Below are 53,994 nucleotides of genomic sequence, written 5' to 3'. Positions count from 1 at the left end.
CTTACAGTCACAGTACTTTTGTATTGGTTTTTATTTTTTTAGGAGGGTACTTATGAAAAAGAGAAATACATGACACAAAAGGGGAGACACCAAAGGGGTGCTCTCCCTTTAGATATTAGAATAGATATATCCTCTTCTTCTTTTTTAATGACCGTTCTTTCACCCTTAGTAAATTCCACTTCTCTCTCCTCTAACACAAATAAGTACTTATAACTTATTTTTTGAATTAAATGTGATGTATTGTGAAAGAATGAATTGTCTCGTAAAGCGAAAAATAAATACTTACAAAATAAGAATCTTAACGGAAAGAGACCTTACATTTTTTGTCACCAGCAATCCCCTTTTCCTTTACTATGTATTTTATAAAGCTACACAAATATCATAATTACATACAATTTTTCTCCCGTTGAACTTTCCTTATATGTAATTAATATTTTACGTAAGAGTAAACTTTGATATATATTTTTGTGGACCTGGATACTCTGCCAAGCAGGGGTGCTTGGCAAGGGTGCTGAGCACATCTCGGCTGTCCAAAAGTGTTTTGGACGGTCCAGATGTAAAGGTACCAAAAGGGTGTTGAGCACATCTCGGCACCCGCTTGGTAGGGGTGCCGCTCGGCAGGTTCCCCGGGTCCATATTTTGTACGCACAAAGAAAATCAAATTAATTACTCTCTAATGTTATGATTCATAAAGTCTCTTCAATAATAAAATAATGAACCATTATACAATCCACGTTATCCATTTTTAAATCTAGAAAAAATCTTCTTGCAACTTATGGAAAAAACAAAAAAAACTTTCAATCCCGATTCAAATCTTGAAAATATTCCGAAACCACCCTCAAGTCCTTTATGAAAAGATGAAAAAAAACGATCAGAGAGGGAAATAAGGAGAGAATTAGATGATTTTTTTAATGCGATTTGCAAATGAAATTACGTCTTGCAATGTAATCCATGTTATTTATTTTCATTTTTCCAATCATATCTGTCCCTTTTTTCTTCAAGCCGACTTGAAGTCATGGGAAAAGCTTCAATACACACCCTTGCTTTAAAAAAAAGTTGCGCCTGTATTTGAAAAATGTTATGCCTTCCAGTAGTAAATGTTACACTTCTTAACGATAAATGTTATGCCTCACAGTGATTAGAGGTTCATATGGTACACAGTGGAAAATGTTATGCTTCTTGTTGCGGCCGGGCAGCACTGTGGCTAGAGGTGAAAAGAAATAGAGATAAGAGTTTGGCTACGTTCAGTTTCCCTTTTCTCCATTCTGTATAATAATTCCTTCTACTTCATTTTCACAACTTCGAACCACAATTTTAGAACCGACCACATCATCAAAAAAAAAGAAGAGAACTACCGCTCAAGACGATTTTCCATCAAGAAAGTGACTTTAGTTGCTCAACAAATGAAGAGACAAAGTCAGTGACAACTGTATCAGAGCAGAACGAAGTCACCAATGAATCCCAGACACAGCGTTCCGGTATCTTCCCTTCACTGACCATCTCCTCCAACCACATACCTGCTTCATATAGCCTACCCACAGTACAAAGCCCCTTGATAAGTGTACTAAAAATAGCAAGACTTGGCCAATATGACTTAATTAGCATCCGCTCCAAAATCCGGCTGCCTTCCTCATATCTACCCTCATTACAAAGCCCCTCTACTAGAATCGTGCAAGTTTCCTTATCAGAGACACGGCCAACTCGTCTAGATATCTTCTCAAAATACTCAACAGCTAGAATAGATTTCCTTTCACAACACAGTCCTTTTAATACAGCATTGTATATGCCAACAGAGGGAACACAATTCCCCTCCACCATATCCACTTCAATCACTTGTATTGCTTCATCAATCTTACGTTCACTGCACAAAGCAGATACCTTAGCTTCGTATATTGGAAGTGATGGTCGAAACCCTTTATCACTCATTTCATAGAGCACTTTGTTAGCCTCGGTAATTTTACCTTCAATGTAAAGATCAACACCCATTGCATTGTAACAATCGGAGTTTGGAACCAAACCTTTGATCAAAGCTTCATGGATCAAAACCTTAGCCCCTTGTACCTCAACATCGCTAAAGCAGTCAAGATTAAACTGTTTCCGAGGTCGCTTAGGGGACTTGAGGCCTTTCCTTAGAACCTTGTCAAGAATATCCACAGCTTGTTGGACCTGTCCGTGATCACATAAAGCATCTAAGAGAGTTCTATAAACTACAATATCCTCACCACTGCCCTTCTGAGATATTCGCCAAAACATGGAGTACAGCAAATGAGTGGCTTCATCTAGCCTCCCGTCATCACACAAACCTCTCATCAAAATCCGATAGGTTTCTCTATCTGGAATGCAGCACATGTAGTTCATTTCCTGGAAAACTTGCAATGCGAGATCAGAATGGTTCCTTTGACAGAGAGCGTATATAAGCAAATTCAAGCAGCGAATCCGAGACTTCACTTCCCAACGATGAGAGTTATCTAAGAAAAGGCGAATAGCAGTGTCTAGCTCATATTCTTGCACCATTATTTGCAGAAGTGTATTGAAAGATTCTGTCCAATTTACACAGTTGAATTGGGGAAGGCTTCTAAACAGAGAGATGGCTTCCTCCACTAACCCAGCTTTTGCATACCTCTTGATTGCACTTGCAAAGACCGTATCTCTGCACTCACATGAATCATCTTTCATCTGGCCAATCACTTCTTTCATCTCAGCTATTCGGCCTGAGCTTCCAAGGATATTGATCATAGTAGCATAGACCGGACCATTATGACGGTAGTTGGGGAATTTTGATTTCGCTTCATTGAAGATTTGAAGACCTGTCAAAGGGTTTTTCTGGTTCCTAATGAGCTGAATGAGGTGTGAAGGGGTTAGAAGCCTTGGCCATATTATGTTCATGGCCCCAATACTATTTAGCCTGCAACCGAAACAAAAAGGATGTCATGTGTAAAAAATAACCAAAATGATTGAACTGCTTTCCTATGCTTCTTGTAAGTGGACATGAACTACACATCCCTCTAGCAATTCCGAAACGGTAGCTGTAAAATTAAGCTTGGTGATTTCAAAACTAGTAGAAAATAGATGTTTGAAATGATGAACATGAAGGAAGCAGGATGACACATAGCTCTAGTTTCATCACGCAATCCTGACAAGCAAAGGCTTCAACTTGAACTTAACCAATCAAATAAAAGACGTGGGGGTAAGGGTGCCTACCTAGTACCTACTACATCTTCCAGCCCTTCCTATCAGTGGGAGCCTTCTGCCCATAGTGCAACAATTCCTTTAATGACTTTTTAGAAGCGATGTCATAAAAGTTAGCGGCTTCAAGTTTCGTCCTCAACTCCTCCAATTAGAGGTGTCAAGCACACACAGGGATCTCTTGCACTCCATCTTATACTAAGGTTGTGCTTGGATCATGGATTCATGGACAGATTAATCAAAAGAAAACAAATCATAGAGTATTAAGCATGTACATTTAAATTCTTCACTTAACACCTTCTTCTTCTTCTTCTTTTTTCTTTGCCTTATCATTTTCCTCTATAAACCCCTCGACAAACCCACTATGTAGGTACAGCCTGAAAGAAGATACGATTCTTTTTTTCTTTTTTCCTAAGTAAAAGAAGAATAGAAGATATGATTCAATATACCCGGGGTAGTGATGACAAGTGTAAAGAATCTAGATTGGCATTTCATTCATTGAGTTCAGACAAACCCATAACGAGATTTTCCATAATGTTTCAAGGGATTTTTACCACTACGTACAGAAAATAAAAAGTATTTCCCACCAGATCACCTCCAATTAATGAAACACCAAAACCCTATGAAAGTACCTAAAACCCTAAACCCTGAAAGTGCCTAAACCCTAGGGTACCCTATGAAAGTGCCCAAACCCTAGGGTACCCTATAAAAGTGCCTAAACCATAGGGTATCCTATGAAAATGCCTAAACCCTAGGGTACATTATGAAAGTGCTTAAATCGCTAAAATCCTATGATAGGAAAGTGCACCCTAAAACCCCTATGAAAGTGCCTAAACCAAAACCCTAGGGCTCTATGAAGCGCCTAAACTTAAACCCTAGGGTACCCTAAACTCTAGGGTATCCTAAACCCTAAAATCCTAGGACACCCTAAAACCCTAGGGTACCCTAAAATTCTATGGTATCCTAAAACCCTAAGGTACATGGTATCCTAAAACCCTAAGGTACCTTAAGGTTTTAGGGTACCCTACAACCCTAGAATGTCCTAGGGTGGTACTTCCATTAATGGTAAATGTATTTTGTAAAAAGTGTATTTTGTAAAAAGTGGACCTAGTGGTAATTAAGTATTCTATCTTACCTTAATGGGAAATACTTTTTATTTTCTGTACCTAGTGGTAATAATCCCATGATTTTCAATTGCGATTATAATTTCTTCTTTCCTGTTTTCCAGTACGAGAAAAAACAAGATACAAAACATATTCCCTAATACTGTTGCATTGCTGAGAAACTCATTTTAGTCATGATATAAAGTTCATCTCTGATATGATGGGAAAGGAAAGGAAAATGGAAACATAATTACAGGTGCCCCTTCATTTCTCTATGGTACTAAACCAAAAAATCGTAGTAAAAACTTTCTACACATCTATTTCTCTGATATCTCAGTCCAATCAAACAAAAGAAAGAAATTCCGGTTATTCTATGATGTATACCTACCAATTTCATGGACTGATGGGTCGATTGTGGAACGAGTGTTTCTCACGGTTTGGAAAGAGGGTTTCACATTGTTTGGAGAGGGGGGGAGGGGGGGGGGTTCGACAAAGATAGGGTTTGATCGGAGGGGTGAGATCGCCAGTCAGAGAGAGGGGGTGAGGTCGAACGTGGAATAGAGATGGAGGGGTTTGACGATGAGAGTGACGGAGAGAGGGAGAGTATTCTGACCGTTTGGGGAAAAAAAAATGGGCTATTTGCTGTTCAGTGGCCGTTGGGGCAAATAAGCCCCAACCGATGGACTAGTTTTCATAGAATTCTAGAAATATGAAACGGATAAAAATATTTCGTAATACATCGAAAGGACCACGTAAAAAGACTAATATACCCACAAATATTTGAAATCCTAAGCTTCTTCTTCTCTCTCATTTCAAAGCCAACGAAGCTGTTGCTTCTTTCTCTCTCTCTCCCACGACAAAGTCCTCTCAACCCAAACCCACCGTCCTCTACGGTTACATTCAGATCTATGCTCCGACGAATTCACCGGTAGGCGGAAAAACACAGGTTTGGCTCCTATCCAGTTTACTATTGTCCATTTTGGTCCATTCAACGGCTAGCATTAACTCTACCAAATCCAAGGATCCACATCATGCCCACCTTTAGTCTCATACTAGCGAATGAGCCCATGCCTGAAGGCACGGCGCAACTCAGAATATGAAATGCAGCGAGAAGTAGTACGGTACATTGAAGATCTTTAAAAAAAAAGAAGAAGATAAAAATTCTCACCTCTATGAATCAAATATAGGCAAGACACCAATAAAAGTAAAAGCCAAGATCAACCTGCAAATAGAACACAGTCAATTCCTACATCGATAACCATCACAATATACCATGCAATCCTGCATTATTTCAGAACTCGTAAACCTTTTATGCATCCCAAAAAACTGATCATATATCAAGCACCATGTGACTCACCGGCATTATAGTCTTGTCCCTTTATAAAATTGACTGGTTCCAAAAAAAAGATAAAGACCACACCTTTGCTTCACTATGGCAATGCCTACAATAAAAAATCTCATCACAATAGGATACCCTGATTTTGCATTTCCTCCTGTAATGAATGCACCTAAACATCCCAACCCCCACAAAAATCTCATGGTCACCCATAGGGCGAATCAAACCCTTCCTTATATCCACAGGACCTTTATGATGAATAGCCTGGCCCAGAATTTCCATAGCATCCAGGTTCCTTAATTATAGGATGGATGTAATATGTCGGTTGTAGATCAATATCCTATGTCCTAATTTTTTAACGAATATGATCACAAAAGAATTCTTAATCAATTCATTAAAAAATTAGGAACCTACTATCACAAACTATATCTTTTTACATAAAATCTATGGGCGCAATGCTAATCAATGAGAAGAACGGGAAAATAAATTCATTTTGAAGAAATTTCAACCATCTAAGTACTATTTTAAAAGAAAAACAAAATAAATGGATTTCCCTTTCAATCGCCTACCCAATCTGATCAAACCAAATTTAAGAAGAGTTCCATAACCATCGATTTTAAATGGCATGCGCAGTATTCCCTGTCCAAAAGTGCCCATGTTTGTTTTTAGACCAAATATTGTAATACCTCAAATGAGCAAAGGATAGCCTGATTAGCTTCCCCATAGCACCATGATCAGCTACAAATACACTGCCAATATAAATTAACCAAAATAGATGATTTATTAAATCGCAATAACTATAAGGAAATGAGAATGAATAGTTGAAAACTATCAAGCACCGACACTCTAAGAAATTGTCATATCTGTGTCAGACACTCCGGGGACACGCAACATGCGGGAGCACATATGGGACTTTACGTGTCCCCTACAACAGAGACACTGATAACAATGTCCGTGTCCGTGTTACATATGTTGAAGAAGATGAAAAAAGAAAGATTTGTTTGCCCTGACACCTCACACTCAGATAATTAATTAAAGAGAGTGAAAGAATATAAAGGAAAAAGAAAGAACCGCATGAAAAAGCCCCAAGAAGGAAAAAATAAAAGCAGAGAACTGGAAATTTCTTACCTTCCTTGTTTCTGCGCTAATTTTATGCATGCCGTGTGTACCTGCAAAAGGAAGGGAAAAATAACCTTAATCAACGTCTATGCATCAAAATAACCTTAATCAACATCTATCGTCAATTTCACGTAGTTTAGTAAAAAGTAGACAATAACAATTTTTGCAGACACAAAAAAAAAACAGAGAAGAAAAACCAATGACGGGGGGAAACACATGTCAATAGCCAAACTCCAATCTATGAGTGTAGGTAGGTAAACTTTAACAATATGGAAGACATCATCGGAAAGACATACTCGCGAATTGTTTAAAAAGGGAAAAGTACTCCACTACTGAAAAATCAACTCTTAGTAATTACAAAAAACTTACCTAACAGGATCTCCAATCATAACATAGCCTTGCTCAATTGAAGGAAAAAATCAAAATAAAACATGTACGGTGTTTGACGTTCTTGGAAGAAAGATCTGTAACGGTACAACCCAACCTATTACCCAAAAACACTTACCTTGCAATCACAATCCGCCCTTTTTTTTTTTTTTTGCTTTTTCTAGCTTTTCAAGCCCAAGCTTCTCAGGTTTTTCATCCTTTTCCAAATTATTGAACTGCTTTCTTTTCCAAATTATTGAACTGCTTTCAGAAAGGAAAAAAAATACACCAAATCAAATGTTCTCAAACACTTGGTGAAGTCGATAAACTAAATAAATTAACTCTATAAAAATCTACCTACTCGACGCCGCAGGAAAACACTTAGTGCGCCACCTCCGGCTGCTGTTTCTGCTGCTGAAACTGCTGAAACTGAAAAAACAAAAAACAAAGCCCAAAAAACCGAATCAGAAAATAAACTGTAGAGAGAGAGGATGGGGGGATTCTTACCCCAGAGAGAGAAGGAAGCCGAGGAGGGGGTCTGTGGCCGCGACGGTGGGTTCTTCACCGTAAACTTTAATCATCGCCGAAGGCCTTGTGGGCCTAGATGACGAAGCCGCCGTTGCGGGGAAAGCAGTGGAGAGATCGGCGGTGATGAGGGCTTGCGGGATGCTCCAGATGAAGGGGAAGAAGAGGAAGCCGAGGAAGCTCGGCGGTCACTGCTTTCCCCCAACCCCACAACCGAATTCCACATTTACCCCCGCCAACCAGTTTGGTTCTTTTTTTCTTTCCTTCCGGTTTGGTTTTTTTTTTTCTTTCTCTTTATTTCTTTTCTTTTTTTCCCAGTTTGAATTATTTTTTCCTTTTTTAATTTTCAATTATTTTCTTTATTTTTTTCTTTTCCCATTTACCTCCCTTCTTTTTTTTTTTGATTAACAGAAATTCTATTTTCAATTAAAATTGACTTTATATTTAATAAATTTATATTATTTTAATTAGTTAATTAATTTGTCTTAACAATGAATTCTGGTTTGTGGTAAATTCCGGTGTATAATCGCGACTATTTATGGGAGATGCGCTCCCCACTACGAACATCGTTATCAAATGACCAACTATCTGAAATTGAAAAGTTGTAGTCATTCATCGTTCCACCCCGAATTTTTCACTGCGGCGTTCCTAAAAAATTTTGTGTACACAGTATGTGAGGAAAGCTTAAGTAACCATGCTACTAATCAAACTATTATTTCTTACATTTAAAAAATTTGTTCTTTCTTTCTTACACAATAGGTTCAAGTCTAATTTTAGGTTTTGTAAAGTAATTGAGAGAGAAAAAAAGTGTTTCAATTGAATATGTTTATCCGACTGTCTTTTTTCCCTTTTTTTGGCCTTTATAGATTAAAAAATATAGTTACAAAAATAAGTGTTCTAATTTTCAATCCGTTTGAACCGGTGCAAAGTTGTTATTTTTCTGATCATTTCATCCTAAATGGTCATAATAAATTTTTGGCTCCAAGGCCTTTCAATGGACACCCTAAGAGAGTCTTGAAACTAAATAATGAGTCTTAAGGTGTTTGTTGAAAGGCATTAAACCAAAAAATTTATTATGACCATTTAAAATAAAATAATAAAAAAAATGATCTTTGCTCTGATTTAACTGAATTGAAAATAAAATACTTAATTCTTGAATTATATTTTTAAATATACAAAGGGTGTATTTATAAAATTAAATAAATAAGATATAAGTAATTAAATAAAAAAATAAATTAAAAAGTAGGGGGATCCGGGGCTCTGCTGCGCCCATGGGCACAATAGCCCCTACGAAGCCCCTAAAACGTTGCCGTTTTAGTTAAAAAAAAAAATCGAAACCAGCCATTTGCAATCCTATGGAGTAGAAACGTGATTACGAGAGCTCTAGAGACAAAATTTGATTATGTCTCTTTAAATAATAAGATCATCACATCCGTTCAAATGGATTAAAAATTGAAGCACTTAATTTTTTAACCATATTTTTGAATATAAAAACGGTATCAAAAAATTAAGTGCTCAAATTTTCACTCCATTTGAATCGGTGCAAAGATCTTGTCAATATAATCAGAATAACAAGATCTTTGCATCGATTTAAACGAGTGAAAATTTGAGCACTTGATTTTTTTAGACTATTTATATATTAAAAAATATGGTTAAAAAATTAAGTGCTTCAATTTTTAATCTGTTTGAACAAGTATGCAGATATTTTTATTCTGATCATATTATTCTAAAGAGACATAATCAAATTTTGTCTCTATGGCTCTCATAATTACGTTTCTGCTCCATAGAATTGCAAATTGTTGGTTTTGAATATTTTTTTTAAAACTAAAACGGCAACGTTTGCCGCCGTTTTAGGGGCTGTGGGGGTTTGTAATCTGGGGGGGTTTGTAATCTGGGGGGGGGGGGGGGGGGTTAAAAGGGGGAAAGAGTGCCCCGTGTCATGGGGGGGGAGGGGGGGCAATTAGTGATCGGCACATTGGAGTCCTATTTTTGTTTCAAATTTGAACCGAAGATTACTCTGGCTCTATTCACCAAAATGTCATTTAAGTTATTAGTTCCAGGATTGCACACTATTTACAAAACATACCATCCAAAAGTTAGTTTGTTAGAGGTATAGAATTAGGCCGTTGGATTTATAGGAATGGAGGGTTGAGATTTGTTTGGAGAAGAATATTATATTGAAAAAAACCCCTCCCTTGTTATATGGATGGACTAGCGAATGCCCGTGCCTGAAGGCACGGTTCGAAATCGGTATTCAATTCATATCAAATTTTGAAGGCTAAGGCCCCATTCACAAATTTCTAACTACACAAAAAACAAAAAATAATAGCTCAAGTGTATCCACCAGTTAGCTTGAATCAACACATAAACAAACTACTAAACTAATAGTTGTAGCGCCCGCACCCGAAGGAACTCATTGCCAACCATTTAAATTTACAGCCAATTCAACCACAATACAAACTACAATTCATAACTGGCAAAACCCAACTGTAAATCATATTGAATGGCTTGAGCAGTCAGCAAATGCAAATCATTACGTGCTCGCATATGCAATATCTCAACTTCAGTCCAACAATTTCAACTCTACGAAAAATAATGACCCTGGCATATTCTTCAGTATTTAAGCTCAATAATAAGACAGGAAATAATAATCAGCAAATCTCAATTGTTAATTGATGAAAACTAACTTAACAGAGTAGGAAACCTTTGTTTTGGAGATGAAATACCAACAAAATCGACAACTCCAAATTAAAGTTTCAAAAAAAAGAAAGTAGAAATCATCATTCATGGAATAAGAAACCATTGGTTTACATCTATAATACAAATCAAACACGACAACTCCCAATTAAAGTTTTAGAAAATCTAGAGACCAATGTCCAATTAACAGAGTATACCCAAAAAGTAAGAAGAAAGTTAATGATTAAAATTACGTTTCAATATTTTTTACTCAATCTGCACAACTTAAAGTATTGTTTCATAACAAAATAGACAGAAGCAAAGTAAATTTATATAAAGTAAAATAAGCAAAGCACAGGTAATATTTGTTGGAAATTCATAAATCACGCAACACACGTACTAAAAATCCAATAAAGTTAAAAATCCAATGCTTTAACAACGATGTTTTCACGATGATCTCATTGGTTCTTTGCCAGTCCTCGACATTCCTGCATAAAGAATATCGAGAATTATAAGATTTATCACAATTTATAAACCAGTTTATCTAGAATCTAGGTATGACAATGGAAAGAGAAGGACAACTTATTAGTACCTTTGGAAATGTGCAAACATTCTTCTGACCAATCAACTTTTAACACGAAGGTTACCACAGAGGCACAATGTTCATGGTACATAGATTGTGGAGCAGGAATAATAAACACATATGCGCATCCATAAAATTGAGAAAGATACTCTTTGAGTATCTGCATTCCATTTTCCTGACACAATATCTATATTATAAAGTAATGCTATATTTTATAGACAGAACATTACATTAATTTTTTATCTCGTCTGTACCTTTAACATTAACTTCTTCAAATTAGATGGTACACATCGCAAGATAAATTCCGCATTCGTGTCCTTCACCAAGAGCTCCATTGAGCCAGTGGAGTCTTTCACAACCATCTTTACATTATACCTAAAACGTATTACAAATATATTGTAGATATAAGTTGACTTCAAAAAAAGCCCATAAAATGCATGACTGAGTTGAAATACTGTTATTTTAAAAAAAAAAAACCTGGCTGCTGTTTCCACATCTTCTTCTCCACATTGACTACGAAGATGGGTTACTACGTTAGTAAAAAAAAAAAGATTGACATAACTGTGTTCCTCCTTCTAAGTTAAAAATTTATGATCAAAAATATTTAAAAGTACATTGATAAAAGGAATATGGATGCCTTTAACTTGCGCGCACCAATTTGCTAGTATTTCAGTATGAAGTCTATATGAACCTTAAAAACATAAATGCAAAATGAAGAATCGAAAATGCAAAAAAGTCAAGGCCTTATTATTCCTAAATAACTATCATGATTTAAAAAATAAACTGGTTTATTTTTCTTTAAAAACAGTTTGTTATTTAAAAAAAAATTCAAATATTTTTCTCTTATTTCTACGTGTGAAGATGCCCCATAAAGAATAGATTCGAACCCACCCTATCTTTGAACAAAAAATATGGATGGTAGGGGGATCAAAAAAATTGTTAGACAGGAAATCTAAATGGAGGAAAATTTGAACCAAAAGAAAATGCGTAACATAGAAGGACCCCAAATCTATTTACTGAATTCTAAAAAGGGAGATAGAGAGAACATCGTGGTTAGGTGTAAACCAAAAGAAAATAATTTCTATATTAAATTAAAACAATGGAGTCACTGACCTCAATTTTTGTAGTCTTGGAAGCAGAGTTCAGTGATTTTCGGTGGTATGGTTGTATTGTAACTGAGGTTGAGAGATGGAGGATGGGGGAGGAGAGTGGGAATTGAGTAAAGAGAACTGGAAAGAAAACGCGTAGGGAGAAACAGAGAGAAACGATTAGGGAGAGAGAGAGAGAGAGAGAAATTTCCCTTACACAATTTGTATTTCCATTATAGCACCGACCCAATCAACGGCAATTTCGGAAATTAGGGTCGATGAATGACATAATTGAATAATCAAGATTGATAATACTTGAATTGTAATCCTGGTTTCGATTGTAATCAACAGCAATTTCATTTCGATTGTAATCAACTGCTTTTTTATTACAGTCAAGTCTTTATAGTCCATAACTGAATAATGTCCATCCAATCATGACCAAAAATTCAGTAATTTCAGAAATCATTACCAAAATTATTTTCGTAAATCAGTCATTACAATCAATTTGGTAAATGTGGGAACATTAATTCCCGAAATCAAAGGGAACCATCCACAGAGAGAGAGAGAATTAGGCACGGGTGTGACAAAAAAAGACCCAATGTTGTAAGGAAAAAAAAACTAATCTCTCACACTCACATTTTTTCTTCCAATTTTCGGCAAAAGAAACCCAATATGAGTAAAAATTGTTCAAGAAAAAAATCGAAGTTGCAAGAGAACTGAAAAAAATCATTTAAGAATCTCCCAATTTTCGGCAAAAGAAACCCAATATGAGTAAAAATTGTTCAAGAAAAAAAATCGAACTTGTATGAGAACTGAAAAAAATCCTTCGATGTTTGAATCCATTGCAATGTTCAAGAAATCGAACGTACCTCACTATCAGTAATGGTCATTCGTGGAAAATGTATGCTTGTGACAAACAGACCGTAAAAAACGTGGGCCTTCTAAATAGAAGGTATAATCAAAATTGAAAGCTTTGAAGTAGCAATGATTCCAAATTTTTGGCTGAGAAGGTACAGTATTATAGAAAGTACAAGATAGTATGAAGAATAAAATCTAATAATAAACAAACATTTGATCTTTTTACTGATTTAAAAAAAAAAGTTTGAAAACCACCCTAATTTTCGGCTAGCTAATTGGACTGATTTCTAAATATTCCATTCAATCCTCCTGTGATTTCAGGTATACTTTCCTAATATACCATTCCAAATACACACAATCTATATACCATTCCACATATTTGATAAATGTGGTAACATTAATTCCCAAAATCACAGTGAACCAATCTTAGCCGAAATTATGGCCTTTTCGTAGTATTTTTTTTTTCCAAATTAATCTCTCGGTTTTCTACACTGTAATCTCAGTCGTTGGAAAAATGTGTATCGATCCTAAGATCCAAAATATATGAGACAATTTAGGGGATTCAAAAACCACTCTCTCATATTATATAGATTTTCCTCTCAAAACGCACGGTGAATGTTAACGAAAATACTTCTGCCAAACTAAAGGTGCAAAATCTAAAGCTCCGCACAAACCACGTGTCGCCCTCTCACGTATTACACGGCAGTGACCCTCGTTAATCTAAAAGCCCGCCCAAAGTAATGTTTATAAAATTGACTGGGTATGGACTGATCCACAGGGGATATTTTTTTTATAACTCAGGTGTTCGGGCCAGTTTATATGTACTTTGAATAATTTTGGAGGACCAATATAAGCTCCGATCGCGGGGGTCTCAATTAAAGTTAGAGAAAATCTTTGTACGAACCGGCCTTAAAAGAGTTGATTGCACTTAAGATGTTTCAAACATGAGATTTTAAGAGAGAGTAAACCCCTAAATCACAGGTCTTGACCACCAGAGATTGATACCAGAAGAGTTGATAGCAGTTGCGAACCCAAGATCTTACACCAATGCCTTATGTGGACAATTCATTACTTTATTAATTTAATATATAAATAGTCTTAAAAAAATTAATTGTTCTAATTTTTAATCCGTTTTAATCGGGGTAAAGATTTTATTTTTTAATTACTTTATTTTAAGAGGTCATAATTAATTTTTGTCTATAGGCCTTTCATAATCAAGTATACCACGATTTATATGCCAAACGTGAGAAGTTGAGAAGTTTCATCAGAAGAACAAAGAGATGAGCGGTTCGGAGGCCAATAACCGTTTTCTGGTGGGAAATGAAGTATTTTCAAAGAAGATTCAATAAGGAGTTTTACGTGCCAAAATAAGACGTGACGAGCAAGAAGATTTCGTCTATAAATAGAAGAAGAGAGACCGGAAGAAAATATCTCTAACTCATCATCATCCGACAATCCATACAGAAATGGTTGCTTGGAGATCTAAAGTAGATTAGGACTTAGAAATTAGTTCAAAGTAATTTAGTAGTAGTTTCATCTTTTACAAGTTTGAAGACAGATTGAGATGTAAGTTTGCTTTCGATTAAATTCAAGTTATCTTACATTTGATTTGTCTTTGTCTTGTTGAAATCTCAAGAGTAATCATGTATAAACTAGCTTTCGATTAGATTCAAGCTTGTTTATGTGTAGCCCGTGATCCTCGATCTTCTCCTCAGTTGGTGGCTTGATGGTTGAGTCTTCTCCTAGCCTGCACAGTGAGCGCACGACTGAAGACCAGGCCAGGGGTTGTCCCGGCAAGGCCCTCCGGTGTGAGGATGAGCAATGTGCAGAGAGAGTAGGCAGAAGATTATGAGCGTGAGTATGTAGTAGCATGTACCTCTTTAGGGTTACCATCGCTAGGTATTTATAGAGCTCCCTCACTTGCTCTCCAAGCACCAGCACGTGCCTTGCGCGGGTCAGGCTGTATCATCATGATGTCACCAAATAGATCTGGTAACCGTTTTTAGGGCTGAGCTGGCACACCCATGTGCGCCCATGATCATCTTCTGTTATAACCGCTTTTATACGTGAAAAGACATGCAAATAGCGGCTAGCCATGGTCGGCAACGGCCTTGCTCTGCGGGTGGCCGAACACGCCTTTGCCGATCAGGCACATGATCGACAGGAGAGGACAGTCACAAGTGACCCGCCGTGGAAGGTGGCCGAGAACGAGCTGACCTGCCGACGAGTCCGTGGCAAAAGAAATGGTCGACGTAGAACAGGGACGGGAGCCGTGCTCAAGGTTCGAGCTCGGCACGGCACGGGCTCGGTCGTTACATAGCGAACTTCATGTTCGGCCTGCTACAGTTTATACTCAGTTATCTTTTTTGATTTTTTTGATTAGAAGTGCATTGATTCACTTTTGGTTGACACCTTTCAAGAAAAATCCTCTTCGTTGAGATAGTCGAACAGATAACCACAATTGCCTGTTTATTTTGGCTGTTTATCGTTAATCTGAAAAGAATACACATGTATGATATACTTTTTTTTGGTACGCCTGCACACAATCATTTCCCGCCAAAGATTGATTGGAAAAACAACCAAAACAACATGCTCTAATATGTGAAGCGAGTACAGTGGCTTCAGTGGGACTTTGGATTTTGAACCGTTAGTTTTGCAGAATTTCCGTTAACATTCACCGTGTATTTTGAGAGGAACATGTGAGACTACACGTGGGATGATGGGGAGCCTTGGATTTGGTAGAGTTAATAATAGCCGTTGAATGGACCAAAATGGACAATAGTGAATTGGATAGGAGCTGAACCCGAAAAACACCCACATGGGCACAACCATGGGACAACAGTAATTGAAAACGCCTTCCCAGATTGTTGAGTGTTGTCTTGCCGCACTAGTTGGACCTGTCTTCCATCTATCAGATTCCACCCAAAACCTCGTCAACTGCTATGATTCCACTTGGATCCCCATAAAACATAAGGGCTCGATTGGATGAAGGATTGGCAAGCGGGATAACTTATCACCCCTGCTAAGCACGTGGGCCTCATTGTTATACCTGGTTTGGGAAGCTCAAAAGGCAGGGGTTTTCATTAATCCCGATCTTTGCTTATGCCGGCGAAGAGGGGCTACGAGGGTATTACTTTCGGCTGGGTTTCGAGGTGTTAGTTATCCCCCTAATCCCTCTGAAAATTGGACAATTTCACCCCTCCTTATCCCTTTTGCCCCATCCGCCTGGGTTTTTTTCGATTCAGACAGGAGACAACAAAACCAGAAGAACAACAATAGATTGGAGAGAGGGAAGACGAACCAGCCCAGCCCAGGTCGTGACGATGAACAGACAAAAAAATCATAGCTTTCTTCTTCTTCTTCTCTTCTTCTGTCGTCGTTCTCTCTTCTCTGTTTTTTTTATAGGCGTTCTCTCTTCTCTGATGTTCGCTCTCTCTCTCTCTCTCTCTCTCTCTCTGACGGCGATAAGAACAAAGAAAGGGGAATAAAAGACCAAGGAAAAGTTATTATGTGCATGAGTGCCCATGTGTTTCATACAATCCCACCCATCCACAGCCACATACAAAAATACGAAATTATCAAAAAAAATAATACTTTAAAAAAACGAATTTTAAATTTTTATACTTATTAAATTAATTAATTTATTAATAAATTAAATTCTTATTAATTATAAAAAAAAAGTAATTAATTTTGGAGTAGTATTAACATCTAAAATTTATGGTTATGAATGCATGGGCAATTTTCTTGTACTTGGAGTATTAGTATTAACATCTAAAATTGATGATTATAATTAGTATTTTATATAATTATTATGTTAGTTAACTAATTTATAATTAATTATTTGTGAAGGAAAAATTAATTAAGGAAAATGATTTTGCCACACCTTTTTTTGATAATGCCACACCCTGCAAGTGTATTTTTGCACCAAAAAATACACTTGCAGGGTGTGGTATTATCAAAAAATGGTGTGACAAAATCACTACCCTTAATTAAAGTTAGAGATTTCGTGATTATATATTTAATCTCATGAATAATCTAACTTAACACTGCATAAGGGCAAAATAGTCAATTGACAATTTTTTACATTATACACCCTTCTTTATACCCCCAATTTATCTTACATCCAAACCAAGTATTATTTTATCTCTCCTTTTTAATACCTCATCCAAACCAAGTATTATTTAATACATTATCCATAAACATCACATCAATGTGGGTCATCTCATATTAACTAATACCTCATACTATCTTATCCCCCTTATTAATTAATACCTCCAATTCTTTCTCTGCATCCAATCAGGCCCTAAGATTATTACGGATAAATTGGTGACAAATGGATTATCTTTTTGGGTGAGACATTGGATGAAACATAGTTTTTTGACTTCATGGAAAAATTGGAGAGGTCCACAGGGATTTAATTTGTGAACTCAAGCTTTCTACCAGTTCACCGTTAATGGCAGAGATACCTATATATGAAAAGATGTTTTGTTGGAGGGGTTTGTTTGGTTTGTGTAAAAGTGAAGAGTGTGTGTGTGTGTATATATATATGTAAAACTTATGTAAGAGGGGCGATTTTGGTTGATTTGGTGGCAGAGAGAGAAGGGACGGTGGTGGGGGATTTGGGGGTATCGGAGATGTCGAAGAGGGGTTTGAAAATTGGGTTAGAACAGCAATTCCCATGGTAAATTTTTGCGTACAAATAAGGTAGTGTTCACATTGTCTTTACTAATGCCTAACGTAGTCCTTTATAATTAATGACTTGTTCTTTTATACCTCAAACAATAATCAATTATTTGGGACAAAGTTCTCTCACAAAATATGGCTTGGTCGATGTTAACAATAAGATTGGTCTTTACTAATAGTCCTTTATAATTAATAACTTGCTCATTTATACCTCAATCAATAGTCAATTATATATTTGTGACAAAGTTCTCTCACAAAATATGGCTTGGTCGATGTTAACAGAAAGATTGGTCTTTACTAATACCTAACGTAGTCCTTTATAATTAATAACTTGTTCATTTATACCTCAAACAATAGTCAATTATTTGGGACAAAATTTTCTCACAAAATATGGCTTAGTTGATGTTCACAGAAAGATTGGTCTTTACTAATACCTAACGTAGTCCTTTATAATTAATAACTTTCTCTTTTATACCTCAAACAATAGTCAATTATTTGGGACAAAGTTCTAAAAAAAATATGACTTCGTCCATGTTAATAGAAAGATTCGTCTTTACTAATACCCAATGAAATCCGTTATAATTAATGACTTGCTCTTTTATACCTCAGATAATAGAGACAATTGAGACAAGAGGTATTGTTTACACCATTTATTTACACTATATCAGATGATGACACGTGTCATGATTTGTGGTTAATTTGCAGTTTGCCTTCTCTTAAAGGCTGTTACAAACAAGATTAATAAAATGGACTAAGTTAACCAGTCGATTGTTTTCCTAACTGTTTGTTACACATGGCAGACGATTATGAAGTGTACTCGATTACAAGAAGATACAGAGCAGTTAGTTTAACTGCCCACTACAGAGTTTGAAGAAAGGAACTACCCAAATTTAAATCAAGGGAGGGAAAGTACTCAGATTCAAATTCAAGATGAGAAGATGGCTTATAAATAGAAGAACCAAAGAAGTTTACGAGGACACCCAATCGCCCAACGGCTTATCTTTTTATCTTTTCTAGGAGTAGTTATAACTTGTAATCGTTCACTCGATTATTCCAATCGATTGTACTTCTACTTTGAAGATTAATAAAGTCAATTTAGTATTCTTCGTCCATATTTCGCTCACTTCATTGTTTGCTTCCAAAGAAATCCTGACAACGGCAAGAAACCAAACTCCACTTTTTCGCATCCACATTTCAGCATTCAATCGTCTCCGTTGATTTCGATCAATTGAGAAATTTGGTAAACAGGTATGAAAGTGGGAGGGATTAAAATGGGTATAATAGAGATAAGAGGTATGAAAGTGGGGGGATTGAAATGGGTTTTCGCTGTAGCAATGCTCGCAATCCATTTCAATCCAAAATCCCACATAATTAATGGGTTTTCGCTAGTGGGATCCCTATAGCAATGCTCGCAATTCACAACCCCAACTGACACCGCTACTATCTGCCAAATTTTGTTGTTCCCCATCAGCAAATAAATCATTTTGAAAAAGAAAAACCCATAAAACGAGGAGGGTAGAGATAACCATGTTTTGAGATAACCGTGTTTTGATCAAGATCAAGAGCTTTGATCCGTGGAAAAGATGGTCATGACTTGTGGGTGGGAAGAGAGAGAGAAGAGAGCTTGAGAGGGCAAGAGAGGAACGGAGAGTGGATGTGAGAAAGTGAGTGGGAATTCAACATTGCTTCGTTTTCCTTTTTACTTCTGTGTGATTATGGGTTCGATTCTTCGATGGGTTATGGCAATGGAGGTGAGAGGGAATGAACACCATTGTAGATTCAGGAAAGCTAGGAGTGGTGGGATTTTAGATTAGGGGTATTTTTGTCTTGATAAATTATAAATGCCATGTCTTGGGAATTAATGTTCTTCTTTCCAGGACTTATGAATTCCAAAAAAGTAGTCCATCAGTTGGGACTTATTTGCCCCAACACCACATTCAAGGTCTAATTTTTTTGTTTTTTTTCAATGGCCATTTTCTTAATGAAAATGCTACGGTACACACCTCATACCATGTGCACCCGTATAATCAACCATTAGGAAGCGTAACCAAACCATTGAAAGTCGTAACCAAACCATTGAGAGGCGTAACAAAACCATTGAGAGGCATAACCAAACACTTCTTTCAATTGTTATATCTCTCAATGGTAAAATGTTACGCCTCTTATAGCATCTCCACTCCTTACTCAATTTTTTACCCAAAGTTAAAAATTGAGTAAAAATTTGGGTAAAAACTTGATTTGGTATGAAGCAATCCAATGGGCAAATGCAAATTTAAGCATATATTTGAGTAAAAATTTCATTAATGGCATAGTTGTAAATTTGAGGAGGAGAAAATAACCTTCAAAATTTAAGAATTTGGTTCAAACCAAATTTGGGGAGAAATTTGAGTAAAACTCAAATTTGGTATGAGTTTAAATAAGAAGTGAAGTGGTGTTTTGGGTGATTTTTACTCAAATTTGAGTAAGGAGTGGAGATGCTCTTAATGGTTTTGGTTATACGAGTGCATATGATACAGAGGTGTGTATCGTAGCATGACCCCTTTCTTAATCTCCATAAAAATGAAAATGGATTAAAACTAATCCACACCAAGTTTTTTCCTTTGTTCCACAAATATCCTTAAAAAAAAAATAGTAGGAGAGCCAAATCGTAATGCAAAAGAAACTCATTCACTTTCAAGTTAGATGAAGCAATTTGTAATGCTTGTTTGTGCATTACTCAAGATCTAATTGTCCTTGTAAAAAAAAAAAAAGATCTAATTGTCAGAAACTCCCAACCACAAGATCAATTTTGGGCTTGATGCTACACGTATACTCCAAAAACACAACCCAGGATGGGGCTGAAATGGGGTTGAAAAAGTAGGAAAAAATGAAATAAGTTATGAGATGTGTAAATCTTCAAGAAAAGTACAAACTTATTTCTCTTCTACATTCACTTTTTACACATGAGTGATAATTTGATAATTTCACTTGAATAAAAAAAAAGAATACAAATAAATTAAAGAAGAGACAGTTTAAAAAGAATAAAAGGAAAGCGTGAAAATTTTTTCTCCATCTTAAATATATTTAGTGACCTAGTATTGGGAGATTTACCAAGGCACATGTTCTTCCTTGCCCATACATAAAGTTGGGGCACATAGTTCTTTCTTGCCTATACATAAAGTTGGGAAGGTGTCCCAAGCACCACGTAGCAATGGTCCAATTCTGTTCAGTCTTGGCCAATTGTGGGTTCTTTTCGGGTCCAAAATAATGATCGGTATAGTTAACTTTCTAGATCTCGTTGAGAACATTGGCTCCATAAAAAATCACGTTGATTGGATATTGTTTGATATCATTTCGAAACACATTAATCTCGTAAAAAAAAGAGATGTGCAATACTGGATTGCAACTCCTTTAACACATTTTTCTTAAACTTAATGCATTTCAAAATGATATCAAACGATATCTGACAAACGTAATTTTTAACGTGTTTCATTCTTTCTTTCCTCCTCTTTTCTTTTCCTTTCTATCTCCTTTTGCTTTTGTTCTTCGTGTTTCTTCTTCTCATTCTCTTCTTTTCTCCTCTTTTCTTCCTTGTCCTTCTTATTTTCTTTTATTCTCACTTTTTCCTCCTCTTTCGCTTTTCACTCCGCTTCCTTCTTCGCCTTTTCTCTTTCTTCCTCTTTTCTTTTCTTCACTCTCTCCCTTTTCTTTTGTTCTTCATGTTTCTCCTTCTCTTTCTCTTCATTCCTTCTTTTCTCTTCCCCTTCCTTCCTCGTGGTTTCCTCTCTTTTCTTTTTCACCTTCTCCTCAGCTCCTTTCTTCTCCTTCTCTTCTTTTCTCTTCTCTTCCTCTTCCTTCTTAGTCTCTTCTATTTTCATTTTCTCCTTCTCTTTCACCTTTCACTCCACTTTCTTCTCCTTCTCTTCTTTTTTCCTCTTCTCTTCCTCTTCCTTCTTCTTAGTTTCTTCTATTCTCATTTTCTCTTTTTCTTTCGCCTTTCGCTCCACTTCCTTCTTCTCCTTCTCCTTCTCTTCTTTTCGCCTCTTCTCTTCCTCTTCCTTCTTCTTGTTTCTTCTATTTTCATTTTGTCCTTCTCTTTCGCCTTTTGCTCCACTTCCTTCTTCTCCTTCTTTTCTTTTCTCATCTTCTCTTCCTCTCCCTTCTTCTCAGTTTCTTCTCATTCTTTTTTCTCTTTCTCGTTCACATTTCTCTCAACTTCCTTCTTCGCCGGCCAAATACCGACGCTAAAAGTCCTATTCCTTGTAGTGGCCTTTTCTCTTTCTTCCTCCTTTCTTTTCTTTTCTCTCTCCTTTTTCTTTTGTTCTTCGTGTTTCTCCTTATCTCTCTCTTCTTTCCTCTTTTTCTCTTTCCCTTCCTTTCCCTTGGCTTCTTCTCTTTTCCTTTTCTCCTCCTCTGTTTCCTTATTCTCCTTCTATTTTCTTTTCTTCTTCATCTCCTTCACTTCTTCCTTTGTGTTGATATCGCAGCACATCATGGACATGGTTTTGCGAATCTCAGAATCACTTTGAGTATGTTTCTTTTTTGCTTTGTCTTCTTATTTTGAGCAATAAAGCCAGAAATTGGTGCTTATAATTCCTTGCCATCCAAAGTCTATATATCTCCTACTTGAATAAGTCTATTGATTGAGCTTTGCATGACTTGTTATAGATTATAGTAATTGTTTTCTTAATTTCTTAATACTCCCTTCATCCCTTATTTAGAATCCAGTATTCCATTTTGGGTTGTCCCTTAATAAGTGTCCATTTTGTAAAGTTAGTGGGTAAAAGTTGGTACATTGTCTATTTTGTCCCCAAAAGTAGATTCCATTTTGAAAAGTTAGTGAGTAAAAGCGTAATGATGATGGGTAAGTAGGGAAAGTGGAGGAAAAAATTAATATGAAAGGTATAATAATAATGTCTTTTTAATAAGTTGGAATTACGAAGCAGGACATTTAAAAAGGGACGGAGGGAGTATTAAGTAAGACACATAACAAATTCTATCGGTCGATTTTCACCAATAAACAAAATGATTTGTCTCATTGCACCAAGATACGCCGAAGCGAAAAAATAATTTTTCTAACAAGTCAACGCGTTACAATTTAACGTCGAAGGTTGAAAGATCTTTCATTACCAACAAGGGGGACAACGTTATAGGTAGGTTGTAGTCATTGAGATCTTACAATTTTCATTTATGAAGATCCGTTACCTACTACGTGAATGTACAAAACATTATTAATTATCTTTTGTGTAAAACTGCAATTGCTGATATTCTGGGTAAATATTATAAAATGTGGCTACAAAGCACAGAGAAAATGCACAAAAAAATTAATTGAAAAGGCCTGATAAGTTTGTTGGGTAAAACCTTACAAATTATACATTCTAAAATGGTTCAAATTATAGCATGTCCAAACTTTCAATATAATATGCTACATAGAAAAAGACTTTTAAACTGATAATTCTAGTAAACTGTAAAACTATAATATTTAAGTGTAAATATGGGTTAGCATGAGTTGGTTTAGGTTGTTTGAGAAACTTTGATATATCCCAGGTATAGGAGGGATCTTGGTATTCCCCTTCAGTCTGTTTTTAATTTTTCAGTCACTTTCCGAGCACACTTTGATGATCAGCTTTGTTCATTTTGTAGAACTCGGCAAGAACAATAATCTTGCCAAAAATTATTATCATCGGACTTTAGTAGATATATGATTGGCACATGTGAAAAATGCAAGAAAATAAAATTTGAGTTCCGATTCAATGTGTTTTTTTATCCAAGTTTTGTTTTTCTTCAATTTTCACTTGTGTTGGATCATGTATCTATTATCGTCCAATGAACATAATTTTTTTCAAGATTAATGTTCTCGCCAAGTTCTACAAAATGAACGGAGCCGATCATCAAAGTGTGCACGGAAAATTGCCAAAAAATTAAAAATGGACCGGAGGGGGGATGCCAAGACCCCTCCTATACCTGGGATACACAAAAATTTCGCAGTTTAGGAGTGCATTGGAGTCCACACACTTAGTCTTGGGTCTCGCAGAATTTTGTGGTTGAGGAGAACTCTGGGGCACCACGTGGCGGTGCCCAATGTGCAATGAATAATTTTTTGTTGAGAAGCTATGTCCTAAACTATCAGTTCAACTGTATTAGTAGTAACCAAAATTAACTAACATGATTAAGCACTTTAGGATAAGATGCCACAATCCCTTAAAAGAGCGAGATATATATATATATATATATATATATTGAACTGTGAAAAAGGGATTTTATTAATCAAAGTAAAGGTTTCAATGCTAAAAGAGAATACAAGCAAAAGGCATCACAACGGGAAGAAGCATCCCAACTAGGTTGGCATGCAACTCCCACGTCAATCATATGCCGCTCAAGTCCCCGAGACAGTAAAAGAGTACCTTGACAGGAAGCAGTTGCAGAAATTCCAGTTGCAAACTCTGATTTTTTCTGATTTTTTTTGAATGAATCACATAACAGGAAATGAAGCACAAAGAACCTCATGCTTTACATAGCTATGATCTTATCTCTCATAGCCTCATGGCTCAGAGAACTGGAAAAATACATGAAGTGACAACTAGAGAGGAAAATGGGGGAAAAAAACCTCAGGACTACGCATTAGTGAAGTCCCTTTTTTTCTTGAGAAATTAGGATCCCTTTACCCACTAGCCACTACTCAACTGGATCCTCTTCTTTTTGGAAAACTGTTATATAGGAGTATATATCTGTACATCTCAGTCGTCGTTGTTGGTTTTTTTCCTCACCATGTTTCCCATTTGGCCTTTGCATTTTAGATGCTCAAACCTCTTCTACTGATTTCGGTGCACAGGTTATGACAGCATCTGCTACCGTGAGGAAGATCTTGTTTTCGCCAATCGAATTTGCAAAATCGGATGCAAATAGCTTGTCGATCACTGTTCGCCCCGGGTTCGCTAGGACAAGCTGAAAAAACAGCAACAATGACTTGTTTTGGTAACTCTAGTAGAACACAGTTTACAGTAAGTCATAGAAAATGCTATTGTTTCGAAGTTTTTAAGCAGAATCTTCTGCTACACCGCCTACATGTCGTTGATGTATTATAATCAAGCTTTCGAGTTAGAGGATTACAATGTAATCATGTAACTTGATCATTAATTCTAAATTTTCCATGTGTCTGTTTGTTAACATCGCCCATAAATCATTTTGTGCGAATCTATGTATTGTACTTCTGGTGAGAGCATGCATAAACTGACAAACTTGATTGACGGCATGGAGTGTGGAATGAATTTAATTTGATTACCTGAACATGTCTCTTCTGGAGACTCGTAAGTAACTCTTCCAAGGCATGGATGCCACTGGTGTCGATGTCGGTAACAGCTGAAACGAACAAAAGACGATCATGAGAGTGAATTACAATAAACTCAAGTACGTGAAAAGACAATTTTCGATAGACACACTGCTTTTTGAGGCTCTAGTAGGCATAAATACTTACGCGACATTTCAACAATCAAAAATTGGATTTTTGGAAGATATGCTGCTTTCAGTAACTCTTCTTCATCGGTCAACCATCTCAATATCCTGCATAGACATATATCAATAATTCGACTTGATTATCAAGTATGACGCATAGTAAATCGAACAGTTCAACTTGGTATGCAATGTGCAATATGCTTTTTCGTTTTTTCCTCAAACAAGTTAGGAAAAAGGAAAGAAAACAAATGGTAAAGAAGCACCCTTACCTTTCCTTGATATAGTTGGAGTTCGAAAAGTAGATTGCAGAATCAACTCTCACAATCAAAACACCGGGAACCTTAGTTGCTTCGGGATACTGCTGTATGTTCCTGTAAACATTAGTCCTGGGGATTCTCCCAAGCATCGCCGTTCTTGGCCTTGTGACTTGTAGTAAGATTTTAGCGAAAGATATCGATACCTATCAGTACAAACAGTCAAAACAATTAGCAAATCGCCTCCCGATTCTAAAGAAGAATGTCGCATAAGCTGTAACTGTAATATTCGAAATCTTACTGCGATCAAGAGGCCCATCTCTACGGAAGCAAAAATGACGCCAAAAAAGGCTCCCATGCAAGCAATGAAGTCAAACTTATCGATCTTCCATATCAAGACTACTGCCTCGAAGTCGATTAGGCCTAGGACTGCGGATATGATGATGGCAGAAAGGATGGCGTTTGGGGTGTACTTAAAAAGGGGTGTTAGGAATTCCAAGGTGAGGAAGACAACACAAGACATTATGATGTTGGAAACTGCAGTTTGGCAGCCAGACATGTAGTTTACAGCCGAGCGGGAGAAGGAACCTGCGAAAATTCACAATCAACTAAACAATTAGAAAAAATAAAATACAGGAAATCTACACATAATTACGTCACTCGTTGTGGGCCAATCACTTTGAAAAGAAGAACAGTCAAGATTCCTTTTAACTACAACAATATCATCAGTATTCACGATCGCAACATTCTGGCAAAAGATGCTGTCCAAAAATTCTCACATTTCCTAAAAACTAACATCATTTTTAAGCAAATCTCAAATTTTCTCATATGGGATTTTTGTGACACATATGAGTTCATCAGCAATACGAACTTTCAAATAGAGTTGGTATACTTTTTTGGATTAGTGATACTTTTTTGGATTAGCACTATAAGGACTTTTATGTTGAATAACATATATAGATTCATTAACATTTCTAGTGAAATACTCACTTGATTGATAATGCTTTCCCATATATATCGTATACCAGTTTCGTGAAGCATTTTTTTTATTTTTTGTTCTTTCTTCTCAATTCTCACCTGTCGCAACATAGCACGAGGTCATTGAACCAACAACATTCATTGTCCCTAGTGCAACCATTTCTTTGTTTCCATCCAGTTGGTAGTCCTTCATAGAAGCAAATGTTCTTCCAATTGCTACAGCTTCCTGATTCCAATAACAAAGACAATAAGATTTACAAAGAAAATTAAGTGTCTTCTTATACCACAAGACAGATTCATAACTGGCTTACCGTCAAAGCTATCATACCAGCCACAACACCGATCCTAAAACCTTTCAGGAGATTTTCACCAGTGAAATATATTTGATTCAATGACACAGGATTGATTCCTTTTTCTATATGCTTCACCTGAACATATAAGTGAGATTAATTTGTGTTTTACGACATACTAGTTGTGAAAAAAGTTCATATAAGAGGAAAAGGAATGCAACAAGAAATGATATACTTACAATTTGAACACCTTGCTTATCTGCGCGAGTTATATACACAAAAAAGGTGGACAAGACAACGGAGATAAGAGGAGCTATCGCAGGTACCCAGAAAAGCTTCCTGTTTTTCTTCCCCTGTCGACCAAATCCCGTGTGAGATTCTAGAAATACTTCTTGAATCCTACAAATTTTGTCGTGAAATCATTGAAAAATGTGAAAACAAGAACGAATTAGGGAATCTTACAATGTACTTGGCAAATAGAAGGAAACACAAAAATGATGCTCCAATGACTATAGTCTGCCAGTTCCACTGCAAATATGGAGAAATAAGGATCAGTAACTTGGGGAAAAGAGTGTAATCTAGTAAGGACATCTACGGATCCAAAGAGAAAAGATTGTATTGGCAAAAGCTATCAGAAGACAACCAATTTTTTTTTTTTTTTTTTGAGGACGGATATGTGGATGGAAAACTATTGGCAAAAGATATTCGAACACAACCAAATTTTTTCCATTTCGTTTTCCCTCCAAACATCTAAGATGCAAATAAGGGTTGCGTCTCCTCATCATGTGAAGAATAGAGAGAGAGAGAGGAACTTACTCCATGATGAGCTGAACCGAAAACTGAGTGCATTACAGAAACAATATCAGTTTTCTTTGTGAAGGTTGCGATGCCAAGAAAACCTTTAAGTTGTTGCAGAGCAATTGTAATGGCAGCTCCGGCCATAAAACCGACCACAGCAGCATGGGAAAGAAAATCAATCAAGAAACCCAATCTGATACGAAATCCAAACCAACATGTAAATATTTAGAGGGAGTAAAAGGAAACAAGAAATCGTGAGATGGGTACACAAGAACATGAACAATGTAAAACGAAAAAAAGAAAAACATGTATGACCTAAGGCAGTGTTTGGTTCACTGGAACATTCTGTTCACAAAAATATGACAAAAAGTAGATTACAATTAAAATCATCATTCGCCAATTTACGTGAATGGCAATTCAACTCCTTGCCTAGATCATTCTAGTGAACCAAACACTACCTTAGTTCTGTCTGAGACTTGAGATGAATGTAGTTTTCACCTGAGAAATCCGAGGGTTACTTGGGTGATCCCAGCAAAAAAGGTAGCTGTAAAAGCAAGCCGTAGATATTCGGCTGCATTTTTAGTAGGATCAATCTCATTCTGAAGCAAAGTACCCAGCAGGAGAGAGACCACTGCCACCGGTCCTATAGCTATATCCCGCGAACTACCCATAAAGGCATATATTAGTGGCGGAACAAAGCTGGAGTCTGCAGGAATTTAGCGGCAAATGAGAAACAAGCACTTAAAAACCTCACAAAATACCAAACATTATATTGTCAAACGAGCAGGTTGTCGATAAGTAGTTATAGAACTTACATAACCCATATTGGGGTTGCAAATTTGCAAGCTTTGCATAGCCAATATCCTGATATGTCCAAGAAAGAATTTGTTAGATGCCAATAAGTGAAAGAAAAGAATTTTGAGAAATGCCCGATGGGTTTTTTGGATCATGGGTGAAAACGACTGAGAAACTTAAATTTTTTTGGGGTTGTTGCTTATAAGTATTTTCTCCTTACATCTTCATAGCTTATAAGTACATGATCCAAGTACATCCTGAATGTGAAAATATTGGGTTTTTCTATTACATTCATGTTTGTTGTAGCATCTAGTTTACCTGAGGTATGCAGAGACTTGCAATGGTTAATCCGGCGATAAGATCACCTCTAAATTTCGTCAAGTTGTAACTTTGCGCCCATTCAAGAATGGGGAAGATAGCTTGCAAGCCAAGGATGAATTTTCGTGGCCCAGATTGACCCTTGAAGTGACGCAGAGGATCGTCTGACAAGAATGTCTCTTTCGCAGCCATTGTGAACTCCTTGAAAAGGTTTTGCTTTGGGGGAACTCCCACCTTGTGAATGTAAGGCAAACTTGTCGCCTGTCGTTGTGAGGACGAAAAGCTTTTTATGTCCATCTCTTTCGTTTCCAACTCCTCATCCGTGCGATGAGCCATTGAAAAGGACTATTAGATTAACCTGAAACGCCAAAAAAAACAAAATGGTTTAGATCAGAAAAGGGAAAGGAAAAAAAAACCCAATGCTGATTTTGTGTAACAGATGAATGGATTATAGAGGTTGACAGTTTTGTTTCTACATGGCTAAAAAACTCCTAAACTATATTTTGAGATGTTCAAGTTCCTATAACCATCATATTGGCTTCATTGTTCTCGATTTTTCTTGAGCGAAAAATCATAGTGGTTCGGGGAAAAATGTCGATTATACCTGGATTACGGAAGTAGGAAAATAAGATTGTTCATCGAGTAGCAATGGCTAGGAAAAAAATAAAGCTAACCTTAGCAAAGTAAATTGGAGCAAAATAAAAGGAGAGAAGATAACTAATGCTTCAGGAGCGTGATGTCTTATTGAAAACAAGAATTGATTGGGGAAGCTCTTTATATATAGTTTTCCAGCAAGTTACAGGCTTAGTCACGTAATCTCTTAAAATGTCTTATGCTTTCACTCTCAGTCCACGCACTGTGCTCACACTCTCAATACTCGCTCTTGCAAATTTTAATAGGTTGAGATGTGCTTCAAAGACCCTTTTACACTCGCACTTTCGCTCCTACTCCTGTCCACGCACGGAAATTATGTGACTTGGTTTAGTGGTCAAACTACCCAAGGTATGAATGTGGATAATTCCTTGGCACACATACAGTTTTAAAATTGTGAAATACTAATCGAAGTATCCTTTTGCAATTGTGGGTACTGAATAAAGTCAAAAAAGTGGGAAGCAACTTCCGTGAATCACAAAAAGGCCTTTTTAGAAAGAGCATTTTTTTCAGTTCTCAAATGATGGCTTATGTGATGCAGTAGGTCATACTTTTTTTTTTTTCTTCTCTGCGTGAAAGGATGGGCTGGGACGACCAGCCTAGTTGGCGTGCCTATAAGGAAACCCACATGACCAGGAATGTTCGGGTTTGAGCCATAGCTAATCCAAGCCGAGAAGAAAATATTTATTCATCACCAAAGTGCAAGTTAAACAGAAGACCCCTCCACCAACCCTATTTTGGTTCTAGTATTTTTAAAGTAGGTATTCAAATCGGCACTAATGTTTAGAATAATACAATAATGTAAAGCCAACAACTCAGCAGTTGACGAAGATCATAGAAAATTCATAAAACTAATTACCTAACACACACTGAAACTTTCAATAGTCCCTGAACTTGTACCCAATGTTCCAAGTTGCGGTTCGGGAGCCTAATGGCATTACCCAAAAGTGATCCGAAACATTCATTTTTATTGGCTCGTCAAGTTTGTCGTGTATGGGAAAAAACACACTAAGCGCACATCGGCGGCCAAATGGTCGAGACGTAACAGTCAATTTCTGTGCAGCTACAGTTTCTTTAGTCCCTGCTATGCCAGCAATATGTGCAATCCTCAGAAAACTGGAACTTCCCAATTCGATATTTAGAACCAAAATGCAAGTTGCTTGATAGTTTCATTACTCACGAATGTCTTGGAGTTAATTCTCAAGATCATATTAGCCGTCTATGAACACGGATACTTTTAGATGGGGGTCGTACCCGTATCGTATCCTTATTATTGGATACCATCATACTGCTACTCATTCGATATTTGCGGGATATGTATATTAAATATGTCTATCATTGTTAACGTATATGAAATGCTTTTCATATACTTTGGTCACGTATCTGTCCTCAAGATTACGACACTTTCTAGTGCATATTGGAGAAAAAATTATTAGGAACAAATAAAAACGTATAAATTTCTACTAACCTTACGCTTTAGACGAAAGATATGAGATAAACATAATTAAGTAGCACTCTTTTTATAGTCTTTTGAATATCCTTATTTGATCATATGTGTTTTTCTAAAGATATTTTTCAACACTGAAGTCTTAATTAAACAAGTAATCAAGTGAGTAAACTTGTATACATAATGTTTTGCACCAGTAATCTAAGGTATCCAGTCGTATCCATTTCTTAGTATTTATTAATTTTCTCGTATCTTTGTATCCCATCACATCTTATTTGTATCCCGTATAAATATCAGTTTCTTTGTAGTAGTTTGAATACCCTAGTCGTAAATGCATCTCATTTTTTACAATTTCCACCTATCTCTGTATCCATATCATATCGTCCTCTGGGTCAGTAAGTCACTCAGCGCCACGTCCTCACGTATTTTAAAAGTGTATTTTGTTCGGTGTGATTTACAAAAAGAACATTCAAATAACTTTTTTAGGTCCTGGATGAGGCCATACGACAGGCAAAGCAGGGGCTGCCCTGCCTCGGTTCCCTTCCAATTACCCTAAAAGCCATTTGACTCTATGAATCAAATAAAACACAAAATTCGGTTCTAAGTTATTCCATCAACAGCCAAACCACATTATTATCTCCTATCTTCTTCCACCAACATTGTTCTCCTAAAATAATACTAACTCTACAAAAGAAGTGAAACAGAGCATAGAAAATAGAAAAGTAATCACTAAGAGCTTTATCTATATATATATTAGAAAACACTTCACTGAAATCTCTACCGCAAAAACCCAATCAACTTTTCTGTAAGTGGGTACTTCCAACTTTCCAAGTACCTTTTGTTTTTCTATAACCGGGTGACCGGGCAAATTTACGCGCACCTCGACTAATCCTGAGGACCATATATAAACCCGCCGTATGAACGGACTCCAAAAGAATTGACAGAACCTGAGAGATTTCGAACCTAAGACCGAGGGAGCAAACCCCTAAATCTCAGGCTTGACATCCCTTGGTTTCCAAGTCCCTTTTGTTGGAGAATAAAGGCCAAAACAGAAGGCCTACGTTTCGTTTCTCTTTCAAAGACTGAACAAATGCCGTTGATAGTGGATTGACAGTTACCCTACAATAAAAAGGTCTCCTTTTTCATGATTCTATCTATATCTATAAATGAGAAATGGTTTTATACATACTGTAAAAAGCACTCATGCAAATATATAATCTGAAACAGGGAAAACCAGCAAATTAACACACCTGTTGGGCCTTGGATATTCTGAGAATAGAATAAAGATGAGAACCAGTTGTTGAAGAAGGCGAGGAAAAAGGAGGGAACCAAATCCAATCCACGTTCAACGTTTCAGAAAATTTGGAGCCACCCAAGTTTCCTCTGGGAAAAATGGGGAGAAATTCGAATTGAGTTTCTCAGAATGTGTCTTAGTTGTGGTGTTATGATTGCTGGGAGAGAGAATTTTGAGAGAGCTTTTCTTGGTATCCAAACAGAGTGAGAGGGGGATAGAAGAAGCAGAGACACAAGAATTTTTGCACTTGTTTTGGATCTATAAAAAAAAAAAGAGAAATCTACGGTTGGAGTCAAAAAGGAGTATTTTATGGGGAAAATTATTTTGTGCTCCAAGGGCACTACAATTTAATGTGGAGTTCGTTTCAAGATGCGCCGAATCCACACAAATGTGTATTGAAGAAGATCCTGATGCTACGCTCAAAATTTGGAGCAATGCCGATGATGCACAGAATAATCTCTCTATCTTATAAGGACATGTTTGGTACGAAATTAAAATTGCTTATTTGTCCAAATTCTGGACGAATTTGGACACAATTGTGTTCGAATTCAGTAAGATTTTAAGCACGTAAGCCAATGAGACGCCAAACCAAAGAGGCCTTTACTAATTTTATCATATGAACCCAATAAAAAAGAGAAGCTATTTTAACTGTTGACGCATCACTCACCAGCGCGTAGATTTGAATGTGATTGCGAAATAAACAATTTAAATTTTGGCCACGTTTCGCTAAGAGAAATAAATAATTATTTTTTGAATTAAAAGTTATGTATTACAATAGAATGACCTGTCTCGTAAAACGAAAAATAAGTACTTAAAAAATAAAAATAAAAAACCTCAACGGAACGGGCCTTATTGGGGATTTATTGAAAATATCAACTCATCTACCTGTCACTCTTGTGATGCTCAAAAAGCACTGAATAATTTTTTCTAAGCATGCCATGCCATGCCATATTCTCTGATCCCCTTTTGCAATTACTACTACTATTTTTTTTAATTTTTTATTCTTTGCAATTACTACTGCATATTATTTCATCGGTCCCAAATTGTATGTCCGGTCCGTAAAACGATAACTCAAAAATAATGCACTTCTTTCAAAAAAAATTATATTTTTTTTATAAATTAAAAGAACTCATCGATATCTAGTGAATTTTTGAAAAAAATTTGATTTCTTCTTACAAAAAATAATATTATTTTTACATTCTCGTTTTACGAACCGGACGAACATTATAAAACGAAGGGAGTATTTTTTTAAATTTTTTATTCTTCTTCGTGTGTCTGATACTCCTAAGTCAAAGATTGTGAAATACATGGACACCTTTGTTATCAAAGTCTACTTTTTACGGTCAAATAGTTTGAATTCTGGACGCGTTTACGGGTCCCACCCCTCGGCCCGGAAGCCGCTTCCGTGGTTTTCGTTTAGTCAAATGAATGCATGTTTTATGACGTACTTGCTGATCAAGTTAGCCAAAATGCATGTGGACGTCTTCGCAGCCTTCGTTCAAGTTGGTTTGGTGGGGGATTTGGTTTTTAACCTCTACTTTTATCTACCAGTAGCGAGGAGGAAATAACGGATGGGTCACAACAAATTACAGTAATCCCCGCGTGATTCTTCGGGCGTTGAATTTGAACACCTCGGCCATGTTCAGTTCGAAACTGGAGGAAGTTTTTTGAGGTAATGAGTAGAGAGAGATATAGATAGAGAAATAAGAATAATAATTAGAGAGAAAATTTATTAAGGACCATGCACAGAGAGAATGATTAAAGAGCAACATTTGCAGTGCACCGGGCCATCTGATGTGGCCCGTTGTGACATTTTTTTGGGAATGTCAACTTTACAGAGGAACCCTACCGCAACTATGTCGAGGCCTAAACTGAACTGTGAGTCTGTGATCATATTTTATAGTCACGAAATAGTATGTTTTGTCACATTAAGCGGCTATGGCGACTTGAACCCCATGCATTGAGCGAGGTACTACAAGTACTTGACACATTGAACCAACCACTTGGTTGTTGCACATTGCAACACTGTTGTTTCTTTTACAACTCATTTTGATAATCTGATATGGTTATTTTTAGAGTTCTTTAGGATTCTAGGAACATCAATTGTGCCAAAAATTACATTAATCGAATGTCAATAGACACGTGATCACAATACATTTATCGTCAGATGAATAAGTCATATCTATACTATATACTAAGCAAATGTAGTTTCCAAAAATAAAATCAAGCTCTCCTCTTAATTCTCTCTCCAATGTGGCATTTTCTTAATAAATTTTTTTTTTCTTTTTTTCCCTAGACTTTTCAAAATACCACAAGTTAAAAAAAAAAGCTTTCAAACTTCCTTTCATGCTCGAACATTTTCTCATTAAAAATTTTATATCTAACAAGACTTTACCCTACCTATAAATAGTGAGGGATAAATAACATAACAAGACTTTGCCCATACCTATAAATAACATTGTTACATTAAACATAAAATAATTCTCTACTTGCTCCCGTGCATAGCATGGGTAGGTCCAGTAGGACGCTTGTGTTCTAATTAATCCAGTGTACTAATGTGTTTATATTTCTAAACAAATGTGTTCCGCAACCATATTGATTGCTATCCTATCAATATTACTTTTGACATAGTAGTAATTCATATCTCAATGATCTCTACAAAATGGACGTTCTTGTCATTATTGAAACACGTGAAGTTTGATCTGTGAAATATCAATAAAAAGTAAAGACCTACTTATCACAGATCTTTTCAATTACTATGTAGGTCCATTGACCTCACTGCCCAAACCCACCCTCCTCCATCCATTTGGAGTCCACTTGTAACTCGTGAAAGTGAGTGAGTCGTGGGAATGTTAGGCCGATGCTATAGGACCACTGACTAGTTTTTGAAAATGATTTATGCACTTTCCTTTTCTTTTCCTTTTTTTTCCTTTTCTTTTTTTTTTTTTTACTTTTTTGCACTTTCCATTCGACTCTTGAATTAGATCAGCCGTGGCGACGATTTTTAGGGTTTTCAGGCGACGATTTTTAGGGTTTTCAGCAGCAAAGGCGAACGTATTTTTGCAACGATGACTGCATCAGAAAATTAGCTCCAATGTGATGCAGATGACAGTTTCTCATCCCACCTCCACGAACGGATCGATGGGTTCCAATACTAGGACGAATATTTTTTTAATTCCTGGCTTTTATTTCTGTATTTTGTTTCTACTAGGACACTTTGGTCCTTTGTGTTAGGTTTTGTTAATACATCTCCAGTTCTCCTTCCTGGAAAAACCTCCCAGTTCTCTGGTGAGCCTGGTCATAATAACTCCAACCATTCTCTGAGTAAAATACTCTCTTTGGTTTGTCGAGAGCTCTGAAAGTTGTTGCGAAAGCAGACAGTGACATCAAATCTGGAACATTTTCTGTGCTAGAATTTTGTACTCGATTTAAGTTTCCTAACAGAGATCCGACCATAACAGTTGTTTTGGTTGCTCTCGATTGGGCCGTGAGCATAACTTCTTTCATGTTAATTTCATTATTGACTCATTCCCCTTTTTCACAAAGCTGGGGTAGCTGATGCGCCCGTCGAGCTCTATAAATGGCTCTAGAGTCGGAAAATGCAAAATCCTGCTCTTAAAACCCAAGTTACTAGGGCATCCGTAACCACATGATTAAAATAATTCAAAATTAGGGTACACGCTTTTTTTAATTACGGAAGCAAGTGAGAAACATAAACAGCATAATATACAAAAAGAGGACAGGCTCTGAAGAAATTTTGATCATACTAGAATCCGTATTTCTTTTCTGGTAAACTGAGCTCTCTACCACCATCTGGCCAACAGTACAACGATAACCACAATGTTCGAAGCACAAATATGTGATCTTTCTTCTTCTCGGTTTATGTTATTTGTACGTAGCAGCTTGTTGATTAGGAGCCTGGGGGCCAATTTTGGCAGCAGAAATGTGATGAACCACATGAAAACTGCACAACAGAATTCACCATCGCCTGCATTGCCGATAGAGAGAATATTTCCACTTGGATTAGTAGAAGAGGTAAATGTCCTGGAAAAACTGCATAATGAAAGTAAGCCAGAAAGAGAGAGATGCACAAAGGTAAAGGGTAATATATGCCTAAAACTTTCCAAGTGGATGACCATTATGGGACACGTAAAGGACGGAGTACTGAGTACCTTTAGATCACTGAAATTTAACGTTTCTTATTTCTGAAACTTTCCTAGCACTTAATGAAAAGGTTCAGCCTATGCCTGACTTCTCAAAGTTTAGGGCAACTGAAAGGCAGATATAGGGAAGGTTCCAAATCTCCTCCATTCTATCATCGTCAGCAAAGAAACTACAAAAGACCTCCACAAATCTCTGATAAGATCTTCCAATAACCTGTTTCCTGAGAATCTGATCATTTGACACCAATCCTCTCACCCTGCAGAACATATTAACAAATGCTACATCTAAGCTATTTGTCAACACCAAGCAATTTAGGTAAACGTCTTGTAACCTCTTATGTGACGCAAAAGCAAAATGGGACCAACCAAGTTTATGTTTCCATTTGACGATCCAATATGTTTATTTTGTAGACCATGTGTAAATAAATCAGCGAAAAACAGATTTTTTTTTGCTCGTCAGCGAAAATCAGATTGATCTGACATTGTTAAAGGCTTTGATCGACTCACATTTGTCTTAAGAGAAATGGACAATTAGAGTTTAACCGTTTAATTCTTTTACGACAAAGGGGGTCGTACTAATTCTGAGATTGACTTAATCTTATGCATGGGCGATGTACATATCGAGACTAACAAAATGAAGTCGGAGGATCGCCAAATGAAAACTTGGTAGGTCCCATCACCCGTCCCCTAGTTTGGTAAGGTCTCATTTCCATCACATGAGGGTTTGTCGCATGAGATCTTGATTCCTCTGATATCTTCAAACCGTTTGTCAGCAACTATTAAAGAACTTTCATTTGGCACAGACCATCACCAGTTCCCTGCACCACATGCATTGAAATTTTAACAGATGAAGCTGTTCTAGAGCAACACTATGCCATCTTTACCAGCACTAATAAGCCATCCTTTCACCAAACCACGACACCACCTCACAAGAACAGCATTAATTAAAAACTAATTGCATAACACTAGAGTGTCCTTAGAGAAGTTTGGCACCGCCCCAGGACCAAGACCACCCAATAATTTTTCCATAGTGTGGGATCAACAGCATGAGTAGCGGTGCAATATTTAAACAAAATACTTACCAGAGAGACTTCCAATTTGATCTTCTTGAGCTTGGTTGATGTTCTAAACCATCAGTTTTGGCACTAGAGTGGACAAGCCTTTGGAACTTTACTGATAATTCCTCATAAGACTGGATTTCAGATGGTTGTACTTGCTTAATTGCCATTTTCAGGTGTTCCATTCTTATACTTGCGGCATCAAGGCTCTCCTGATGTCATACAAATAACAAACAATCAATTATCATTAAAAATAATAATAATCTAGAAGAAGAAACAGGTAATCCATAATAACAATATTAAGTAGACAGACTTCAATAGCTGCGAGTGCTGCTTCACGGCAAATCAAAGAGATATCAGCCCCAGTACTGCCTTCAGAGAGAGTAGCAAGTTCCTCAACACAGACATCAGGTGCACATGGCATTTTGCGCAAATGGATGCGAAATATGTCTTCTCGATCACTTGCACTAGGTGGCCCCACATAGAGTACCCTGTCAAAGCGTCCTACCAAATTTTCAACCGGATTATCAGGAGGCTTGTCAGCTTTGTGAAACAAATAAATGCAGAGTCATTCAAAATTTAGCACTTGATTTTAAATAAATGAAAGAGAGACTGGTGATACCTGGTCTTAGAAGGGCAGGGTCAATCTTATCCGGCCGATTTGTAGCAGCAATAACAGTAACATTAGCTCTTTGTTGCAAACCTAAATTTTTTACCAGAAAGAGTGTTTATTTTTCGAACAAAATAAAACGTAAAAATGAGGAGAGTTTCATAGATAACAACCAACGGATGTAGGGCTTGCTGACTTGGTACAAGACATGGAACAAATAAGCGAAGAAAATACTTTTCATCCATTGTTCTAAATTTCAATTACTATCAGAAGCCCATGGGGAGGATGTGCATTCATGAAGAGCAGGGGGAGAAATTCTTATTTTAGAGTTGTTCCATGTTCCAGACACTTGACATTTCCTGTAAAAATTTGAAGTAGGGAGAACATATCATTTTTCGCCTTTTCCTTTCCTTCTGCCCTACCATTTCTGAGAATCACAAAGATTATTAAAAAAAAACTAGCAGTGCAACGTCGGGCTAGGAGAAGAGGAAGATGTAAACTGACTTTGGACGCCGTGATACGGAAGTACTCGGGCTTACTAAATCTAAGTGAACAGATAGCCCTAGACAAAGGGCAATGTAAAATATAGAATTCATGTAGCCAAACCCAATTGATTGGGACTCAAGGCTTGGTTTGGTTACTTCACCGCAACAAACTAAGAATTCTTGCTAAAACCAACATCAAGGAAAAAGAAAACCTAGGAATTTTTTTTTCAAATCTGTTTTCATCAAGTTTTTCTGATGACACCTGCCAATATGAAAGCTAATAAAAATTAAGGACAAACTTCGAACTTCCAATTTTCTAGTGATGCTGAAGGATGAAACCTCATGTCAATGTAAAGACGCTTAACATTTGAAATGGACTACTTACCATCCAATTCAACAAGAAGTTGACTCATAACCCTATCCGCAACTGAAACCCCGTCACTTTCCTTGCCACGGATGACAGCAAGACCATCTATTTCATCGAAAAATATGATTGACGGAGCATTTGCCCTTGCCTTTGCAAACAGGGACCTAACAGCCTTTTCAGACTCACCAACCCATTTGCTGAATAGCTCTGGGCCCTTTACTGCAAGGAAATTCAGCCCAGCTTCAGAAGCCACTGCACGTGCCAAAAGGGTTTTGCTGCAGCCCGGAGGACCAAACAGCAAAACACCAGTCGGTGGACGGGTCCCAATACGCTTGAAAGCATCCTGGTGCTTTTGGGGCCATTCTACAGCTTCCATTAACTGTGTCTTAACCTCCTTCTGGCCACCAACATCTTCCCAGTTAATCTTTGGGACCTCCAGTACCACCTGGTAGTGAAGAGGCCAAGAGATTACTTATTAAAACTTTTTTTCTATATTCACAATTTCATACCAAATATTACCAATACCCACCACTCAATTACTCACTACACATTGATGGAATAAAACACTAAAGGCTGCAAACTGTGGGAGTGAAAAACACATATGGGGAGCTCTGATCCAGCACAATCATTCAAATTACTAAATAATGTGAAGTTGGTGTGGCTTGGATTAGAAAAAATAAGCAGAACTCAGCAATTTTTGAGGGCCAGATGCTTTGTGGAAAATGAAATTACAGTTTTAAGGCAGAGAACAACCAATTTTGACAAGCTAAGTTGAACACCAAAAAATATCTGAAATCGAGTCTAAAATATTTGCTTTCCTTTTGAAGCCAGAATACTTAACAGCAGTTCCATGTAATAGAAGCTTGATTCTCTAATATACAAACATATTCCTAAACAGTATGGATGTGTCAAACATACCTCCCGCATGGCACTCGGTCTAACTTTCATTTTAGCCTTTTCAAAATCTTCAAAAGTCACTTTAAGAATCTGCTCCGCTGCACCACAAACTCCATTTTCCAAACCTTCAACAGCATTCTGTATCTTTGCCAAACCAACGAAGTGTGTGATAGAAGAAGATGCAGAATCAAGAGTATCTTTAGAACAATAAGAGCTTTCTGTTGTAGCATTATAGAACCCATCTCCCACAATGGATGTCCTGCTGGCATCTGAATCATCACAGGATTTGATGAATTCAATATGGGTTCTAAGACAGATCAAGGCTGCTTCATTGCAGAGAGCAGCTAGATCAGCACCCACGAAGCCATGTGTAGCTGTAGCAAGGTGTTGAACTTGCACCTCTGAAAGAGAGTGTTCCATCTCACTAAGATGGGCAAGCAGTATGTCATGTCGTTGTTTTGGAGATGGCACACCTACACAATGAAACTTTGTACTTCTCAGAGGAACAAATATACCATATAGCATTTCGAAAGCTCACTTATGCAAAAGTAACCAAAAAGGCTAAACAAATTTTTTTTGAGCTACAAAACCAAATTTAACTAGGGCAAGGCATTTACCAAAAAAGGGTATATCTGTTAAAGTACCTCCGGGTTGCCTGTCTATCTTTTTCTTTTTCTGGTATGTGGCTCAATGTGATGCATTATAGAACAAAGCAAGAACAAAGTCACCGAAAGGGAATACACTCCTATACATGAAGAAATCAAAACAAGCACATCCTAAAAGGGAAACCAATGGGGCTAGTGCTTCTCAAAAATGAGAGGGAGGATAGTCCAATTTCTACGGAGCAAAGATTGAGCCTAGAGAATTTTACAGATATGAACATAAAAAGATTTTGCACTGACATCATTGTCAGATGCAAAGTAAGGGGATGTATGCAGCCCTCAGGAAATTCTGTCGTTTCTTTCCTCCAATGATAATAAACCATAGGTGCCCATGCGAAATTTGTAAAAATAATGTGGAATAGTTTATCCAAGCTACTACCACAAGCCAATTTACTTCATCCAACCAAGGCAGGGGTGGGTATAGAAAGACAGCATTTCCAAGTGAAAAATTGCCACACTTGGAGAACAAGTGTTCAATGCTTTTTCATCCTCCTGTTGGCAGAACAAGTAAGAAGCATTATCAATTGTCCACAAAGGAAGCAACCTTCCCCCACCTACTTTTGCTTTCCCTCCTTCCCCCGGTAAATTGTTTGATAGCCAAACCAAATCATAATAAGAAGGCGAAGTGGTTATTTTAGCATCAGCTTCCAAGGGTTCATCTCTCTTAAGATTCGAATAAAACATCTTAACCGTCCTAGATCAAGAAATAGATAAAAAGTGAAGGAGCAAATTTTCTAATTGACAAGTAGCAGCCTGTATACATCACACACGAAACCTATAATAGTCCCGCAAATGTTGACAATACAACTATTGAATTCGTAACCTCAAGGGGCACAAATGCTCAACACCTTGACCCTGCAACCACTGGTTCTTTCCACTATGCCCATTGTGGAATTTGGGTTAAGCTATGACTCTACCCATCTTGAGTGAGCACCTAGGAATCCATCGTTGTCGGCCCATTTAAGGCCCACCCTATCTAGCTCCCAAGCAGTTACTATGGTCTGCCATGGTACAATTACAACATGATCTAGCCCCTTCCTACCCTTTTTGAATTCCAAATGAAAGATACATATTCCCAAGCATCTGAGAAGTACTGATATCTGATATCAATATGAAACGTATGAAACTCGCTTAATTAAGCATAAGTTCTTTATAAATAATCAAAAATAAAAAAACAACAAACGGGAACAAAGTATATGTGCTTCATAGCTTCTACCTCATTATTTAGTGGAGTTAAGACTGTTGAGGTAAATCTTTACATAATACCCAACAGCAATTATAAGTACTGTTGAGGTAAATCTTTATATAATACCCAACAGCAATTATAAGTAATATAGTATGTTTTAGAATTCCAAGGGTTGTTTTCATAGGAACCCCAACCATTAATGATTGGCAGAAAAATAACTCCAAAAACTATAGCGTGGATGGATGCATTGTAGTTTATCTAGCTCAGAAAAACTTTCTCATGAGCACTGCAAAAAAACTTTACACGTGGCAGGAGCTAGGACTATATTAGGAACCTCAGAGGCTCAGACACACCATAGAGAGTGGACTATCACGTGAACTAAGAGCATAAAAAACGAAGGATTTTGTTTCACCTATTTCAATCTCCCTGTCAAGTCTACCCGGCCGTCTGAGTGCAGGCTCAACACTGTCAGGCCTGTTGGTTGCAGCAATGATAAGTAGGCCATCAGTCCTACAAATTCCATCCATCAAATTTAACAAAGTTGCAACCATTCTCTGAGATAGCTCCTCACCTCCATCCCTTCGTGCAGGCGCAATGGCATCCAACTCATCGATAAATATCTGCCAGCAGAAACCTGTTAATCTTTCAAAGCCAAATGCCAGATTTATAACATGTACAGAAATCATTAATCAACTCTAACAGAACCTTGAAATTCTGGAATCTGGATTTGACAAAATCAGCCACAAAAACACAAGCTTCACATGCATTGAAAAGAAAATTACTTACATATATCTACTATCACAACTAACAAATACGATATTATTTCTGTACCTAGCTCCATGAGCGAAAGTGAAAAACTAACTGGAAAATCCGCAATCAAATTGTAAAGGAAAAGAAAAGAAAAGCAAGTGCTTTGCATGGTCAAGTTTGGGGAGAATGAAGTCAGGAACCAAGTTGCAATTTTTATGGTCGAATAAATTAGGTCACACACTCCCTTCACGTATTATATCATATTGGTATGTGTGTGTGTGTGGAGAGAGAGAGAGAGAGAGAGAGAGAGAGAGAGAGAGAGAGAGAGAGAGGTTGAACTGTATAGGGTGCTTATCCAGTTTTCTATGAATTTAGTGTACATGACATATGCCCCTGCAGCCACTTTTTACAGAATTCAATTTAACTTATCTTTTGGGGGGTTCAGTCTAGAACCTGTATGCACCAACATATGGGTAGTTAATGTATTTAACCAATAAGGATACACCCCTTTCCTTAGCATTACATCCTAAGTTCAATAGTATTGTAAACATTAAAGACCTTAGAGAAAATCACAATAAAAGTGAATGTGGAAAGTGCTATGAATTGGACTATTTTGTACTTTATAATGTTCATTTCCTTTTCGTAGAAAGAGAAAGGCATAGAAATCTAACCACTGCAGGTGTAGCTTGGCTAGCTGAAGCAAAGACCTCATGCAGTGCTTTCTCACTTTCTCCGTAATATTGACTAACAAGTTCAGGTCCATTCACAGTGAAGAGGTTGACACCAGAATCATAAGCACATTTCTTAGCCAAAGAAGTCTTTCCTGTGCCAGGTGGGCCATGAAGAAGCACTCCTTTTGTAGGTCGTAAACCCAGTCTAAAACAGTGACACCAACAACTATATAAAGCTTTGTCCTGTTTAAATTTATGTGCTAGCCGCTAGGTGACAAGAAAGTAAGTGCAGGATATTTGATACTACTAGCCAAAGGGAAAGCACAGATACAAATCCATGAAATTAAGAAAGTCAATCTACTCTTGTCTCACCAATCCACCTTGTTCAACATCTTTGTCCCACAAACTTGAGTTGGCAAGTCTAGTTGACAACGCTTTAATTAGTTTTTGAGCTCAAGACATGAAAGCATAGATTATCACCAAGAGGCTGCATCAGTAAGTCTCCCCCTCCTTCCCATCCCCACCCGCAAAAAAAGAATAACAAAAAAGCACCACTAACCAGAACCTTCTGAGGGAACACCACCCTAAGGCTTGCAATGTAAAAGTCACTTCTATGAAGGCTGGGGATTTCACTCGTGTCAATTTGAATAGAAGAAATGATAACTTCAATGAGAACATATATATGTAGAAAGGTGTTATATACATACCTTGACAAAGTGTCGTTCACCGATGAATCTATTATATCCTTCAATACTGTATATTCTTTGGCCAGACCACCCAATTTCAACGAATCATCCACTACATCAGCTATGTTACCTTCAGATTCGAGTTCTAGACAAGGTAAAACTCTTCTCTGTGGAGTTTCCACTGAAGAATCTGAAGTTGAAAATAAATGTACCTTTGTTTTATGGTTTACAACAAAAGCATCCTGCACATGCTGCATATTATCAGGAGTATCACAGCTCAAGTCCCAATTAGATTTATCAGTCAAATCCTGATTAGTACAATTTACTGACATTCCACGAGCACCAATGACCTGAAAAATGCAGATCTTTGAAAGAATCGGAATATGCACAAAATTTCCGTGCAGTAAAATACGGGAACATAACCACATAGCAGCACAGGACTGGAGAAGTTTTTTGGCACTGTCATCTCCTAATACTTCTGTTATCTTAAATGCATCAAAAGATGTCTCATGTAAGTTGGGTGAACTTGATACTGACTCTTCATATCTTGGCAAGGGCGACTGACTAGTTACAAGAGAACTAAGTTTTGACTGAGAGCAAACTGGTGTCATAGGGGATGAATTTCCTTTGTTTTCCAATCGACTACGCGTTCTTTGTTCAGAAAAATCTCTGCCAGACAACGTACTACCATTATCTGTGAACCCCCTCTTTGCGGAAACGAATCCCAGATATAATTCATTGCAATTCAATAACGATAAACACTTCGTTGAGGGGCCATTCAATTTGACGTTTCCATTAATCCCCATAGTTGATTGTCCTTGAATCGGATATACAAAAATGATCCTGTCGGAAGCAGGGTAACCCAATGTGCAAGACAGGTTTGAAGACAACCGCACCCCATTATTCAAAACCTGCAAAATAAAAGGGGGAAAAAACATTCCACATTAACATTTAATTCAATACCTAAATCATACAACCTTCACAAATGGAAAAATCTCACAAGTCTCCGATAAAAAAAATCACATTATCCAAGATAGTACTTGCCAAGAGTCTACAACTTGATTTATGCAACTAAAAGCAAGATAACTAATTTCTTTAAACTCCTAAGCCTTTCAAAAAAAAAAACTCCTAAGCAATAGATAGTCAATTTGGGAAAATACAAAACACAAAACCAAAAGAAGCAAATCTTTTCTGTTCAAAAGCCTCAAAAATTGTGCCGCATTTTGTAGTTTGGCAGCAGGAATATTTAAGAAGGTTTTTAACAAAGAAAACAAACCCAAATTTGTCTAACAGCATGTCTGGGTAGCAGACATGCCGATGTGTTGGCCACAGATCTGAGTTAAGAACTAATACTGGAAAATTTGGACAAGCAGCATGGTGTGTCCCAACATGTATCACACAAAAACGGAAACCATTGATGCATGAATATCTTTATGCACATACCCGGATACCCCTAATATCAACTTCAATATCAAATCGAACGGCATTTTGGAGATGCAAAGATGCATCTCCTCGAGGATCAGAATGACTATTTGAAGCCTTTATGCACAAACATATTCAAGCATGGGAAAAACTAGTTCCATGCCTTCTCTCTAACGAATGAAACCATGACAAGCATATAAGTGCAAACAAGAACAAATAACAGCCTGCCAAACCAAATCAAATGACAGGGTGGAGTTGTCAAGCCCACCAAACCAACCAATGAGAGGCAAAAAGCTCTTCGGCCTTGATCCAATTAAGGTGGAGAAAATGAAAAGCTCTCAAACCTCGATTTTGCTTAACATAATATACATTTTCAACAATTCGAGATGACCTTCCGCAAACAAAAAAGGGGGATTTTTTCTCGCCTATTTATACACCCCTCAATACTCACACCTTAAAAACTGAACATTACCCAGCATGGTCAAAACATATAGGAGCCCTACAAAAATCTCTCTAAATGACACAGTTCAACAAATCTTCAAGCCAATGTTAACTTTCATTGCAGCAAGGATCTGCCTTTATGTGCACACTGACAGACTGTATATCATCAACGAGGATTCTGGCTACGGGAAAATAGACCCAAACCCAGTGTGGAGTGCTATTTACCTCCTCGACCAGATTACTTGAACTTTTTTAACTCCAAACATCCTTTCTTTCTTAAGCAACCCTGGATGTCCATACAACCTTTATCAACAATCAGATAGACGTGGCTAGATAAAGCATTTGTAGTCTAGCAAATCACGCATAAATGCTGCCAACACAACCACGGTGCTCCATGAATGGTGGCATGGTGCTATAACCCAAGTTGAAGAATAAAATCCAGTTGATCATGTCGTTCAAACGATTACCTCACTGATTTAACCTAAGAGATTATTAGTCTTGCAAAGAGAGAAGAGTCGTTACAAGAAAAAACCTTATAGCAGTGGAAGGGGTGCTTAAAGGCCCTAAACGTCATGAGCTGCTTCGTCAATTCAGCTAATGACAAATGGCACCGTAACAATGGTAAGACATTTAAATAGTATCTGTTCAAACCTTAGAAGAAGGAAAAACTGTAGCTAGAGCAAAGTAGTTCCCCACATCTGTAACCATCTTATCACTGCAACCAATACCAAAATGATTTGCACATTCATCAGTTAATGAGCAGAGGGGGAAGCTCTTTGAAAATCTCTTCCTGGAAGATGCAAGGGACACCTGTCAAGAATCATTAAAGTGTAAAACCAATGTCAATCAGAAAAATCAAACATAAAAATCATGCAAAGAATGAATAAGAATAAAGAGAGAAAGTTAGGAACATAGAAAAGTAACATAATCATATGCAAGTAGACATATGAATGTCAAAGAAAAAGAAAAACGACAAGAAAGAAGATACTACAACATGCTATCAAATACCCCATCTGTCCCATTTTGATAGTCCCATTTGGGGATTCCACCTTTTTAAGGGAGCATAATGATTACATCAAAAAGTATTTAACTTTCTAATTACGTCCTATCAAAAAGTGAATAGATTGATGTAGGAAGTAGTACTTCAATTTGAACATAAGGGTAATAATGGAATTTTACCAAGTTTCCATAGTTGATTTTGGAAAGTGGGCGTATATTTTGGGACATCCCCCAATGGAATATGGGACTATCAAAATGGTATGGAGGGAGTAGATGAGTTCATGTCATAGTTTGTTGTACAAACAAAAACTTAATTGAAGATTAAAATAGATCTCCGTACGTAGTGGAATTCAATCTAGGCCCCGTTTCCACTAACAATTTTGCACTACAACTTAGGTTCTTTTGTCAAGTTGTTCATATTAACCCACAACTTCTTACTCTCCATTTTCCCCTCTAATTTTCCCTTTGACCCGCCCATTTATCATCTACAACTTATGGGTTAGTGCATAGTTGTCAAGGGCGAAAGGCGCACCGAGGCGCACAGTTCGATTGGGCCTAAGGTGAGAGGTGCAAGGCGAGGCGCGCGCCTTTTTGAAAAGAGGCACACCTATGCGAAAAAATACTTATTTCTGAAAATAATTGTGTTATGTGCGCTTTTTTGAAAAAAATAACTCGCTTTTTTTTGCACTTTTTTGAAAGAAAGCGCGATTGTTTGATCGATTTGAAAGAAGTGCATTTTTCTTGCCTTGTTTCTTTTTTGTGCTTTTTGCTCACCTTTTTCAAGTGGCCTCGCCTTGGGGGGGTCAGCAAGGTGCTGGGGTGCGCCTCGCCTCGCCTTGCGCCTAGGGGCGCGCCTTTGACAACTATGGGTTAGTGGAAACAACTTGACATTTTTGGAATATAAGAAGTCAAGAAGTAGTCCATAACTTTTTGGTTAGCGAAGTCCATAACTTCTTGGTTAGCGAAAACACCAGCTAAATAACCTCATTAGGAGTATTAAGGATGCTACTAGTCTTGGTCCAGCCAATGTGGGGGGTATTGGGCGCTGGACAGCCTGGACTAGGTACAATTACAAATCTAACCTCAAAAGTTACTTGCATTAACGCACACCCATGTTCTACACTAGTTGTCATTACATGGAATTATCTTGACAAATCAATCCTTAGGCCTGGAAGCAATTTATTTAAATTAAAGAGAATACTTTTCCTTCCCGATGGAATGCAGAAATTTTACACAAGGCATTAAAAAATCGTAACCAAAGCTGCTTCCATCTCGAGTACACATTATGTTATTGATTGCCAATAATAGGACATAACTGTCAGCATCACTTTGTTGCCAGTTCTACCTTTTTGTGTAATAGGATCCAATATTAACATCCAGATACAAAATGGGGAGCGGTGACAATCAAAAGGCTGCTCCCAAGGACAAAGGACAGTTCCAATCCCTTGGATGATTAGAAAAGGTAATGGTGGGCTCGGAAAACCTTCTGAATCATCTAGTGCATCCACCTGATCATCTAATGTGAAGCCACCCAAGGGTTGATGATAGGACATGCTCAAATCTTGAATGTATCTTACCTTTTTTGAAGTGGAGCTAGATTTGCAAAGAAGTTTCAGTAATCCTGATCACATAAAGTTTAACGTGTCTCTAGATTGTTTCTCGCTGATATCAGTAGCCAGGCACATGCCAAAATAGGCTATTGAAGTAGATGTAGATACAATTATTAACTAACAAACCACTCTCAAAAATAAAGGTCAAATGCACATATAAATTATTAGCAAATAATAGCATCAACCTCAATTGGACATAAATAAGAGTGCAATTTTGTTCTCCCTTCTTAAAAGAGGATGAACATTACCCTCCTTCCTATTGGTTGAAATGATGTGGATCCCACCACAAAGTGATGTCATGCTTACCATGCAATACACTTTTTGGTAAGCATGACATTACTTTGTGGTGGGATCCACACCATTTCAACCAATAGGAAAGAAGGTAATGTTCACCCTTTAAGTGGAGGGTGAACAAAACTCAACTCCACAAATATGGTCTCCACACTCCAAAGTGCAAAAAAGGTTACAACATGACAATTTCAACAAAGATGTCCAGAAATGCTACATAAGTAGGGTCTCCAAACTCCAACATGCAAAAAAGTTTACATCAAGCAAAATTCAAAAATGATTATGCAACAAATTACCGTCAAGACATGAACATGTGCTCTAGAAAATTACCGATACAGTGCAACCAGGAGCAAGGGAGAAAGCAACCATAGAAGATTCTGAAAGCCATATCTTACAGCCTTTGGACTCGATCTCAACATCAGTAACGCAGCCAATAAAGGAGGATGTGCCAATCAGAGAAGGGTATTTGTCACTTGCTTCTTCAAGAGAACACAAGAAATCTTCTTCACTAACTTTAGGTTCTGGAAGTGGTGTCGAAGACGATGAACTCTGAGGAGATACAGACCGGTCAAAATACGAGTGCTTCAACGCCGCTTTTGAAGTCTTCTTCGATTTCGAAGGCATCTCTCCCCCCAACCTTCCTCTCCTGTAACAGATAAAGAGGTGAGAACTTTGCAAAAGGAAACAATAGCTAAGAATAATTAACTAATGACAATTGAAACGGACGGACCAATTATGGTGGAAGTGTTAAACAAAATCAAGGAACTGCCTTCCAATACAAACCAAGCAAGAACAAAACTATACTCTATTAATTTATTTATTTCTTATTCAATCAAAATGTTGTTTCCCGAATTCACCCCATCATGTATTAAACCAGAAAATAGTAGCAACAAGGGAGGTCCTTGTCCATTTCCAAAACAAGGAGCGCCACAATAACAAGGAAACTTCGAGCAGGTAAGTGGATTCTATTCCTCAATAATAAGTAGTTAAAATGGAACTTTACAAAGCTATAACAAGTACACAAAGACAAAACTCATTCTTATCTTGGAAAACATAACACGCAAACAGTAGCTCCAATTTCCAGTTTCAAGTAGTTAAATATGGAGCAATTACGAGATATACCAAGTACACAGCGACAGACTCAGACTGAATGTGAAGTTGAAAAATAAAACATGTATTAATGTATATATTTGCTCCATTCAACAGTATTTACATAACTGAAGCTAGTGATTTTCCACAGTTCAATATTCACTTTGGCTTTCATAGGGATGTGGAAATCATGTTTATTTTGTCAACAAAAATTACTGTGGTAAGAGAGGGACTCCGTTCGACTCAATCTCTCTTTGGGGCAAAGGATGCTCGCCTGCTATCTCATTCCTTGTTGTGTTACATGCACGAATAAAGTCAAAATCAACATCAATTGAAGTTCTCGTGTTTGGGTACATAAAACCGTTATCTATGCTGCTATTAAAAAACTAAACTTAACCTCGGGGATAAAATCACAATCAACTTCAGAAATTAGGACCAAATTCAAATTATAGATTCTAAGTCTACTTTCAGTCGTGATCCCTCTGATTTGAAGTCAACCACAGGAGGGTTGATCAAGCATCATAAACACTAAACAGCCAGAATAAAGACTCAGACATGAAAACAACAAAAAAAAATGCCCCCATAACAAGAAACCATTCCTTTCATGGAACTGAAACACAACTGCCCTCATGAGTATGCGAAATCGTATACCAAGATTCCAAAAAATAATTTGCCCAATTCAGTAAAGAAGTAAATTTTTCATGTAGCCATGTCATAAAACCCCGACCCTTCAAAATGATGAATACCTTCCGTGGAAATTTCTCACAGCCAAATGAAAGGAACTAGAAAAAATGGGGAGCGTTATCGATATTCTGTCTTCTAACAGGACTAGAGGTGGCAAATGGGCAGGTTTGGGGTTGAAATGGGTCGTGTGTTGAATATTGACGGGTCGGACAGTGATGTACGGGTTGAAGCGGGTCGAGCCAAATATGGATCGAGTCATACCCAAAGGCGACCTGACCCGTTTTCCCCTTTTCTCCCCTGTTGTGCCGAACACGAAATTGAGAATATAATAAATCAACAAGCGATAAACAAGAACACAAGGATATACGTGGTTCCGTTCAAGCACAAAGCAAGAACGTACTCCACGGGGAAAAGAGCAAGAGGATTCACTATAAACGGGGAGAGAAACAAAGAGCCGGCTATACCCGTAACTCTACTTGAAGCACCAAACAGATATCTAGGGACAAATCTCTGGTGGAACCCAAAAGGGAGACACAAACCCTTGGTGGAACCCTAAGAGCATAAACAAAACCCTAATATCTAAGCCCTTGAACAAAAGACCATAACCCTAGGAACCCCCAAGGTCCCTATTTATAGGAAAACACTAAATAAACCTAAACCGAATAGGAAAAGGAATCCTAGTCAATTTAGGAATTCTAGTCAATTTCCAACAAATCTCCACCTTGACTTGAATTCCATCGAATTCAACACAATAGGCAATCCTCTCCTTTAATCGCTCATCTCCCCCAAAAGCCCCCCATGGGGCAATCACTAATGGCATAAACGAGCAAGGCTCAAGCACACCTGCTTGACCTTGTAAACGTAACTTAGGAAACCCAGCCGCACATGCCTCCAAATTGAGCCTCTATCTTCCAACGGGCACCTCCCACCCAACGCATCCCTCCCGGATACACACGAAGATCTGCTCAAACTCCACACGGAGTTAATTACCGACTCTACCACAGAGTTAAAAACCCAACACTGAGTCAAACTCGAATTCACCGATGAAGAACCCAAAGATGTAGCACCCACAATCGTACTACCATCAAGCACATAGAGGTTATTCGATTTTCGACCCTTCATCAAAACACGAGCACCCTTCAAAAACTTTAAGACTCCACCTTCAGCGGTATGCTTCCAACCCAAAGAGTCAAGAGTACCCAAAGAGATAAGGTTCCTCTTCAAATCTGGTATATGTCGAACACCAAACAACGTCCTCACAAACCCATCATGCATTCTGACTTTAACTGTTCCAATCCCAACAATTCTACAGGACATGTTATTCCCCATAAGAACTGTACCACAGCTGACCGATTCATAAGTATCGAACCAATCTTTATTCGGACACATGTGGTAAGAACATCCGGAGTCCAGAATCCATTCGTTATTCGAACAGACATCACCGACACTCACAGAAAGAACCATAAGTGAATCGTCGGAATCTTCTTCAACAATACCAGCAACAACCTTCTCTTCAAAATTATCCTTATTTTTCAACCTAGGACAATTTCTCACCATGTGACCATATTTCCTACAGTAAAAACACTTTACTTCCTGATTTGTGGAACGAGAGCCAGAAACCCCTCTACTGCCATAATCCCTCTCAAAAGTTCTTCCTTGCACCATCAAACCCTGAGCATCAAAATCACCACCCTCACCGGATACTTTTTTTCTCAATTCTTTCGAATACAAACTAGACTTAACGTCCTCCATGGAAATCGTATCCCTCCCGTAAAGTAGGGTAGTAACAAAATGCTCATAAGATGCAGGCAAAGAACATAACACAATAAGGGCTTGATCTTCATCATCAATCACAACATCAATATTTTTTAAATCCATAATAATTCGATTTAACTCATCTAGATGGTCTTTTACGGGCGTACCTTCCTTCATACGAAACGTATAAAGGCGCTGCTTCAAATACAATCGGTTGGTAAGAGACTTCGTCATATAGATGCTTTCCAACTTCAACCAAATACCGGCAGTAGTATCCTCCTCCCCGACCTCGCGAAGCACATCATCGGCTAAACACAACTGAATCGAACTAAGCGCCTTCGCATCGAGATCCTCAAACACACTATCCTGCATATCAGCAGGCTTTTTCAATTTTCCCAACAAAGTCTTGTGTAATCCTTGTTGAACAAGCAAAGCCTTCATCTTAATACGCCATAAACTGAAGCTAGTGCTCTGCCCATCGAACTTCGCAATTTCGAAACGAGTTGCCATTGAAACGATCACCAATTGCACAATACGCAACGAAAACAAAAGCCTCGGATTGAAACCTGGCTTTGATACCAATTTGTTGTGCCGAACACGAAATTGAGAATATAATAAATCAACAAGCGATAAACAAGAACACAAGGATATACGTGGTTCCGTTCAAGCACAAAGCAAGAACGTACTCCACGGGGAAAAGAGCAAGAGGATTCACTATAAACGGGGAGAGAAACAAAGAGCCGGCTATACCCGTAACTCTACTTGAAGCACCAAACAGATATCTAGGGACAAATCTCTGGTGGAACCCAAAAGGGAGACACAAACCCTTGGTGGAACCCTAAGAGCATAAACAAAACCCTAATATCTAAGCCCTTGAACAAAAGACCATAACCCTAGGAACCCCCAAGGTCCCTATTTATAGGAAAACACTAAATAAACCTAAACCGAATAGGAAAAGGAATCCTAGTCAATTTAGGAATTCTAGTCAATTTCCAACATCCCCTTTTCAGATTGTATACGTATGAGCTTCGGCATTCAATGTGGGATTTAACAGCAACTAAAACTAAACAGAAAATAATATAACTATGCTTAAATCACGGTAGCATAATTGACAACTCACCATAAAAAAATCACAAAGCAGATGTATAGAGTTTATACGTCTCATTCCTTACATTATAAACCCTAATTTCTCAGCTTATCTAATCTGAACTACCGTAGAGAGAGAGAGCTACCGTAGAGACGAGGAGTCCGGTCGGTGTGATGTATGACGTAGTGCGATGGGGAAAAACAGTTGTGGAGACGAATTCTTGAAGGAAGAGAGAGAGAAGTTCTCTGCAACTCTCAAAAACCCTGCCGCAAAAACCCTTGGCAGGGTTTATTGAGAAGTCCCAACTCATGATGTTAAACAAAAACGGCGTCAAGTTTGTGCTCGCCAACGTAACGCCGTCTATTGCCCCGTTTATCAACAAATTATAAAATAAAAAATAAAAAATTTAACTTTGGCAGATGTCGGCGTCATGGCTCCGGATCCCCTGATGTCTCTGTCCCTCTTCTCTGTCCCACACCTAAAATGATGACACGTGTCCTAGCTAGCAAAAGAACACGCCACACCTAATCCCTCCCTTTGTCTTCTCCCTGCTTCCTTTGCTCCAAGCTTCTCTTTAGCCGCCTCCGACCGTCCTAAAAGCGGCTCAATCCTCTTAAATGGTCGGCGATGAGCTTGATCCACCTCCCTCCTCTCACCTCCCGAACAACCTTTACTTATTCTTTTCCAATTTCCCTACTAGTGGTGGTACTATTAGTTCTGGCATGGGCCGAAGCCGACTGGAATTGGCCAAAGCAACACAACACAAAGTGGAAAAAAATAACAACTGCTCCACCATCACATATTCGTATGTGACTTAGTAGTTGCTCTATTTCAAGAGTCTCAAAATTTTTGGACAAAATCTTCAATAAATTTTCTCCATTTATCTTTCACCACTCAATACTCATTATCCTCAAAAATCACTCTCAAGACCCAAACCAAACATGTCTACGCATTTAACAAAAAAAATTGACCGAGGGCTGACATTGATATACACATGACATAATAAGTATGTGGTTTAAGATGATCAAATAAGAAAATTAGGGTTCAATTTGAGACTGGACCGAAATTCTAGGTTTCTTATGTCATCTTCCCATAAGTTTTTGATCGATACATGACCTGAGTACTCTCAGAATGTCGTGTGGCACTACCTTATCGTACTTTTTGCAAATAAAAGATTAGCCACCGAGCAATATAATTCATTTCTTGTCTCTCAAACACTTAACAAAAGTAAATGATGATGTTTCTACCAAAGTTGTCAAATCCGTTCCGTACCGGCCGGTACGTACCGTACCGGTGCGTAAACGG

At 37.6% G+C, this 53,994-nt stretch overlaps 4 protein-coding genes across 8 annotated transcripts; all 4 read right to left on the bottom strand.

Annotated features, from left to right (window-relative positions):
* Window positions 1-1,044: 1,044 nt before the first annotated feature.
* Window positions 1,045-7,872, bottom strand: LOC131333658 (pentatricopeptide repeat-containing protein At1g05600-like). Of its 2 annotated transcripts, XM_058368292.1 has the most exons (6): window positions 7,618-7,872; window positions 7,468-7,539; window positions 6,754-6,794; window positions 6,312-6,374; window positions 5,458-5,511; window positions 1,045-2,905 (listed from the first exon to the last, which is right to left on the bottom strand). In XM_058368292.1, the coding sequence occupies exon 6, from the start codon at window positions 2,884-2,886 to the stop codon at window positions 1,375-1,377; it is 1,512 nt and encodes a 503-aa protein (XP_058224275.1). In that variant the 5' UTR covers window positions 2,887-2,905; window positions 5,458-5,511; window positions 6,312-6,374; window positions 6,754-6,794; window positions 7,468-7,539; window positions 7,618-7,872; the 3' UTR covers window positions 1,045-1,374. The 2 variants fall into 2 exon arrangements, with proteins under 2 accessions (XP_058224275.1, XP_058224276.1); XM_058368293.1 differs by lacking the exons at window positions 5,458-5,511; window positions 6,312-6,374; window positions 6,754-6,794; window positions 7,468-7,539; window positions 7,618-7,872 and adding an exon at window positions 4,678-5,089.
* A 2,216-nt stretch (window positions 7,873-10,088) lies between these two features.
* LOC131333660 (uncharacterized) lies at window positions 10,089-11,303 on the bottom strand. Its single transcript, XM_058368294.1, has 3 exons — window positions 11,149-11,303; window positions 10,904-11,069; window positions 10,089-10,799 (listed from the first exon to the last, which is right to left on the bottom strand). Exons 1-3 carry the CDS (start codon window positions 11,254-11,256, stop codon window positions 10,759-10,761), a joined length of 315 nt encoding a protein of 104 aa, XP_058224277.1. The 5' UTR covers window positions 11,257-11,303; the 3' UTR covers window positions 10,089-10,758.
* A 12,438-nt stretch (window positions 11,304-23,741) lies between these two features.
* LOC131333395 (sulfate transporter 1.3-like) lies at window positions 23,742-32,047 on the bottom strand. 3 transcript variants are annotated; one of them, XM_058367896.1, is made up of 15 exons: window positions 31,736-32,047; window positions 31,449-31,604; window positions 28,388-28,745; window positions 28,090-28,138; window positions 27,773-27,980; window positions 27,293-27,467; window positions 26,939-27,004; window positions 26,716-26,829; window positions 26,498-26,614; window positions 26,286-26,412; window positions 25,510-25,796; window positions 25,224-25,414; window positions 24,977-25,062; window positions 24,785-24,861; window positions 23,742-24,447 (listed from the first exon to the last, which is right to left on the bottom strand). In XM_058367896.1, exons 3-15 carry the CDS (start codon window positions 28,721-28,723, stop codon window positions 24,304-24,306), a joined length of 1,977 nt encoding a protein of 658 aa, XP_058223879.1. In that variant the 5' UTR covers window positions 28,724-28,745; window positions 31,449-31,604; window positions 31,736-32,047; the 3' UTR covers window positions 23,742-24,303. The 3 variants fall into 3 exon arrangements, with proteins under 3 accessions (XP_058223879.1, XP_058223877.1, XP_058223878.1); XM_058367894.1 differs by lacking the exon at window positions 31,449-31,604; XM_058367895.1 differs by lacking the exons at window positions 31,449-31,604; window positions 31,736-32,047 and adding an exon at window positions 29,062-29,192.
* Window positions 32,048-35,389: 3,342 nt separating this feature from the next.
* LOC131332465 (calmodulin-interacting protein 111) lies at window positions 35,390-53,433 on the bottom strand. Of its 2 annotated transcripts, none has more exons than XM_058366722.1 (12): window positions 52,835-53,433; window positions 48,405-48,720; window positions 45,829-45,987; window positions 43,336-44,225; window positions 42,629-42,833; window positions 41,620-41,827; window positions 39,381-39,832; window positions 38,481-38,907; window positions 37,623-37,703; window positions 37,314-37,504; window positions 37,025-37,212; window positions 35,390-36,760 (listed from the first exon to the last, which is right to left on the bottom strand). In XM_058366722.1, the coding sequence occupies exons 2-12, from the start codon at window positions 48,696-48,698 to the stop codon at window positions 36,733-36,735; spliced, it is 3,123 nt and encodes a 1,040-aa protein (XP_058222705.1). In that variant the 5' UTR covers window positions 48,699-48,720; window positions 52,835-53,433; the 3' UTR covers window positions 35,390-36,732. The 2 variants fall into 2 exon arrangements, with proteins under 2 accessions (XP_058222705.1, XP_058222706.1); XM_058366723.1 differs by having other exon boundaries at window positions 35,390-35,767.
* Between the last annotated feature and the right edge of the window lie 561 nt (window positions 53,434-53,994).

Source organism: Rhododendron vialii, chromosome 7a (assembly GCF_030253575.1).
Source record: "Rhododendron vialii isolate Sample 1 chromosome 7a, ASM3025357v1".
Classification (NCBI taxonomy): Eukaryota; Viridiplantae; Streptophyta; class Magnoliopsida; order Ericales; family Ericaceae; genus Rhododendron; species Rhododendron vialii.
The sequence above is the reverse complement of the archived record's forward strand: the minus strand, read 5'-3'. Positions and strand labels throughout refer to the sequence as shown.

Coding starts and splice junctions, on each gene's coding strand:
- LOC131333658 (XM_058368292.1), bottom strand. CDS start 2,886: ATGAACATAATATGGCCAAGGCTTCTAACCCCTTCACACCTCATTCAG.
- LOC131332465 (XM_058366722.1), bottom strand. CDS start 48,698: ATGCCTTCGAAATCGAAGAAGACTTCAAAAGCGGCGTTGAAGCACTCG. Junction 44,226..45,828: donor CAGTTTTTCCTTCTTCTAAG/GTTTGAACAGAT, acceptor TTTATTTTGCAG/GTTTTGAATAATGGGGTGCG. Junction 39,833..41,619: donor TGACAGGGAGATTGAAATAG/GTGAAACAAAAT, acceptor TTCATTGTGTAG/GTGTGCCATCTCCAAAACAA.
- LOC131333395 (XM_058367896.1), bottom strand. CDS start 28,723: ATGGCTCATCGCACGGATGAGGAGTTGGAAACGAAAGAGATGGACATA. Junction 27,981..28,089: donor GCAACCCCAATATGGGTTAT/GTAAGTTCTATA, acceptor AAATTCCTGCAG/ACTCCAGCTTTGTTCCGCCA. Junction 27,005..27,292: donor TCGGTTCAGCTCATCATGGA/GTAAGTTCCTCT, acceptor CCATATTTGCAG/TGGAACTGGCAGACTATAGT.
- LOC131333660 (XM_058368294.1), bottom strand. CDS start 11,256: ATGGTTGTGAAAGACTCCACTGGCTCAATGGAGCTCTTGGTGAAGGAC. Junction 11,070..11,148: donor TGAAGAAGTTAATGTTAAAG/GTACAGACGAGA, acceptor ATATTGTGTCAG/GAAAATGGAATGCAGATACT. Junction 10,800..10,903: donor ATGTTTGCACATTTCCAAAG/GTACTAATAAGT, acceptor TTCTTTATGCAG/GAATGTCGAGGACTGGCAAA.